Source organism: Musca vetustissima, unplaced genomic scaffold, assembly GCF_032173495.1.
Source record: "Musca vetustissima isolate MV318-11 ecotype Yass unplaced genomic scaffold, APGP_CSIRO_Mvet_v1 utg7330, whole genome shotgun sequence".
In the NCBI taxonomy this organism is placed as follows: Eukaryota; Metazoa; Arthropoda; class Insecta; order Diptera; family Muscidae; genus Musca; species Musca vetustissima.
In genome coordinates this window covers 1175-73263 of record NW_026882603.1, presented here as the reverse complement: position 1 = coordinate 73263, position 72089 = coordinate 1175, and the positions used below count along the sequence as shown (strand labels likewise).

At 36.5% G+C, this 72089-nt stretch overlaps 5 protein-coding genes across 6 annotated transcripts; 2 read left to right on the top strand and 3 right to left on the bottom strand.

Annotated features, from left to right (window-relative positions):
* Nucleotides 1-18772: 18772 nt before the first annotated feature.
* LOC133329129 (uncharacterized) lies at nucleotides 18773-30751 on the bottom strand. Its single transcript, XM_061537624.1, has 10 exons — nucleotides 30677-30751; nucleotides 30433-30630; nucleotides 27092-27743; nucleotides 26659-26768; nucleotides 24919-25330; nucleotides 24699-24850; nucleotides 24409-24643; nucleotides 23931-24349; nucleotides 19037-19204; nucleotides 18773-18967 (listed from the first exon to the last, which is right to left on the bottom strand). Exons 1-10 carry the CDS (start codon nucleotides 30749-30751, stop codon nucleotides 18773-18775), a joined length of 2616 nt encoding a protein of 871 aa, XP_061393608.1.
* Nucleotides 30752-42490: 11739 nt separating this feature from the next.
* Nucleotides 42491-44193, top strand: LOC133329127 (putative aldehyde dehydrogenase family 7 member A1 homolog). Its single transcript, XM_061537623.1, has 2 exons — nucleotides 42491-43129; nucleotides 43192-44193. Exons 1-2 carry the CDS (start codon nucleotides 42491-42493, stop codon nucleotides 44191-44193), a joined length of 1641 nt encoding a protein of 546 aa, XP_061393607.1.
* A 239-nt stretch (nucleotides 44194-44432) lies between these two features.
* LOC133329134 (rRNA N6-adenosine-methyltransferase Mettl5) lies at nucleotides 44433-46150 on the bottom strand. Its single transcript, XM_061537630.1, has 4 exons — nucleotides 46008-46150; nucleotides 45818-45949; nucleotides 44659-44882; nucleotides 44433-44592 (listed from the first exon to the last, which is right to left on the bottom strand). Exons 1-4 carry the CDS (start codon nucleotides 46137-46139, stop codon nucleotides 44433-44435), a joined length of 648 nt encoding a protein of 215 aa, XP_061393614.1. The 5' UTR covers nucleotides 46140-46150.
* A 94-nt stretch (nucleotides 46151-46244) lies between these two features.
* Nucleotides 46245-46833, bottom strand: LOC133329135 (SOSS complex subunit C homolog). 2 transcript variants are annotated; one of them, XM_061537631.1, is made up of 3 exons: nucleotides 46726-46833; nucleotides 46522-46637; nucleotides 46245-46448 (listed from the first exon to the last, which is right to left on the bottom strand). In XM_061537631.1, the coding sequence occupies exons 1-3, from the start codon at nucleotides 46754-46756 to the stop codon at nucleotides 46251-46253; spliced, it is 345 nt and encodes a 114-aa protein (XP_061393615.1). In that variant the 5' UTR covers nucleotides 46757-46833; the 3' UTR covers nucleotides 46245-46250. The 2 variants fall into 2 exon arrangements, with proteins under 2 accessions (XP_061393615.1, XP_061393616.1); XM_061537632.1 differs by having other exon boundaries at nucleotides 46245-46433; nucleotides 46726-46756.
* Nucleotides 46834-62372: 15539 nt separating this feature from the next.
* Nucleotides 62373-63350, top strand: LOC133329133 (syntaxin-12-like). Its single transcript, XM_061537629.1, has 2 exons — nucleotides 62373-63087; nucleotides 63167-63350. The coding sequence occupies exons 1-2, from the start codon at nucleotides 62379-62381 to the stop codon at nucleotides 63343-63345; spliced, it is 888 nt and encodes a 295-aa protein (XP_061393613.1). The 5' UTR covers nucleotides 62373-62378; the 3' UTR covers nucleotides 63346-63350.
* The last annotated feature ends 8739 nt before the right edge of the window (nucleotides 63351-72089 follow it).

The window sequence follows — 72089 nt, the reverse complement described above, 5'->3', positions numbered from 1 at the left end:
GATTTTTTTTTTTCAAAACATTCTCATAACATATGTAACATAATAATCTAGACTGGACTTCAAAAATAAGCTTCTCTAGAACCGAAAATATATTCTTATATAAATAATGATAAATAATAGACTAATATTTGCAAGGCCTTCTCAAGTATGCAAGTTATTATTCACTATATCCAGACTCGACTGTAAATCCTAAAAACGAAAATGAACTTCTAAATGAGTATCTGAAAAATTAAGCTTGCCATCTTTGGATGGAGTTACCTTAGCCATTTCCTTAGAAGCAAAATACCTTGTGCAATCCTTGACCACAAAAAAGGACTAATAGCACTCCATTCCTGCAAGAACACATAGATTCAATGATACTAAACTGGTTTTATGTGACGGGTGTACTTCCTATTCTTAGAAGGGTTCAACAAGAAGATACTACAAACTAAAATAAATGCAGTATAGCGATCCTGATAACAGGAGCGTTAAGAAGCACACCACAAGCAGCCTTGAATGCAATGCTAAATTCCCAAAAATTGGTCTCTTTGATTTAATTCCAGGCTGCTGGATGTGCTCTGAGGCTTCGGGAAAAGGATTCCTGGAAGTCTCCGCGCTGGCATACTTCACACGACTCCAGGCTGTAACTTCTTTGATAGGAGTACTCACATCAGTGATTATACTCCCTCACATAGAGACTTTAACGATATCAGAGTAGAGTTTCCTAGTAGGGAATCCTGGTCTACTATTAACATAAAAGCGGCTCGTAATTGCAAGGTTGCTCTTCAATGAGATTTATTGGCAGAGTCCATTTGAACTATTGCGAGGTAGTCGGCAACGGATGGCCACCCTTCGAAAAAACATCTGGCCAGAATTCTCTCCCCGTAGAACTTTGCCGATGTTGTCCCATAATAAGAGAGAGATTAAAATCGTTGTTAGGATCATAACAGGTCACTGCAAGATTAGATCTCTCACTTCTAAGGGGTGGCGGTTGGAATCAACAGCTCAAATCAAGTTTGAGGAAAGGCAATATTAGTCCACCCTTAGACGTTGTGGCTTACAAATGTCTTTACATTATGTCGACTATTGTTGCGAAATTGCATCTACGAATTAAATTCAACCGTATCAAGGTTCGGACATTTGGCATCACACCAGAACATTCATTTTCAGAGCAGATTTTTCTTGTAGTGACGGACTTTTTTTCCATACAGACTACAATATTTTTCTTCAATGGTATGCAAATTCTTGTTTGCGGATATTACAAGTAATTTTTGAGTTTAAATTTCTTCAATCAAATCAAAGGAAGAATGTTTCTGAAAAATATTTCCTCCTTCAAATCTCGAAACAATGCTTAGTTCGGGCCGGACGAACTTTTTATACCCTCCACTGTGAGAATGACAATACAATTATCTAAATTTAACATACCAAACCAGTAAGGAAAGTAGTAAAGTCGAACTGGGCCGACTATATGATACCCTTCACCACTTTGGGTACATATGTATACGAAAAGACGTCGCCTTTTTGAAGGAATTTTGACATGAAATTGAACGAACTTAAATATGTGATTTTTATATCGTTCTGGAACCTATGCTAAATTTCATTTCATTTGGGTTTAGAGTCGTTTGCGAGTTGCAAGTTTAAAGTCGTTTGCGCACAGTGGGACAGATTTTTGTAAATCGATTTAAAGCAAACTTGACACACGCTATTCGGTATCCTGCACTGTTTAAAATTTAATCTCAATAAATAAGTCGAAATTATATATGGAAGCTACGAGATATCTATATCTGAACCGATACACTAATACACTATGCTCAATTTAATATAAATTCGAGAGACTTCGGTGCAGCATTTATATAAAATCGGACGAACATATATATATATAGGAGTTATATATGTCTAAACCTGAACCGATTTTCACGACACTTAATACAAGTCAATTCAGACTCAATAGGGTATGGTGTTCCGAATTTCGTCTTAATCGGACGAACATTGGGAGTTTAGTGCACCATTTCCATAAAATCGAACGAAAATATATATGAACCGATTTCAAGGAAATTTGACACCTGTCATTCTAGACTCAATTCAGCACCTTATGCAAAATGTTGTCTCAATTGAACATATCTTGGGGCTTTGGTGCACCATTTCCATAAAATTTGGACGTAACTATAAATGGGAGCTAGAATACATGGACAGACGGACATGCATAAATCAACTCAGAAAGTTATTCTATGCATATTCTGAAAAGGAACATAATACCATGTACCTCAGTGTGGTGAAGGGTATAAAAATAGGGAAAATCTTGACCGATTGGATTCATTCTAGTTCTTGCGATTGCTATGTAGGTTGGTACAGTGTTCAAAATTGAGTTATCGTGTCCGCCAATCGTGTTTCGAAAAAAAAAAACATTTACATTTTGAGAAACACTAAATTACAGAGAATTCGGCAAAACATTAACTAGTAAGGAATGTTCAAAAGTCAGATGGAGCCGACAACTTTTGTTACATACAGTAAGATGCTCCTAAAGTTTTTATATATTTCTATAGGTTAGAAATATATGCAGAGTGGTCCAAGAATTGTAACGTCGTGAAATATTATTCCTAGACTGACCTTTAAGTATAGTTATAGTCATATCTCGAGTCGATCCAAACATTTGTGTTTGTCCGTTTCCGGAAAATTTTGGTGTGTGAAAAAACTCAAAATTTTCATTTTATGTCGTATATGGGCAATATTGCCAATTTTTTAATATTCCATTTTAAAAAAATCAGCTTTTTTTGTTTTTGTGGCACATCAATGATTCTTGGTACACATATTTTTGGTTTATGAGCGCAAAAATTATCGAGGTTTTAAGGGCATAAAAAAAATCTTAAAATTACGCCGTTTATTATATTGACCAAAAACGTTGATATAGATCTTCCTCCGTAAAATAAGAATATGAATATATTTTAATAATCGCGATAAAGTTGTACATATTCTCGAAATATGTGAAAAAAAATATAGCAGATTACATCAATATTTTTATTATATTAATGACATACACACACCTAAAAATAAATTTAAAAATATCTACAAAATCTAAAAACCACAATGAATCAAATGATATCAAAATCACACAAGTCCGTGTAGCGGTTTGTAAATCACAGCGACAAAAAAATAATAATAATCACTTTTTGTGTATAAGTATACGCCTTGCGGATTATATCAAGACCCTTCCGATAAATCTTGGGCTTCTATAAATAGGAATATATCTTAAAATAATATTATGAAATATACATTTTAAATTGCGTCTAAATCGGTTAATTTTCAAAATCATTTTATGCGCATGCGGTTTCCAGGAAGTACTGAAGTTTATCTTCCAATCCATGTAATTTTGCGAAATTTCATTTCACGGCTAAGATGTGCTACATGTTGCATTGAAGTACCCAAAAACTCGTAAAACGCGAATAATTTCCGAAAACTCCATATGCCATTAACGCGCATCCGATTTCGGTGTGCACCCTAAAAAAATACATCGATCTATACCGATTTCAATGTGGTCCATTAAGAACCATGGATGTGCCAGCTCACACTATTTTTGAGAAGCTGTGCATACTACATACACAAAATACATATCATATGCGTATTAAAGCTAGAAGTAAAATTAAAAAAACACTCAAAATCGAGCTTCAAAATGTCAGCATCATTTAAAGGTAGATGCAGTTAAAATTTTGAAAAATGATATATAAGGGGTGTAGTCCCCGTGAAATGAGTGGCTTAATCACAAATCGATAGAGAACATAAAAAACTGGTTCGCCTCAACCTGTTTTTACACATTTTTATACCCTTCACCACACTGTGGTACAGGGTATTATGTCTTTGTGCATATGTTTGTAACAGACAAAAATAATCGAGATAGACCTTTTGAGAATATGCATAGAATCACTTTCTGAGTCGATGTATGCATGTCCGTCTGTCCGTCCGTCCATGTATTTTTGTTAACAAAGTACAGGTCGCATTTATGATCCGATTTGGATGAAATTTGGCACAAGTCACTTATTTGGCCCAAGGACGAAGCCTATTGAAATTGGGAAAAGTCGGTTCAGATTTAGATATAGCTCCCATTAAGGTAAATGGGGCACCAAAGTCCCTCTATATCTTTCGATTTGCACGAAATTTGGCACAGAGTACTGAATTAGGTTCACAAAGATTTGTGCCAAGTTTCGAGAAAATTGGTTCAGATTTAGATATAGCTCCCATATATAGTTTCGTTCGATTTAAGGTAAATGATGCACGAAATTTGGCATAGGGTACTGAATTGGATCCAGAATGATGTGTTCTAAGTTTCGTGAAAATCGGTTCAGATTTAGATATAGCTCCAATATATATTTCGTCCGATTTAATGTAAATTGTGCACTAAAGAACCAATGTACTGAAGTTATTGTAACTTTTCGTGTGTCAAGTTTTCTTGAAAGTGGTTTAGATTTACATATAGCTCCTATATTTACTTTCGTCCGATTTTAAGTAAATGGTGTACTAAAGACCCATAGCTAGGCCGATTGGCAAAACGTACTGAAATTAATATAAATTAATCTCGGCCAAGTTTCCTTGAAATCGGTTCAGATTTAGATATAGCATAGCCTCCATATATAACTTCGACCTATTCATGTTGATTGTAAATCAAATAATCAATGGATGCTTGATTGATATTACATTTTAAACAGTGAAGCATACCAAATATCGTGCGTAAAGTTTGCTTAAAGTCTATTTACAAAGTATAGAATAAATTACAGAATGGCATGTGTAAGGATTGATGTTAGTCGGTTTACTTATATATAAAGATCACATTTTGAAGTTCGTTCAATTTCATATCGATATTCCTTCGAAAATATACATATGTGAAGGGTGGTGAAGGGTATCATATAGTCGGCCCAGTCCGACTTTACTACTTTCCTTACTGGTTTTACATTAAAGTAGACACAGCTTCCACTAAAATAAAGTTTGGAGGTCAATATCATGAACAGTTTGCAACGACAGACCAATTAACCCAAAACTATTAACTTTTTTCATATTCTTAAGTAATTAACGAGTTAAAAAATTGGCAATATAAATATTTACTCCTGAAGGAATTCGACTGGAAAAATTGACAGTATATCCAAGAGAAACGGATGACCTTTGATGTATTTACACGAATGTGGAATTTATACGGAAATATTTACACTAGAGGATGTCAATTTAGCGCAGATAGCTATGAAATTTTACATGAAATTCCGATTGAAATCAACGAATAACTTTATTTTTGTCTGATTTTCTAGTCACTCTAGATGGGTATGTGGCCTACTACATTGAATGGATACTATGAACCAAGACCTTTTTGTATAAAATATCAATATTTGAAACTAATGCCGTAAATATTAATTCCAGGGAAACATGATTCGAAAAAGATGCCAGATTAAGAAAGAGGAGCTGTTGATATATAATCAATTAAATATGTAAATAAGTTAATTTTTTGAAAAATTGTTTAATATAAACTCTCTATATATTTTAAATTGTGATAACACAATTAAATGTTTTTCACTTGTCTATTATCAACATTTGGGAATTGTAAAACATCTACAAATTTTCCACTGTAACAATGTTACGTAGTTCCAATGTAATGTCATCTCTAATATGCTGCTACCAAATGTTGTTTTCTTCGGCTGCTACACGAGATGTTACGTTCATAATCATATATACTCTAGGGATATACCTAGTACAAGATGTCTGTTAATACACTTGAACATACACGTACATAACTATACATACACATACGGACAAACTTCTCCATCTAGCACATCGTATGAATGAAATGTAAGTGTTGGCTTTTGATCAGAAATTTATAACAAGACGAAGCAAACTTAACAATTTTAACCAACAAATACAATCACTTGTCTGTCGAAAGTAGATTCATTTCGCGTTTTTTGAATGACACTTATACAGTGGTTACGGTGCACTGGAATAATACAATACAATATATACTCGTATGCTATAAGACGATGGAGAACAAAAGAAATGGTATGGGGCAATACATAAAAAATAAGGTATGAAGAGAATTTGTACTAATTTGTACTATTTGGTATGCTGCAGCACAGTGCTCTGTCCACAATTTTATCTCGTATATATCAAACAGACATATGCTCATCGGTGCATCATTTACATAAAATCGAACGAAACTATATGGTAGCTACATCTAAATCAAACTGGACTTAAGTCATCAAACTGGACTTAAGGCAGTACGCTGTGCAAAATGTTGTATAAATCGGACAAATATTGCGAGTTTGGTGCACCTTTTACAAAAATTGGGGGAATCTATATAAGATAGCTACATCTAAATCTGAACCGATTCCAACGAAACTTCGCACACATCAATCCAGACTAATTCAGTACGCGGTGCAAAATTTTGTCACAATCGTACAACTATTTGCAGTATGGTGCTCTATTTACATAAAATCGGACGAAAGTATATATGGGAGCTATATCTAAATCTGAACCGTTGTTAACGAAACTTTTCATATATCTATCTAAACCTAATTCAGTACTACGTGCAAAATTTTGCCTCAATCGGACCACTATTGGGAGTTTGGTACAACGTTTACATAAAATCGGACGATGTTATATCTAAATCTGAACTAATTTTCTCCAATTTCAGTAGGGTTCGTCCAAATAAGTGACTTGTGCCAAATTTCATCCAAATTTCATCGGATCATAAATGCGACCTGTACTTTGTTCACAAAAATAGACGGACGCACGGACAGACAGACAGACATGAATAAATCGACACAGAAAGTGATTATATGCATACTAGCATATGCACGCAACTTCGTTAGCGAATGTATTTGTACCAATTTCCAAAACGTCATACATACCCTAATCCTACACCCCCACAATGATCCTAAATCCAAGTTTCAGGATTCAAACTCTATCGGTTCACCCACAATTCAAACTGTACCAAATTTAGTGCACGGTAGTACGAGTTTCAAAATCTTCCAACTTAACACAAACCAACACCCCCACAGTGATCCTAAATCCAAGTTTCAGGATTCCAACTCTATCGGTTCACCCACAATTCAAATTGTACCAAATTTAGGACACAATAGTACCAATTTCGAAAACTTCTTACATATTTCACCTCTACAGTGATCCTAAATCAAAATTTCATGATTTCAACTCTATCGGTTCACCCACAATTCAAATTGTACCAAATTTAGTACACAGTAGTACGAATTTCCAAAACGACATACATACCCTAATCCACAGTGATCCTAAATCCAAGTTTCAGGATTCAAACTCTATCGGTTCACCCACAATGCAAACTGTACCAAATTTAGTACACAGTAGTACGAATTTCAAAATCTTCCAACGTAACACAAACCAACACCCCCACAGTGATCCTAAATCCAAGTTTCAGGATTCCAACTCTATCGCTTCACCCCCAATTCAAATTGTACCAAATTTAGTACACAATAGTACCAATTTCGAAAACTTCCTACATATTCCAATTCTACACCTCCACAGTGATCCTAAATCAAAATTTCATGATTTCAACTCTATTGGTTCACCCACAATTCCAATTGTACCAAATTTAGTACACATTAGTACATATTTCTAAAACTTCCTACATATCTCAATCTTACGCCTCAACAGTGGTCCTGAATCCAAATTTCGTGATTCTAGCTCTATTGGTTTACCTAAAATTCAAATTATACCAAATTTAGTACCATTTAGTACACACAAGTATTAATTCCTAAAACGGAATCCTGGTCCTAATCCTAGACCCCAACAATGATCCTGACTCCAAATTTCATTGTTCCCGCACTATCGGTTCATCCAAATTCCAATTGGACCAATTATAGTACTATTTAGTACTTTTCCTACACATAAATGAAAATTTTCCAAAACTACGTATATATCCCAATCCTACTCTCCGGCGGTAATTTTATTTTCAATTTTCATGATTCCAGCTCGATTTGTACCTCCAAATTCAAATTGTACCAAATATAGTACCATATAGTACTTTTTGTACACATGAGTACACGCTTTCAAAACCATCTCCTTATATCGACCCTACTTCCCAACACTAATTCGCATTTCAAATTTCAAGTGTTTAGCTCTGTACATTCACATGCTACGAAATTGTACCAAATTTAGTACTTTCGGATACTTATAGTTCGAATTTCCAAAAAATGCTTTGCTACATCTATTCTACACTCCATCAGTGACCCTCATTTTAAATTTAAGAGTTCTAGCTCTACCGGTTCGCCAAATACAAATGATACCACATTTAGTACTTTTCGTACCGTTCTAGTACGCATTTCCAAAAACCCAGCCTTATCTGACATCTAAAATTTCAAGATTCTAGCTTCAGCCGTTTCGTCTGAGCATTGATGAATCGTTAAGTCAATCACTTTACTATTTTATTAGTATAGATTCTCAAAAGGAACCATGGGTCCATCTCGATTCCTTTTGCCTGTTACAAACATATGCACAAAGACATAATATCCTGTACTACAGTGTGGTGAAGGGTATAAAAACTAGAACGTGATATTCTATATTCGCTAATTCCTACACGATGCAATCAATATTGATCCCGCTCTAGGTATAGCCTCATATAATTTTTCCCTCTAAATGGCAGTATTTTGAGGATTTTTTCACCTTTCGATGCGTTATCAATATCGGTCCGCGTTTTCGGGCTTTGAAATTCTAGGCAAAATCCCTATTAAAAATTTCTGAAATTTGTTTTATTCTCCTGACGTCTCTTAACCTTTTTTGAGTAGAAACACAAGATAGTGTTTTGCTTTTAACACACACGTGTTTTATACTCATTTCTAGTTCTTCCTTCGTTTCTCGTCGTCAAACATTGTCGTATATCCCGGAAATTTCGAACGCCAGCGAACCTTTCTAATTTCTTTCGCAAAATATTCTATGAATTCTATGAACTTAAAAATTGTTTTCAAGCCTACAGACACGGTAGATATCCTCTTCCGCATTATGAAAACTGTTGCCGCAAATGAGTACTAGAGGGACGTAGACATCTACCTAAACGATATAAGTTTGCCAAGATCCAGCTCACTTTTTTCCCAAAACAGTCTGTCTCTTACGGATGATGATACGAGTATGTTGAGATTCCTTAATACATATATTAATGTTAGAATCTTCGATCGTGTTTGCTCTCGCATTTCCCAGCCTGAGGGTACGAAATTTGTACTCTGCCAAATTAACATCGCCAGGGAGATATCAAGATCGATTGTTCTGCATATGTTGAAATTAAAATTGATTATATCAATCAATTTGGCAGCGTTCAAATTTCGTACCCACAGCACATGGCTAAAACTACATAATCCATAATGCATATAATTTATGGGATCTCTGGAGAATATTTTAAAGTGCTACAAATGGAATAAAAAAGTCAATAAACACGTTGAAGGGTGTCCATTATGCCAATGGTATATGGTGTATTCATATATGGAATACACCATATCCTCATAGCAAACACATTACATAGACATGTATATTTATAGTCAATTTTTGTCGCCTTGTGGGATAATAATCACAATTAAGTGTTGAAGATGTTCGAGCTACAAAGCACTTTTGTTCAACACATTTACAAATTACATAGAGAACAGCAACAACAACAATGCTATTCTCTTCTACATACAAATTAAAAATATACAATTTGTTTGTAAGAAAAATAGCTACAGCTAGATATGTCATTATATATTACACAGGCAGGCAGGCACACACACCCAAACATTGTTGTTAAATGTCATTTGAGAGATACGTATGTATTTCGAACGAACAAACATACAGACACACACAACAGACACCTTGAATTAACCGCGTTCTGCCCATAAACAATTAAAAACCGCATCACAATATGTTCCGCCACCAAATGATACCGAGTCTGCTGGTATGCATCCTTTTTTTCTCATTGTGGCAAAAATGGCAACATACAATCAAAAGGTGTCCTTTTTCATTCAACCAACAACGGCTGTCATTGTCTATCATCCGCTCGCTCTCTATATCTCTCTCATACTCTATAATTACAAACAACACGTAAATGTACATCTAATGAGGTCATTTGGCCGTTAAGATGCCAGCCACCACCTAACAGCGAAGGACAAAGTTTATCTTCTTGCCATTGTTTTAAAGCCAGTCATGGTTTATGAACTGTAAAGCTGTTGAAAAAGGACATCATAATCGATTTGCGCTTTTAAAGTCACGTCTTAGTGTGACCTTAATTTAATTTTGAAATTGTTATACAACATAAGTATTATTTTGTTTTGTTTCTTCAGTTTTTTTATCACATTCTTGGACAACAATGTGGACATTGTTGTGTGTGTGTGTGTTCTTTTTTAGAAAATAATAATAACAATAATGGGGAAGGTGAGAACAACCGAAAAAATAATAACTATTATGTGCACACAAAAGTTTTTGATATTATCAATGTCTTTCGACATAGGCCGCTTGTTGCAAGTTCGAACAGACATACATATATACTCAACACAACCATTATCTTAGGATTTCTATAATTTCTTCTTTTAACGAAAAAGACCTTGTTCCTATGCTTTTGGTGGTCGTTGTTTTATCCTTGTGACACAGTTTCATTGTAAATCCTGACATTTTGTTCCGTTGAAAATAAATTTCAAATCTGTTTACAAATTTTGTGACAATAGAAATAGAAAAGTTTCATTTTTTAACGGAATGCAATGCAGTTTACACTTTCTAATAAAAAACAAAACATTCAAAAAATAATAGAAAATATTACAAAAGCCATAATTTATAATGAGGCCTTGTATTGTAATTATTTCAAAATATTTCAAAGTTCCCTTTGTTTAAACCAGTAAGGAAAGTACAAAAGTCGGACGAAGCATAAAGTCGGACTATATGATACCCTTCATACACAAGAGATGCTCCTAAGATTTTTAATGGCAACAGACTTAGTAACGTAAGTACTTCGATTTGTTACAAGACACATTTGGGATTGAAAGGGTTTTTGCAATGAAGCTAAAAATAGCTTCTGGGGAGAATATTTCAACAAAAAACTAAGGGAACTGATGCGGATCAGTGGTGAGATCCGAAACTATAGTCTTCCCTGCCTTACCCTTCGGCGGACAATGCCATACATTCCACACTAATAAAACCAGTAAGGAAAGTAGTAAAGTCGGACGGGGCCGACTATATGATACCCTTCACCAATTTGGGTATATTGTACATATTTATCCTAACAATATCATGTCTATGTTCCCTCTTTCTCCAACCTATCCTAACTTTAATTTCATTCGAGCAGATTTAGAGCCGTCTGCGTAACATGGGGAAAATTTATGGAAAACTATTGATAGCAAAATTGATACACGCTATTCGGTACGCCGCGTTGTTAAAAATATAATCTACTAGCAAAGTACCCGCTACTTCGTATGCGGAACAGGAATAAAAAAAATATTTCATATGGAAATCGTTGTACTATAGTTCTGAATTCCACCTCTATTCGTACATTTAATATCAAGTTTATTACCATTAAGTACTCTTCATACACATAAGCACTATTTTCCGAAATCCACACATTAGCAAAAACGTACAGGTTCCACATTTAATTCCATTTAGAACTTTTCGAACACATAATTATACATTTTCAAGACTACCTCTATACCGTCACCTCCACTAAATTTAGTACCAAAAACCCTTTGGTCCTTCTTTCTAACTCTCTGTCAATGACCGACATTCTAAATTTTAGGTTTCCAGCGCTCTCCGTTACCAAAATTCAAATTATTCCAAATTTAGTGAATTTTCTATTCTATTTACTATTAGTACACATAAATTCGAGTTTACAAAGTTGTCTCCATAGCTCAATACTACACTTCAACAGTAATTTTAATTAAAAAATTCGGGAGTCCAGAAATCTTAATTCCAAATTTCAGGTTTTCAGTTCTATCCTTTCAAGCAACATCCAAATTGTACTAAATTTAGTACCACATATACCATTCGTACCAATAAGTACGAATTTCATAATCTACCTCCGTCCTACACTCCAACAGTCATTTTAATTCCCAATTTGAAGACTTCAGCTCTATCTGTTCACCTAAATCCAACTTCCACCATATTTAGTACCATTTAGTACTTTTCGTACAAATAAGTACGATTTTTTAAAGCTAATTCCGATTATCACGATTCCCTCTCTACACACTCAACTGAGAGTACTTAGTACGGAATTTAGTACCATTTTACACTTTTATACATATAAGTACGAATGTCTTAAACCATTTCCGTACATCAACACCACTTCCCAACCTGTATTCCATTTAAAATGTCAAGATTCCAGCTATATATGTTCAATATATATACAATAGTAAAGTTTAGTACCTTTAGTACACTTATAGGTCGAATTTCCAAAAACCCTTTTGCACATCTTTCTAACTTTCCATTAGTGACCAACATTCCAAATTTCAGAATTCTAGGTCTTCACGTTCGCTAATAAAAAGGGTACCATATTTGGTACATTTTAGTACTTTTCGTACCCTTCTACTTCCAACAAAACTTCCTGCATACCTCGATCCTACACCCTCATAATGATTCCAAATTCAAATTTAAATGTACCAAATTTAGTACAGAGTAGTACGAATTTCCAATACTTCTTACTAAACCCACACCCCCACAGTTATCCTAAATCCAAGTTTCAGAATTCCAACTCTATCGGTTCATCCACAATTCAATTTGTACCAAATTTAGTACACTGTAGTACGAATTTCCAAAACTTCCTACTTAACCTAAACCTACACTCCAAGTGATCCTAATTCCAAGTTTCAGAATTCCAACGCTATCGGTTCACTCACAATCCAAATTGTACCAAATTTAGTACATAGTAGTACCAATTTCCAAAACTTCCTAAATACCCCAATCCTACACCCCCACAGTGATCCTAAATCCAAGTTTTAGGATTCCAACTCGTTCGGTTCACCTACAGTTCAAATTGTACGATATTTAGTACACAGTAGTACGAATTTCGAAAACTTCTTACTTACCAAAAACAGAGATGCTAAATCCAAGTTTCAGGATTCCAACTCTATCGGTTCACTCACAATTCAAATTGTACCAAATTTAGTACACAGTAGTACGAATTTCCAAAACGTCCCACTTAACCCAAACTTTCACCCCCAGAGTGATCCGAAATGCAAGATTTAGGATTCCAACTCTGTCGGTTCACCCACAATTCAAATTGTACCAAATTTTTACACATTACACATTAGTAAAAATTTTTAAAACTTCCTACATATCTCGATCTTACACCCCAACAGTGATCCTGACTCCAAATTTCATGATTCTAGCTCTATTGGTTCGCATAAAATTCAAATTGTACCAAATTTAGTACCATTTAGTACCCATATAAATTACTGAAACTGGTAAAAAATTCCAAAACTACGTACATTACCAGTCCTACACTCCGACGGTAATGTTAATTTAAAATTTCAGGATTCCAGCTCGATTTGTATCTCCAAATTAAATTTGTACCAAATATAGTACCATATAGTACTTTTCGTACACATGAGTACACGCTTCCAAAACCATCTCCTTAAATGGACTCTACATCTCATCCCTAATTCGCATTCCAAATTTCAATTTTTTAGCTCTATCAATTCACATGCTACGAAATTGTACAAAATTAAGTACATTTTAGTACTTTTCGGATATTTATAGTTCGAATTTCCAAAAACCCGTTGGTACATCTATCCTACACTCAGAGACCACCAATCCAAATTTCAGAGTTCTAGCTCTACCGGTTCGCCAAATACAAATGGTATCACATTTAGTACTTTTTAGTACTTTTCGTACCGTTCTAGTACGAATTTCCAAAAACGCTTTTGTACATCTTCCTAACTTTACATCAGTGACCCACATTCCAAATTTCAGAATTCTAGCTCTTCCCGTTCGCCTAATACAAAGGGTACCATATTTGGTACATTTTAGTACTTTTCGTACCCTTATAGTTCGAATTTCCAAAAACTCAGCCTTATCTCACGCCTACACACCAACACCAACCCACACTCAAAATTTCAAGCTTCTAGCTTTAGCCGTTTCGTCTGGGCGATGATCTGTCAGTCACTCACTCACTCACTCAGTCACTTAACACTAAGCTCTTTTATATATATAGATATGTGGGAGCTATATCTAAATCTGAACCGAAAATTAACACACATCTTTCTAGACTTAATTCAGTACGCTATGCCAAATTTTGTGCAAATCGATGGATATATATAGGAACCTTGGTGCACGATTTACATAAAATTGGACGAAAATATATATGGGAGATATGTCGAAATCTAAACCGATTTTCTCGAAACTCACCACTCACCATTCTAGACTCAATTCAGTACGCTATGTCAAATTTTGTGAAAATCGAAGGATACAAAGAGACTTTGGTGCCCTATTTACCGTAAATCGGACGAAAATATATATGGGAGCTATATCTAAATCTGAACCGATTTCCTCGAAATTTAACACACTCCGTTTAGACTTAATTCAGTACGCTGTGCCAACTTTCGTGCAAATCGAAGGATATATAGGGAAGTTGGTGCATAATTTACATAAAATCGGACTAACATATTATGGGAGCTACATTGAAATATCGACCGATTTTCCCGAAACTCACCACTCATCATTCTAGAGCCAATTTAGTACAATAAGCCAAATTTTGTGCAAATCGATGCATATAAAGGGACTTTGGAGCACTATTTACCTAAAATCGGACGAACATATATATGGGAGCTATATCTAAATCTGAACCGATGTTCACAAAATTTAACAAGCATCGTTCGCGACTTAATTCAGTACGCTAAGTCAAATTTCGTGCAAATCGAAGTATATATAGAGACTTTGGTACACCACTTACCTTAAATCGGACGAAAATATATATGGGAGCTATATCCAAATCTGAACCGATTTTCAGGAAACCTAACACACATCATTCTAGACCTAATTCATTACGTTGTGCCAAATTTCGTGCAAATCAAAAGATATATAGGGACTTTGATACGCCATTTACCTTAAATCGGACGAAAATATATATGGGAGCCATATCCAAATCTGAACCGATTTTCAGGAAACTTGACACACATAATTCTAGACCTAATTCATTACGCTGTGCCAAATTTCGTACAAATCGAAAGATATATAGGGACTTTGGTACACCATTTACCTTAAATCGGACGAAAATGTATATGGGAGCTATATCTAAATCTAAACCGATTTTTACGAAACTTCACACACACCATTCTAGACCTAATTCATTACGCTGTACCAAATTTCGTCCAACTCGAAAGATATATAGGGACCGTTTACATTAAATCGGACAAAAATATATATGGGAGCTATATCTAAATCTGAACCGATTTTTCCCAATTTCAATAGGGTACGTCCTTGGGCCAAATAAGTGACCTGTGCGAAATTTCATCCAATTCGGATTATAAATGCGACCTGTACTTTGTTAACAAATTTTACATCGTCAGACAGACGGACGGACGGACACGCATAAAACGACTCAGAAAGTGATCCTATGCATATTCTCAAAAGGAACCATGGGTCTATCTCGATTTTTTGTGCCTGTTACAAACATATGCACAAAGACATAATACCCTGTACCACAGAGTGGTGAAGGGTATAAAAACAACAAACTGGGATTCAGCCTGACTATATTGCAAAAAAATAAAATAATCTTAAACTTAAACTATATTGAGAAACATACATTATAAAATGGGCCTAAATCTCGTGATCCTCAAAATCATTTGATGCTCATGCGAATTCCATTGAAGTACATAAGGTTATCTTCAAATCCATGTATATTTGATACAACAATCCTATAATTGAGGTTTGGAATTTCCTGATCGCGCACTGAAACTAGAAGAAAAATTTAAAAACTTTTAAGTGATTATTTATACTCTTTCGAGTCGAGCTTGATGACCTAAGTTTTGCAATGAAAAGGAAAGCCAGGAGAAGAAACTACGTACCCACCATTATTCGACGCGTTTCGCCGTTGGTTAAGCGGCTCATCAGGCATATTTGGCTATGTGGCTTTACAAAGGTCGTACGTTGATAACTTGTATTTATTCCGCCGTGATGCGAAACTTACATATGCGAATTAAATTCAAACTCGAAAGAGTATAAATAATCACTTAAAATTACTTTGAAATGATCACTGCCCTTACAAGGCAAGCCACATAGCCCAATATGCCTGATGAGCCGCTTAACCAACGGCGAAACGCGTCGCATAATGGTGGATACGTAGGTTCTTCTCCTGGCTTTCCTTTTCATTGCAAAACTTAGATCATCAAGCTCGACTCGAAAGAGTATAAATAATCACTTAAAATTACTTTGAGGGTATATAAATTTGGAGGGTATATAAATTTGGTCATTCCGTTTGTAACTCATCGAAATATTCATTTTCGATGAGTTACATATATATTCTGGATCAGGGCAAAATTCTAAGTCGATCTAGCCTATCCGTCCGTCCGTCTGTTGTAATCACGCTACATATCTTCTGAAGGAATTGAGATAGGGTGCTGAAATTTTGTCATAGGGTTGTATTTTGTCTGCAGTCAAGACAAGTTCGAAGATGGGATATATCGATCTACGTTTAGGCATAGCTCCCATATAAGGGCACCCCCCAATTTTCGGTATTTTGGAGCTCTTGAGCGCGTTTTCAAACGATTTCACTGTAATTTGATACATTGGGTTTTTATTCCCCACAAAAATTTTGAGAAAACGGGTGCATTAAGAACCCAAATTTTATCCGAATGGCACACAATTTTGTACAACGTATCAAATTGGGACTAAACTATGGCAAGTTTCGTTGAAATAGGTTCCGATATATATTTTCGTGCGATTTTATGTAAATGGTGCACCAAATTCCTAATGTTTGTCCGATTGACACGAAATTTCGCACAAGTTATCAAATTGAGACTAAAATGGCAATATTGCATTTTATTGAAATTGGTGCAGATTTGGGAAAAAATCCATTATTTTTTCGGCAGATGGCTGTACTGATATATTTCTCGTAAAGTATCGTTCAAACAATTTCAGATTTATGTTCGTTGGAAGGGTAACATTTCGCATGTTAGCAGTCGTAACATCGCCCAGGAGCTAAAAATCGATCATAAAACTGTTTGAAACCAGAAACGGCCAGAATAGGCCAACAGGAGAGGTGTCGTGTTCTACCAGGACAACGCTAGACCAGACACATCTACACTGACTCGCTAGAAACTTAGAAAGCTTTGTTGGGAAGTTTTAATGCATTTGCCATACAGTCCGGACTTGGCACCAAGTGATTATCATTGTTTTCTTGCATTGCAAAATTTCTTTAATGATAAAAAATTGGTATCTAGAGAGGATTGTGAAAATCGACTACTAGATTTTTTTTGCAAATAGAGAGCAGGACTTCTATGAGAGAGGCATTATGATGTTACCTTTAATATGGCAACAAATCATACAACAAAACGGTGCGTATTTGGGCCAAATCAGACATTCCTAAGCATGTTAAATAAAGCCCTATAGTTAATATACATGTTAATAAAATGGATTTCTTTTTCCCCAACCAAATATATAATTTTTGGGAAAAAATCCGACCGCCTTTTTAAGCCACAGTGGCTATAACTTCTATCCAAATTTAAATGTCTTCGAACAAATCTTGATATATCAAAGTTGATCACCCTTAACATTTGCAATTGAAATCATACCTGCAATATTCTTTTAAAGGAACACTCCTTGTTAGTCCTCATAATAAAATCTCTTTTAAAAATCGAAGCGTTGATAGTAGTTCAAAAATTTTTGGTTTAAAAATTCACACTTAAAGTTTTTCTTTATTCACTTAAATTATTCTTCTGTTAATCCTTAGAAAATTATTAATTTTAAAACCCCACACACTTTGATAGTCCTTAGAAATATATTCGTATTAAAAATCCACGACATAGTGGACATTAGGCAATTATTCCTTTTAAAAATGCAAGCCTTAATAGTCTTTAGAAAATTATTCTTTTAAGTGTCCTTTTAAACAAACATCTTTAATAGCATTAAATTTTAAAATATGTTCCTTTGTTTCTTTAATTCCGAATAGAAGAAATTCATTAGCATTGGCAATTGAGAGCATATGTAAAGGTAATTTAAAAGTTGATTGCTTCAAGTAAATTTGCATTATTACAACATTAAGGTATTGTTATGATAGCTTTATTATTTGTTGGCCCAAAATGAATGTAATGAAATGACACCACAGCAGGAATTCTGCCACAAAATTGTTAAATACGTATACTCCGGGTCTATACAAGGACAAATACGAACGGTAGTATAGCCAAGATTTCCTGCATACATATACACAGGCACGAACGCACTTACACACTTCCCTTCTTGGCACAAGCACACGCACGTGTAAGAACACATACATAAATGTACCCATCCATCCGTTGATTCCGGTCCTTTACCTTTTGCTATGTGAAACCATTTAGGAGAGCAACAGTGCGTATGATTTACGTATAATTTTCCACTTCATTTCCTTGGCCCACCGCATTTACATGATTAAACTCTTTAAACAGAATTTGTCAACCACAAACATTTATAAAGTAATTCATAAAGCGAACAAAAAACACATACACATGCATAGGCATATATCTTCTACAGACTTATAGTCTAGTTTATTTTGTTTATTTTTTCTTGTTTAAACTTTAGATTTGTTTTGCCCTTCGAAGGGTTTTTCCTCTGAACTTCATTGTGCACCACCGCACTGCATTGTATCGTTCATTCAATCCTACTTGCCATAATTCTTACGTTTCTTCATAATTTTCGTTATGCTTGCCACCATGGCTACTTCCGGCATTGTCAGTTTGGCATCTTCTTGAAAATCACAGCGACGCGACAAATGCAACCAGGCACGTTCCGGATTCAATGATATGGGCGTTTGTAGCCATGTAACATAATCGATTTTTAAAGAACCCGTCAATAACTACGAAAATGTGGGGAAATTTGTACATTTTAAATAAATATTTTGTATTTTAATTTTATTCTCTATTACCTGATCGAATGGATGTTGATCGATAAAGAACATTGTTTTCAACAATGTTGGTTTTGTTTCTTTAATATTTTGCCCTTGGGCACCCTGAAAGGGACTGGGATCATTTTCACTTGTTCCCAGCTGTTCCATAAGCCATTCTTTGTTATTCTTCAAATAATTGTAACAGACCTTGAAATAGAAACATATATTTTTAAAAAATCCAGGCCTCGAAAAAAAAATTTAAAAAATCCAAGCCTCGAAAAAAATATTTTTAAAAAATCCAAGTCTCGAAAAAAATATTTTTAAAAATCCAAGCCTCGAAAAAAATATTTTTAAAAAATCCACACCTCGAAAAAATTATTTTTAAAAAAATCCACGCCCGAAGAAAATATTTAAAAAAAATCCACGCCTCGAAACAATTATTTTTAAACCAGTAAGGAAAGTAGTAAAGTCGGACGGGGCCGACTATATTACCCCCTTCACCACTATGGGCATATTAAACAGGACTATTAACATGAAATTGGATGAAATAAAATTTGTGATATTTATTTAAATGTGAATCTACCTAGATCTATCCATAAAAAATGTAAATCAACTTCAAACAAATAAAAATAGGTCATCCGTTGGGCTATTTCTGTACTTCTAGAAAATGCAACTACGTAATTCTATGCTCAATTTTGTAAGTTGTGCAAAATTTGATGTCAATCTGACTAACATGAGGAGTTTGATGCCCAATTTACTTGAAATCTGGCGAAAAAATATATGGAAGCTCTATCCAAATATTAAGCGATTTCAAACAAACTTGTCACATTAGGTTATACTAATTTCAGAACGTTTTGTTTCTATCAGCATATTGGTTCCTTGGTGCGTCAATTACTTAAAATAAATCTATAATAAAAGGGAGCTATATCTAAATCTGGACCGATTTTCACGAAATTTCGTGCAAATCGAAAAATATATAGCGACTTTGGTGTACCATTTACATGAAATCGGACGAAACTATATATGGGAACTATATAGAAATCTGGACCGATTTTCACGAAACAAGGCAGACATCACTCTAGGCTCAATTCAGTACGTTATGCCAAATTTCGTGCAAATCGAAAAATATATAGCGACTTTGGTGTACCATTTACATGAAATCGGACGAAACTATATATGGGAGCTATATAGAAATCTGGCCCGATTGACGCGAAACTTGGCAGACATCACTCTAGGCTCAATTCAGTACGTTATGCCAAATTTCGTGCAAATCGAAGGATATATAGGGACTTTGGTGCACCATTTACATGAAATCGGACGAAACTATATATGGGAGCTATATCTAAATCTGGCCCGATTTTTACGAAACTTGGCAGACATCATTCTAGACCTAAATGATTAGGCTTTACCAAATTTCGTGCAAATCGAAAGATATATAGGAACCGTTTACATTAAATCGGTTAAATATATATATGGGAGCTATATCTAAATCTGAACCGATTTTTCCCAATTTCAATAGGGTTCGTCCTTGGGCCGAATAAGTGACATATGCCAAATTTCATCCAATTCGGATCATAAATACGACCTGTACTTTGTTTACAATTTAACATGGACAGACAGACGGACGGACGGACATGCATAAATCGACTTAGAAAGTGATTCTATGCATATTTTCAAAAGGAACCATGTGTCTATCTCGTTTCCTTTTGCCTGTTACAAACGTATGCACAAAGACATAATACACTGTACCACAGTGTGGTGAAGGGTATAAAAATCCACGCCCCGAAAAAAAGATTTTTAAAAAATCCACGCCTCGAAAAAACTATTTTAGTAAAAACCACGCCTATTATTATGCTTAAAAAATATTTATAAAAAATTCACGCCTATTGTTATGCTTTAAAAAATATTTTTAAAAAATCTAATCCAAAATATTTTTAAAAAATCTACCCCTATTGTTATAATTAACAAGTAAAACAAGCGTTAAGTTCGGCCGGGCCGAACTTTGGATACCCTCCACCAGGGACGTACGCAGGGGGCGGCCCGGGGGGCCTGGGCCCCCCCCCGAAATGAAATTTTTTCACAGTAAATGTATGTCTGCATTTTTTTCATTTTGTACTACCGGGCCCCCCCGAAATGAAATCCTGTGTACGTTGCTGCCCTCCACCATAGCTATACTGACAGATAAATGCAATGAAAATATAGGGAACATACCAAAAAATGGGCATATACCGATAATTCTACAAACTGATTTATGTAAACCATTATGTACACCAAATACAAACTTCGGCAATTTTTAATGGGGATTTTTCCTAAAATCCGTAAGATCCAAAAAGTGGACTGATATTGTTCAAGCATGGTATAAAATCCTCAAACTACTGTAATTTAGATTACAAAGTTATATGAGGCTATGCCTAAAGGGGGACCAATATTGATTCATAGTGTAGGAAATAGTGAATATTTGGGGATATCATTATATGAGGGCTATGCCTAATTAATGACCGGTATATGCCAATTTTTAACCCAATATATTAAATGTTTATCTCAATTCTTTCCTTCAGGAGGTATCACTATATTGAGGAGATGCCTAACTGTCTGCCGGTATATTTCAATATTGTTATGTTTAATTTTTTTATCACAATATATTTAGAAGGCGGAATGCTTACAACAGATGGCTAAATAGTCTTTGTAGGATAAAAATTGACTATTCCCCGTAACGACTACCCAACCCCAACACACCGAACAAATCAGATAACTATTTTAATATAAACAAAATCGTTTTAGAATTCCATACTATACAGGGTATGAACTGCAAATTTCGTCTACAGAATATCCCCCATTCTATGATGGAATGCAGCTATATGGGGATAACCCCAACACACGGAACAAATTAGCTAACTATTTTAATATAAAACCAGTGAGCGGAGCAGTATAGTCAGACGGGGCTGACCATACGATACCCTACACAACTACCATGGAACTCAAATTTTCTGCTGATGTTTATTCCGAGCCTGGGCAATATTTCGTGATATTTGCACCCTCTTGCGCGATTAGAGGTAAACAGCACCCCTTCCTCACACTGACATATTTTCCGGATATTACGTGTATTCAGTACAGCCATTGTCCAGATTTCCTTCACCGTGGGTTGTGTTGTGATGTTCGACTCGACTCGAAAATAACACAAAAAATTAAGGTTTCGGTCCACTTCATCCCAATATTATTGTCTGATCATTACCGAAAATTATAGGCATTGTCCTTGACCATAACTGGAACCTCATGGAACATTTCAAAGCGATCAGCGCTATAGTTCCGATCTCTAGAGTGGTAATGGGTTACTAAATAATATAATATACGGAGATACCTGTAAATATTTAGGTTTAACTCCCACATCCGAACACATACAACAATATAATTGGTATTAATTTAAAGGTCAACATCTCGTCTTGTATATAATATAAACTTCTCGGGTCTATGTCTTTCAGGGGTAAATATATACGCTATAGAATACAAATTTTGTCATTTTTCACACAAAAGTCAAAGTCCATTTGACCCGCTAAATATTGACCTATCTTTCTCAAACCAGGCATGCTTATTCTTTGGCCCGGTCCCCTTCTCCATGCAAAATTTCACGATGTTCGGGCCATTTTTGCGGCCTCTGGAGCGACCAGAAAAACCGATAAAAATTTAGTATTTGGTCCATTTCATCCTCTAAATATTAACCGATCTTTCCCAAATACAATAGGGGTCTTCATTGGCCAGAACACAACCTACATGCAAAATTTCGTGCAGATTGGTCCATAACTGTGGCCTGTATCGTGTTTACAAATTATGATGGACAGACGGACGGACGGACGGTCGGACACACATGTCTAGATCGACTCAGCTAGTGGAGATATGACGATCGATATACTTAAAGGTGGGTCTAGGACCAATATTTCGCGGCGTTACAAACTTTTGGGGCTGCACAAAGCTATAATACCCTGACAACATAGTTGTGTAGGGTATAAAAATGGGGTTATATGGGGACTACCCCTAAAATGGGGTGAATATTAATAATTTTATGGTTGGTAGATTTGTTACCATATACGACTACAAAATACCAAATTATAGCAAATTCGGTTGAAAAACGCGCTCAAGAACCCCAAAATACCGAAAATTGGGGGGTACCTTATATGGGAGCTATCCGAAAAAATTTACCTTTATTTATAATATTTTGTGGGGAGATTTGCTATCCAATAAGAACTCAAAGTACGAAATTTCAGCGAATTCGGTTGAAAAACGCACTCAAGAACTTCAAAATACATAAAATTTGGGAATACCCCTATATGGGGCTATCAGAAAAAGGTTTATAATTTTTTGTGTAGATATTTGGCACTAAATAATAACCCAATGTACCAAATTTCAGCGAATTCGGTTGAAAAACTCGCTCAAGATCCCCAAAATACCGAAAATTAGGGAGTACCTTATATGGGGGCTATCTGAAAAAATGAACCTATATTTAAAATTTTGGTGGGAAGATTTGCTACCCAATAAGAACTCAAATTACCAAATTTCAGCGAATTCGGTTAAAAAACGAGCTCAAGAACCCCAAAATACCGAAAATTGGGAGGTACTGTTATATGGGAGCTATACCTAAACGTGGACCGATATATCCCATCTTCGAACTTGACCTGCCTGCAGACAAAAGACAACCCTATGCAAAATTTTAGCACCCTATCTCAATTCCTTCAGAAGATAGCGTGATTACAACAAACGGACGGACGGACATGGCTCTTAGAATTTTACCCTGATCAAGAATATATATACTTTATAGGGTCGGAAATGAATATTTCGATGAGTTACAAACGGAATGACAAAATTAATATACCCTCCATAGTATGGTGGAGGGTATAAAAAAATATTGTTTATCAAAAAGGAATTTCCTAATATTTTATACCTTCAATGCCTGTTTTCCAATATCGGTAGTCAAGACATCACTTGCCAGCACCTCAGCTACAAAATCCGTTATACCCACATCCATTTCCATGGCATAATTAGCCGGTGGACTATGACTCATACGATCCGAATCAGCAGTACCAATTTCATCGATTTTAACAGTACTAACAGCACTCATACCACCACCTCTACGACCTGAATCACCAAATGTCTCCAAGATAATACTATCCTTAGCCTGTTTCAAAAATAAATCTATTTGATCGGTGTGTTTATCATCCTCATCAATGGAACATATGGCTTCCGATATGGTATAACAAATCGATGCCTTATCCTGATCATTGGACTTCTCATATTTCTCTGCGGTCTTTATGAGTTCCGTATACAATCCGGCAAACATAACTTGCATTAGGACAGAGTCACCTGAAAGGGAGTGTAAAATTGTTTACCAAGACTGATTACTATCTATCTTACTGTCTTACTCAAAGGCCTGGTGGAGACCGGTGTTATATCCTGCAGCATAGATGTAACCTTATACAAGCCCTCCGGTATACAATCCCACATTTCGGATACACATGTCAGGGCCAATGACATTGCCTGATACATACTAGCTCCAGCTTCCACAGCATTGATTAGCATATCCACAGTGGTGTTAAGTACAGGATAGACAAAATGCATAATGGCTTCCAACCATGGTGGGCGTTTTTGATTCCAAACCTAAAGGAATAACAAGAGGGCTATCATTTGATCTCCAAATTGTACCGACATATACCTGTCTTTTGTCCAAACAGTCACTCCATCCAGGCATGCCGATTTCTTCCAAATTTTTAACCAAGCAGGATTTAATATCCACTGCCTTACCCAAGGCCACCAGGAGATAGGTCAATGATAATACAATCTGACAATTGGATTGACCCACAGGATCTTAATAGTAGAAAGAATAAAAAGAGATCCCATAATTCTGTCTGAAATGTTGTGGGGTCCCGTCTTACCCAAATCATCGGCCAACAAATCGGAAACCTTAAAACATTCTCCACGACACAAAAATCCTTCGCACTTCTTCGATTCCGTAGCAGCCTCCACGAAGGAGTTCCGTGCAACATTTTTAAAATTCTCCGACGATGGTAAATGTTGCAGAAGATGTTTCAATATGATGCCCGTCAAATAGGCATCACGCATTAGGAGGACCTTCACCAAAAATGACCAATCCGCTTCGGGTGATGCCAATAGAACTTTTAATTCTAATGCTATGGCGCTATTTGTATTGAGGTCTGCAAATTCAGTTACCCATTGGCAGGACTGATCCTTGGGAAACATTCGAGGTTGGGCAAATATTATCCAGGCACTTGGCAGACCATGACGTGATGAAAACATTTCCATATTTTCCAAACCTTTGCGAAAGACCTGAATTATATTTAAAAAATCCACACCTATTATTATCCTTGAAAAATAATATTTAAACCAGTAAGGAAAATAGTAAAGTCGGACTGGGCCGAATATATGATACCCTTCACCAATTTTCGAAGGAAGGAAACTAGACATTAAATTTAACGAATTTAAATCTAACCAGATTTTCTCAAAACTTAACACACGAGCTATGGTTGGGACAGATTTACATCTCAAAGGCACGAAAATTCCCATGAACATGCAGAACAACATATGGGAGCTAAATCTAAATCTGAACCGCGCAAAATATCGCGCAAATCGAAAGATATATGTGGACTTTGGTGCACCATTTACATAAAATCGGACAAAACTATATATGGAAACTATATCTAAATCTGAACCGATTTTCTCGAAACGTAGCACATATCATTCTGGACCTAATTCAGTACCCTATCCCAAATTTTGTGCAAATCGAAAGATATGTAGATACTTTGGAGCCCTATTTACCTTAAATCGGACGAAAATATATATGAGTGCTATATATAAATCTGAACCGATTTTATAGAAACTTGACACACTATGCAAATCGAAAGATATATAGGGACTTTGGTGCCCCATTTACCTTAAATCGGACGAAAATAGATATGGAAGCTATATATAAATCTAAACCGATTTTCTCGAAACTTGGCACACATAATTCTAGACACAAATTTCGTGCAAATCGAAAGATATATACGGGCTTTGGTGCACCATTTACATAAAATCGGACAATACTATATATGGCAGCTATATCTAAATCTGAACCGATTTTCACGAAACTTAGCGCACATCATTCTACACCTAACTCAGAACTCTATGCCAAATTTCATGGAAATCGAAAGATATATAGAAACTTTTGTGTCCCATTTACCTTAAACTAAATCTGAATTGATTTTCTTCAATTTCAATAGGTTCGTCCTTGGGCCAAATAAGTGAGCTGTGCCAAATTTCATCCAAATCGGATCATAAATGCGACCTGTACTTTGTTTACAATTTTACATCTACAGACGGACGGACGGACGGACGGAGGGACATGCATAAATCGACTCAGAAAGTGATTCTATGCATATTCTCAAAAGAACCATGTGTATATTTCGTTTCCTTTTGCTGTTACAAACATATGCACAAAGAAATAATACCCTGTACCTGTGGTGAAGGGTATAAAAATCCACGCCTGTTATTATCCTTAAAATTATCTTATTAAAGACTTTCCCAAAATTTATATTTCCTCTTTTCCTCATCTTTCCTTCAATTCTGTTATTTGCTAGCAAATAAAGTAAAAGTGCATCCAAACAAATACAACAAACCTTTGAGAGTACTCCAAGCGGTGCACCCCTTAACAGGAGGCAATAGAAAAGTTCCCTGCACTTTGCATGTATGTCGCGTATAATGACACTTTGGTTATTTAGCTGTAATCCTGGGAGAATAAAATAGACACAAACACGCATACAAATACTCGTATTAGACATGCAATATGAAGATGCACAAAACAGATGCTGTAAATATGATAATTAAATGTTAATTAGAGGCAAATTCCATTTGGTTAAATTTTAACAACGAAACGAGAGCGATTAAATAATTATTTTTTTTGGGAGGGCACAACATCATTAGGAAAATTCTTTCGTTTGTTCGTATTTTTTTTTAGAAAATTCCATGCAAGTTAGAATCCCTCCAGTAATACTTACAAAAGACTCTCTCCCCTCTCTTCCCATTGGCTATAGGTCGACAACGACTACTTACCCACATATGCCTCACCACTTTCACTGACATGGGGCAGCAATTCTGCCACACAAAACAACAAATTGCAAATATCACACAAATGCAATTGGGCACGAGCATTGCTGGTGACAATCTGTGAATAGCGTACCGTCAACACGCTCAAGGTCTCATTCAGCATACCGCCAAAGATGCGTTGTGCCATTTTTGGGGGCACCGAATTCCATAGATCATCTTTGGTGCCGCACATATACAGCCACCACATTTGTATGGTATATGAACCACGTTCCGATTCAAAAAATGGTTCGGTGTCTTCCCAATGCAAAGCATCAGCATCCTGCACGATGTACAGCAACAGAAGACGACAATGTAAATCCAATAAACGTTCCGCTAAAGCCTCCGATAATTGAGAATATTGTTTGAGGGAAATTTTTAAAGCTCCACCTTTTTCGTCGCCTTTAGGTGGACAGATTTTCGTAGTGCATGCCTGTAGATAAACATTTAGGCAATTTCGAACTAAGGCTGCGGCACCAATTGTCGCAGTTAGCACAGAGAGATCGGCATGATCTAGAGACTCTTGTGACAGGACATGTAAATGTTCTAAGAGTAGGTCAGCTGATTTGGTAACAATGCCCACAAATTTATCTGGATCAGAGGTCTTGACAACCACAGAGGACTGAAAAGAGAGAGAGAGGATATTGTAAACTGAGTTTTTAGCATATAAATTTCAAAGGTTCTAAATATAAACTAGCTTCTGCCATAAGACTCTGAGGCGACTAAAGTTCCTCTGTAAAAAAAAACATCTCACACTGGACAGGGTGGTTTCCTGTTTTAGTCTTCTAGTGCTAGGTTCAGTCATTTTTTGCCTGAGAATGATTTTTGTCTATTAGAAATAATACAAATTTTGGCATAGCTTACTGAATTGAGTCTAGAATGATGTGAGCTAAGTTTCTTGAAAATCGGTTCAGATTTGGATATAACTCCCATATATATTTTCGTCCGATTTAAGGAAAATGGTGTACCAAAGTCCCTATAAATCCGTCGATTTGCACGAAATTTGGCACAGCGTACTGAATTAAGTCTAGAACGATGTGTGTTAAATTTCGTGAAAATCGATTCAGATTTAGATATTGGTACCATATATATTTTCGTCCGATTTAATGTAAATGGTGCACCAAAGTCCCTATGTATTCATCGAACTCAAAATGTGGCCGAATGCACAAAGCATACTGAAATAAGTGTAACCTAACATGTGAAAAATTTTGATGAAATCGGTTTAGATATCCATATTTTGCTTTAAATTTATTTACATAATTTTGTCCCATTGTAAGAAGCAACTCTATATCTGACCAAAATTTAGTATAGTTTGCAGAATGACATGTTTAATTTCGTGTTTACAGTCCTTAAAAATGCGACGTCTGTTAGAATTCCATCTGTTGAATATACCCAAAGTGGTGAAGGGTATCATATAGTCGGCCTCGTCCGACTTTACTGCTTTCCTTGCTGGTATAAATTGGAGCAGATGCAGACATAGCTTCCATACAAAACACTCTAAATCTGCCCGAAAGAAGTGAAAATTAGCATAGGTTGGTAGAGGTGAAGAGTATCATATAGTACGCCCAGCTCGACTTTACTGCTTTCCATCCAACAAAGACGGAACTGGATGGAGTGCAACTTCATCTATCTTCCGAAGCAAAGCACCTCGGCACACTCCTGGACTGTCAACTACGATGAAATAGGAACGTTGAGGAAGGACGAAGAGAGGGATTATTGCACTCTATGCATGCAAGAACTCCATTGGGAAAAGCTGGAGGCTAAAACCATCAACTATACACTGGTTGTATAACACAGTGGTAAGGACCATCCTATCATATGGTTCTCTTGTGTGATGGAACTGTCTGCGACACAAGTCGACATCCAGTAAATTAGTTACAGGAGCCAGGAGGAGTACGCCACAATCAGCTCTGAACGCAATTCTGAATTTTAAGCCCCTGGGCTTCAGCATAAAGTGCCAGGCCGCGCGTAGCGCCCTAAGGCTGCAAGAAACAAAATCTCTGGCGAAGTTGTACCTTTGGGCATGGTAGTATTTTGAACGAGCCAGGTATGACATTGGACCAGCAAGCTGAAATCTTCGCGATTTGGAAGGCAGCGGAATTGATAAAAAGTCTGGATGCAGAGGTCGCTGATGCGGTGACTATCTTTGTGGATAGTCAAGCGGCTCTCAAAGCCATCAAATCGAGTTATATAAAATCTGAGGCCGTCCTTAAGTGTAGAGCAGCTTTGGAAGAACTTACTTACAGCTATCGGTTGTGTTGGGTACCAGGACATTGTGACATCTTGGGTAATGAAAGAGCGGACGAACTAGCTAGACGAGGATCTCAATCCACAGATCTAGCAACTGATAACTCAACCAAACCACCCATATGTCATTTTTACCGGAACTTTGAGGCATTCTTCGACGGAAGAGCCTACGAACTTTGACACAACGAACCTGGGTGCAACGTGTCAAGATCCATTTGGCCGACTCTGTCTACCAAAAGAACCCACTCACTGTTGAACCTGAGAAAGCTGAAATATGAGTAACGACAGGAATCATTACTGGTCATTGCAATATCAGGGCCTTTACTAGAAAATGGGATCTTGATACAACTGTTTACTGTAGACTCTGCGTTGACGAGGGGGAGACGGAGACAATTGAGCATCTTCTGTGTCACTGTCCAGCCCTGGCTTACAGGCGGCACAGACTAGTGGGTGCTAATTTTTCACCGAGTCTTAGCTTCTTCTCAATAACCGAACCTGCTCTATTCTACAGCATAATTAGAAACCCAAAGTGGCTGGGAAAGTGCAACCTTAACACGTAATACATCTAATCTCCATAGCCATCGACATTATTCCAAACTTACCTTCTTATATATTTCTGTAAGCTTCTCATCTCTCTTTACTTTCCCGATCTTCTCTCCCCTAAAAATCTCTTCTTATTTCTGTTCTTCTTGTGGATGATAACAACGGACCTAACGGTCCCAGAGTGCTGTAGCCACATAAGTGACTGCACATCCCCAAACCTAACCTACTGCTTTCCATGCTGATTTTCTATTATAAATAATTACTTTCGTTGATATAAGGTTCTATAGGAAAACAAATTCGGATGGGTGGACTATTTTATACGGTCATTTGAATGACCTCACATGGAACTACACTACTGGGAATAACTTTTTAACTATCTTTTGTGGAACATATTCTGTCCATGGTATTACGAATTTTCCCGCATAAGGAATTTCAAATTTTAAAAGATTTTTTGTGGGGGAAATTATATTCCCAAAGAACTTAAATTAAAAAAAATTTAAGCATTTATCATTTAAACTTACAAAATCTCCTTCACTCAATTCCTTCTCGGTATGCAATAGACCCGAATGTTTTCGATATGATGCAAAATATTCATCTTCCCACCATAGAATCATTTTAATGGCAGCAAATGAAGCATAACGAGGGAAATCCAATTTTCCTCCCACAACACCAGTACAAAGACGTTCTTGCAGTACTCGCTGGTGGGTCTGGAAATTAGAAAAAAAAAATTATGTAATGAGAACGACTTTTATTTTTTACACTTGCCTGATAAAATTCCAAATCACGTTGCAGTAATATTGGAACACGGTCCATAAGATTTCCTTCTTCCATAACCTCCATTTTGAATATACAATTGTTTTAATTTTCTTTAGAAAAGTTTAAGTGAATAAAAATGTAGAACTTTATGCTAACAAAAATGCACTCGGAATGTTACTGTTATTTGAACAAAATAAATAACGACAAAACAATCGATTCGTTGGCCTGGCAACAATGTTTAATGTCATATTCAATGTTATGCTACATTTACCTTAAACTTGTTCTATAATCATGTAATTTAGCAAATGTATCAAAATATCTGTATTTTTTGGCATTGTGAGAACGTTTTTAAACAGAATAAGCTGTAAATTGGTATCTTGAGTTCTCATAGGGTACCAAATCTCCCAACCAAAAATTGTGAATATTGGCCCACTTTTAACAACCACTATAATTTCGCTTACAACCGGTAATAAAATAATGTTGTTAGTGGTTCATTTTCAGGTAGCCCCTATACAATAAGACTTCTAATACGATATTCAACAGAATTAGCTGTAATCTGGTATTTTGGATTCTCATTGGCGTCCACTATTTCAGTTAGCCCCATATAATGGCGCCTTATATTTTTCAGCCGAATTGGCTGTCATTTATTATTTTTCATTCTCCCTGAGTACGAAATCTCCCCACCAAAAATTAACAATATTAATCCACTTTTAAAGTAAGTTCCTATTTCAAATACGGTTTTGATCCGAATTGGCTACCACAAATTATCAATATCAGTCCATGTTTGGGGTTTTAGGCCTTTCAGAATCTCAAAGGCAATAAAAACGCTTTAGAGTTTAGGGCTTTGAGATTTGAAGGTTATAAAATTCTCTCGGATATATAACGATCCAAACCATTATTTATAACATCGGCAGGCCCGGCAATATAATTAGTGCTACCAAAACTTGATGGAGAAAAAAAATTAACAGCTATGTTGTAAGGGTATTATAATTTTTTGTGACACAAGAGTTTGTAACTTCACGGAATATTGGTCCTAGACCAACCTTTTAGAATACTGATCGTCATATATCGACTAGCTGAGTGGATTAATTTGTATGTCCGTTCGTCTGCCTATTAACAATTGTAAACAAAGTAACGGCCAGAGCATATCCGGTTCTGACCGAAGAAGACACTTATTGTATTTTGTAAAATCGGTCAATATTTCTCTGCTGAAATCGACCAAAACATTTGTATTCCCTTCACCACACTGTGGTACAGGGTATTAGTCTTTGTGCATATGTTTGTAACATCAAAAAGAAACGAGATAGACCCCTGGTCACTTTTGAGAATATCTATGCATATTCTCACGTTCTGAGTCGTACAGGACACATTTATGATCCACATTAAACGAGCCCTGGTGAAAATCGGTTCAAATTTTGATATAATAATGTAGGTTTGTCCGATCCCACAATAGTTCGCCCACGTCACAAATTTTGGCCGATTGAGAGAACATTTTGCACAGATTGACGCATATGAAGTTTTGTTTAAATCGGTTAGTTTCGCCCGATATTATGTAAATGTTGCAACAAACTCACAAGAAATGTTCGATTTGATTTTGCATAGCGTACTGAATAGAGTCTCGAATGATTTATAATAAGTTTCGGTTGAAATCGGCTGAGATTTAAATATATCTCCCATATATGTTCGTCGGATTTTATGTAACTGGTGCTCTAAACTCCCAATGTTTTTTCCCATTAAGATTTAATTTGGAATACCACGACGTCTGGTAAGTTTCTTGAAAATCGGTTTGGATATAGATATAGCTCTCATATATATTTTCGTCCAATTTATAAGCTCAATATATTTCTTACGATTTACACGAAATTGTACATGGCATATTAAATTGATTCTAGAACGATGTGTGCTAAGTTTCATTGTAATTGGTTCAGATTTAGATATAACTACCATTTTTTTCGGATTGTATGTAAAATGTGCAACAAGGCCCCTATATTTCTATCTATTTGCATGAAAATTTGCATAGTGTACTGAATTTTCTCTAGAATGAAATAAGTTTCGTTGAAATCGCTTCAGTTTTAGATATAGCCCCCATATATGGGCAATATTGCGCCTTTATAACTCGGGAATTACTTAAGTATATGAAAAAAAGAGGATAGTTTTGGGTTAATTGGTCTGTCGTTGCAAACTGTTCATGATATTGACCTCCAAACTTTATTTTGGAGGAAGCTGTGTCTACTTTAATGTAAAAAAATGTGTAAAAACAGGTTGAGGCGAACCAGTTTTTTTATGTTCACTATCGATTTGTGACTAAGCCACTCATTTCACGGTCTTCGTGTCAAAGTAAAACTAGAAGCCAACAAAATGGGGACTAAGCCACTTATGTATCATTTTTCAAAATTTTAACTGCATCTACCTTTAAATGATGCTGACATTTTGAAGCTCGATTTTGAGTGTTTTTTTTTAATTTTACTTCTAGTTTTAATACGCAAACAAGAATTTCTATAAATCGATTATAAGATTATTGTAGTCGCGAATCTGCGTAATTTGATATGTATTTTGTGTATATAGTATGCACAGCTTCAGAGTGATACTCATCCGAAGGTGCGAATTTTGTGCGATCAAATTTCTAAAAACCCTATTTTTGGGGCCAAATTTTTTGATCTGTTAACTGAATGATATGGGTACCCGCGATCAATAAGGTTTTTTTACGTTTCGGATGATATAAAATCTTCTTCGTGAAAATCCATCTACTAGAACGGCGGGAACTGGCCTTTCAAAAACACGAAATTTGGCAAAAAATGTTTTTGAAAATATCGCGGATTTAATTGCGTTTTCTGTGGATAAATTCCGCTTCAATAAATGACCTCATACGGATTTTGATCTTTTTCGAAAAGAGAACTTTAAAAACTTCAGCCGAAAGAGAGATGTACCCAATTTATCTCAAAAATAGTGAGCTGACACATCCATGGTTCTTAATGGACCACATTGAAATCGGTATAGATCGATGTATTTTTTTAAGGTACACACCGAAATTGGATGCGCGTTAATGGCATATGGAGTTTTCGGAAATTATTCGCGTTTTACGATTATTTGGGTACTTCAATGCAACGTGTGGCACATATTAGCTGTCAAATGAAATTTCGCAAAATATATATGGATTGGAAGATAAACTTCAGTACTTCCTGGAAACCGCATGCGCACCAAATGATTTTGATAATTACGCAATTTAGACGCAATTTAAAGTGTATATTTCATAATATTATTTTATTTTAAGATTTATTCCTATTTATAGAACCCCAAGATTTATCGGAAGTGTGTATGCTTATACACCAAATGTGATTATTTTTAAATATGTCAATTTTTCAGCGAAATTCGGGTAAAATAGCAGAATAACCCCAACATTTTTTTCTGAAATTTCTTGTATAAAATTAAAAAATAAATATGATGACATTATTTTTTCGAACCAAAAACAAATATTTTTCCTCAATATCTTGATTTGTTGCGTTCTGATTTACAAACCGCTACACGGACTTATGTGATTTTAATATCATTTGACTCATCATGGTGTTTAGAATATGTAGATATTTTTATATACATTTTTATGTGTGTGTATGTCATTAATATAATGAAAATATTGACGTAATCTACTATATTTTTATCATTTTTCTCATATTTCGCGAAGATGTGCAACTTTATCGCGATTATTATAATATATTCAAATTCTTACTTTACGGAGGAAGATATATATCAACGTTTTTGGTCAATATAATAAAAGGCGTAATTTTAAGATTTTTTTCTTATGCCCAAAATTAAAACCTCGATAACTTTTGCGCGCATCAACCAATAATTTGATCGCAAACGGTTTCGGAGTCAGAACATTTTTCTCTATATGTGTACCAAAAATCATTGATGTGCCACAAATACAAAAAAAAACTGATTTTTTGAAAATGGAATATTAAAAAATTGGCAATATTGCCCATATAAAGAAATTTGTTTATAGTTTATAACGATGCTTATATTTATTAAAAAAATATTTTTATACTTAAATACGAATAAACTTAAATATGTATACAAAGTAACGGTCAGAGCATATCCGGTTCTGGCCGAAGAAGACCATTATTGTGACATCATTTAGCTTGCTAAAATCGACCAAAAGTACAGGGTATTAGGTCTTTGTACATATGTTTGTAACAGGCAAAAGGAAACGAGATAGACCCCTGGTTACTTTTGGGAATATGAATAGAATCACTTTCTGAGGCGATTTATGAATATCCGTTCGTCTGTCCATGTTAAATTGTAAACAATGTACAAGTCTCATTTATGATCCAAATTAAATGAAATTTGAATCACGGACGAACCTAGGTGAAAAACGGTTCAAATTTTTATATAATTCCTATATGTAGGTTTGTCCGATCCCACAATAGTTCGCCCACGTCACAAATTTTGGCCAATTGAGACAACATTTTGCACAGATTGACGTATATGAAGTTTTGTTTAAATCGGTCAAGGTTTAGATATAGCTCCCATATATAGTTTCGCCCGATTTTATGTCAATATATCAATATATTTCTTAAGATTTACACGAAACTGTGCATGGCATATTAAATTGATTCTAGAACGATGTGTGCTAAGTTTCATTGTAATTGGTTCAGATTTAGATATAACTACCATTTTTTCGGATTCTATGTAAAATGTGCACCAAAGCCCCTATATTTCTATCTATTTGCATGAAAATTTGCATAGCGTACTGAATTTTCTGTAGAATGAAATAAGTTTCGTTGAAATCGCTTCAGTTTTCGATATAGCCCCATATATATTTTCGTCCGATTTCATGTAAATGACGCACAAGAGCAACTTTATTTCTTTTGATTTACACGGAATTGTTACTAGCGTATTATATGAGGTCTATAATGATTCGTGTTAAGTTCTGTTAAAATCGGTTTAGATTAAAATACAGCTCCCCTATATATTATTCTCCGATTTTATATAAATTTGCACCATACTCCCATTATTAGTCCGATTGAGATGAGATAGCGTATTAATTTGCGTCTATGACGACGTGTGCTAAGTTTCGAAATCGAAACCGATCGAAATCGGTTCAGATTTAGATATAGCTTCCATATATATTTTAAGCCGATTTCATCTCTTGTATGTACCCAAAGTAATGAAGGTCCCGTTCCGACTTTTAAACGTTCATTACTGGTTACTTTTTGTCGCTCTAGAGTTCGCATAATTTGAAATGGGAAAAACGCTAAAGAATAAGAGGGTCAGAAAACTTTTGTGTGAAAAATTACAAAATTTGCATTCTACGCCGTACACATTTTTTCCAGAAGTACAGAGACTGGATAAGTATTTACAGGGGTATATGTATTCTTGTATGTATTGGTTAGTATTACCATTACTAAACCAGTAAGGAAAGCAGTAAAGTCGGACGGACGATTTTTCCGAAATTTAACACACATCTTTCTAGACTTAATTCAATACGCTATGTCAAAATTCGTGCAAATCAAAAGATTTCCAGGGATTTTAGTGGACTATTTACCTAAAATCGGACGAAGATATATATGGGAGCTATATCTAAATCTGAACCGATTTTCACGAAACTTGGCAGACATCATTCTAGACTCAATTCAGTACGATATGCCAAATTTCGTGCAAATCGAAAGATATATTGGGATATTGAAACCGGACGAAACTATATATGGGTGGTATATCTAAATCTGAACCGATTTTCTCAAAACTTGGCAGACATTACTCTAGGCTCATGCCTAGAGTAATGTCTGCACAGACAGACATGCACAGACAGACAGACGGACGGACGGACATGCATAAATCGACTTAGAAAGTGATTCTATGCATATTCTCAAAAGGAACCATGTGTCTATCTCGTTTCCTTTTGCCTGTTACAAACATATGCACAAAGGCAGAATACCCTGTACCACAGTGTGGTGAAGGGTATAATTAAAACCCTGTCTTTGGGAACATGTATCTCACTCAATTTATTATTTAAGATAAAATTCAAGATTGATTTGAATTTTTTACAAAAAATATATTTGTTGTTAAGTGATCGGACAATTGAAAACATTATCTAATCAGTTATATTACATCGCAAACACACAATAAGGGGTAAAGTAAATGTTTAGTATTGTCCTTTTTGTCTGCAAAGATAATTCATTTCAGAGAGGAAGATAAGAGAAAGTGCAATATCTCTCGTTCAAAGTGACAGATTTATAAATCCAAAATTACATATGTATGTATGTGCGTACACACGTTTGTGACAGTTATCAGTATACCGGCTGTTATTTTTCTTTAAATATTTCTAATAATAGAGTTACTACATTTCTTTTATAAAATTTTCAATAAAAAATTGTCCAAAATTTTAAAAATTTATCATTATTCATGAAAATGTTGCTCATTGTCATCTTCTAGAGAGAAAATAGATATGAATAATTCTCTCTATTCCAAATATACCGCATCCAATCAAATCTAAAATAAATTGTTTTTACAACAAATGTTTTTAAAATTTTTCTAAAACGAGTCAATGTATTAAAATTTTTTAACGAAATTGAACACTTTTAAACTGCATATACATTAGTATTTTAACTTTTTTAAAGAAATTGAACACTTTTATTTCTATTCTCATGGGTTTAATTTTTTCTAATTACCTGTGGTTTATAAGTACCTAGCTATAGACGTCTATGGCAACCCTGCTACCTTATCTCTAATGCAATTCGAAATATGTGTATTTGTTTGTCAATATTGTACATATTGTATTCGAAACGCCGGTTTACTGATAAGAAGAGAACTCCCGAAAAAGGCCGGCGCAATGTAGCTGCCGAATGAAATTCAATTTTAGTTAAAACGGAGACATCGTATTGAGTTCAACGCCGAGGAACACTTGCGAGCCGGTCATAAATTGAATTTGTATTCGAAAAAATAAATATTTTATCATACAATTTAAACAAGTGAGTATAAGAACAACAATGAAAAATAAATTTTAGATGATCATGGTGGTATTATCAGTCAATTAGTGCAACAATAGCGTGGTAAATTGCAACTAAATACAAAATAAAGAAGAAATTGAGTTTAGTGAAAATAAAATTGACTGAATTCTTTAAAAGAAAGAATGTAACCACAATTTAATAAAAAAATACAAAAAACATATTTTTAAAATATTTTTTTTTTAATATACGACAAAATCGTTCAAGACGATTATTTAATTCAAAGAGCTATATATTTATAAACAGAGTTTTTGAAATAATCGACACAAATAGGTTGGATATATATTTCTAGTAAAATATACAAAAATAAAAAAAAATAATTAAGATTGACACAAATTGTTTAACTACTTTCCATTAAAAATTGATTTGGTATATTAAAAAAAAATTTAAAAAATAAAAAGCCGCCACACAGATACAAACATATGTAGTTGTGAAATCTTAATATGAATATGCGATATTGGACTTTTTCTAATCTTCCATTCAGATATGAATTATCGGTGCCAACAAAAAGGACAATACAAAATATTTACTTAGTACTTAGTCTAGTCTAGTGTTTGCAAAATAACAACTGATAACATAAATCTTTGGATGTTAGATTCGCTTAACAACAAAAACATAATAATTGTCTATCAATAAAAGTATGTTTTCGAAATTAAATTAAATTGAGATCTCCTACCTCTTCAACCATAAAACTTTACAACCCATGGCATAATTATTAAAGGTAGTCTCATTTGCTAAATCGATAATGACATCCCCAGCAACTTTGTACTTGATTTTGTCATTTTCAAATAAAATTTATATTTGAAACCGTAACCATTTACGTACGACGAATGGCATATTTGAATATATTGAAAATATATATATATATATATTTTATAATAATTTTAATTCAATATTTATACAAAGTCTTATTCTATAGGGTAAGGTAGGGAAGACTATAGTTTCAGATCTCGCCTCTGATCCTCATCAGTTTCCTTAGTTTTTTGTTGGGTGTATTGTCCCCAGAAGGCAAAAAGGTAATAATTATCGCTTTACTCATCACTACAAAACAACAAAAAATGAGATAATTGTAGATTTTTTATTAAATCGATGTATTTTATTGAGAATGTATCTGTATCAAAATCTCATTGTCTAGGAAAAGTGGACTTATTGACATTTTACGTTAAGCCAGCGATTGATGATTGGTATCCACTTTTTTTAAATGTTAGCATAATCCACAGCTACGATTTAGTAATGATCTGTTGTCCCTCCTGGATCCCTCCGGGTTTGATCTTTAGTCTATGAAAAGTTTGTTATTTTTCCATCGGCAGTACGCACAAAGCCAAGGTGTATTTAATAAGGTGTAAGTGACAATCATATGGTTTCACACTATTTTTTTATTGTTTGTAAAGCGAATTGTCGAAAACATTTTCAATATTATATTTCGATTTCAAAAATGGTCTTTAAATTGAGGCTAATTATAAAAATTCAAGAAAACTACATTCATAGAGGCGGGCGGAAAAGAAACCTAGGCTCAGTTATAACCCCGTTTACCAATTGGTCTACATATTTTATGTTATGTGTGCAAATCTGTCCAGAAATCCCAGTAACTCATAAAATCGAGCAGATTATGTTAGCCTATATTGGAATCGGTCCCTTGGTGCTTGTCACAATTCTCGTCGGAGTTTAAATACGCACATGGAAAGATTTTATACGGTCAACACAATTTCCACGATTTAGTCTTTGGCCGGGGAATTGTGTCCTTCAATTTTCTTTAAGAAGGCAAGATTTGAAGCCACCTCATAGAAAAAATAGATTGGAATCCACCATATAAACAACATCACAAGGAGCCATGGGCTACATGTGGGAAACTTAAAATTAATCACGACCAGGTCTTAAACATTATTTTTCACTGACCTAACACCGCCAATAACCGAAAAATACACAAATTCATTAATTATTCCTTAAATAATAGTTCTTGAAATTACCAAATAAATATATACCAATATTACGGGTTTCGAACACAGACTTGATCCAAAACTTTGCGTATCGAAATATTATTTTCAAATTAAAACCATAATGTCAGCATGACAATTTATAATTTATATAACAACAATGTTGTTTTTGTAAAATATTTGTTGTTTGATGCCATGGTACAATTATAAAAGGTAACAGCAAATCCCAGCTGATTTGATTCCAACGTAATACTAGTGTCAATATGAATTTGACAAATTATGTTTTTATACACCCAACAGGAAAATTGGGAACGCATACAATTTGAAATTGTTCTTTATTAAATATGCTCCCGTATTCAATTTACTCAATCTGCCTGCTGGGAAAGTTTCAGGAAGCAAATCTTTCTTCAAGGAATAACTCGCTATTCCCGGCATTTTCATATGTGTTACACATATATGTGGCAATGGCTCAGTTATAGGAAAGATGTGGAAGCGATAGAAATATAACTTTGAAAGATTTTCAGTCATGTTTTTCAATTTTTATTTTGAGGATTCGAAAATATTTCATTTTCAAAATAAAAATAATTTTATGATAATTTGTTTGTTTGTTTACATTTTTCTGTCAAATGAGTTGACACTAGTAGAACTTACAACAACAAATTTCCATGTGGTTGTTGTATCGTTTTTTGTACAACAACACTTGCTGTTACCTTCTATTATTATACCATGGTTTGATGCATATACCTTATTAAATACACCTTGCACAAGGAGGAAATAAAAATTATAATTTTTGACAATGAAAATACAGTAAGTCCTGATTTATATTAGGCGAATTTACTTACGGCAATTTTTATCGTTCTCTTTTGAACTTGCTTCATTCGTCTATACAAGGCAAGTCGATTTCAAAAATATTTTTTTTTACATTTTGCGACAATGTTCTGGATTGGTATTTCAAATTACTGACACTACAAACAAAATACACAAAACGAATTGAACGAAAATTACTGTACGAACAATTTTTTTCAATTTCTATTCTTCTTGCCACTCTCTCCTTTAAGCAAAGACTTGCCGCAATTAAACTCGCCTAATATAAATTGGGACTAAGAAAAAATTTTGAGCATATGAGTGCATGAGACTACCTTCCTTATTATAGCTAAAAATTAAAGCATGGTATACCATGCTTTAATTTTTAGCTATAATATATATATATATGTCATATATTATCATTTATTTTTTCCAATAATCGGTCACCATATATTCGAAACAAGGACCAAAGTATTTGATAATCCGTTTTAATTCAGGACATCTTCTCTGACCAATAGGAACCATTATTAAAAACGGTAGAACCATTATATTAGATTGAATAAATTATCAAATAAATATATACCAATATTACGGGTTTCGAACACAGACTTGATCCAAAACTTTGCGTATCGAAATATTATTTTCAAATTAAAACCAAATTCGAGGACATGGAATATATATGGAATTGGACGACGTTCCCACAAAATTCGAAATGTTTAAAATTATGAATTACAACTGCAATGTTATGAATTGCAATTTAAAAAAGATGTAGTGGTACATCGTGTAACTTTCACTCCCATTGTTTATTTTTTGAAAACGTATATTTACTAATTCTGCAATGATATTTTCGATGTTACCGAAAATACCAAGCACCCTAGGTGTAATAGCAATCTATGTGCAAAATTTCAAGTCTTTATCTTAACTATTGTAATATATATCTTTATGCACTACTGACATTTTAACCTCCGATATTTTACGAGCTGACTTATTAAACCTTGATAATTACTATATTTTTTTAAGCTCAACTCGATATGTACCTCGAAAGTGCAACATTCACATAGTAATCTACACCCAAAGTGGTATTTTTGCTGAGAACATTTCTCTAAAACCCCTATTTGTGATGTATTTTGCATTCTGAATCAATCAATTAGTAGATCAGATGATATAAGAATTCTTGAAGTAGTAGTACTTTTTTCATTTAACCCAGTGGGTTTCAATAGTCAATTCCTTTGCATATATGTCAAATAAATCCTCATAAAGTAGGTTAACCTGGTAAAAAGGTTCTATTGTATATGCGGTTTAGCTTTTAAACAACACTTTAATGCCAATGTAATATTCGTTTGAATTCACATTTACATTATACTGGATTTGACAAACCCAGTGGCTTTAAATTTTCAATTCTATTGCATATATAACAATTAATCCTCATCGAGAAGTTGTAACCAACAGCAAGTTTTTTATTCGATTTGCCTGAAACAAATCGAATATTGAACATATGGCCATTCAACTTTAGATTATAGCAAATAAATTTCTAATCAATTGTGTATTTATCTCCGTTTACTTATACTGTTTTTCAAATTGTATCTTGAATTTCAGCATGCATAGACATACACATTATATTCCGAGATAAAGTTTCTAGTGTTTATAATTTGTATGGTGTGAATGTTGAGATTTGTTATCATCACCAGTAAAAACAGAAACAAAAAACGAAAAAACAAGTCTACTGGTGGTTTCTTAGATTATTCGAATGTATTCTATAGTAACAAAATGAACATATCGATAGACATACATTTTTATTAGTTTCAACGATAATCTGAACTAAAAATACATTCAAAAGATTTTCAGTGATAAGTTTCTCATATATATTTTTCTTGATGTATGTATAGGATTATCACTTTCTTTAGAATTAGAAAAAAATGGGTGTGTATTTATAAAAAAAAACATAAAACTTTATAAGATTACAATGGGCCCTGAACCTATTATGAATAATGTAATACATACTAACTTCAAACGATTAAATATTCCATTTTAAGCCTAGAATCCGCATCATTATTAAGTATCCATATTTTAACTTTTTTATTTTCAGCATGTCACAACTATTCCGTGCCGTTAGCCTACTCAAAAATGCTCCCTTGCATCAGGCACAGAGGGTAGCCTCACTCCATCTCAGCTCCGCACTGAAAGCCAGCAGCTATTTAATCGATTCACCCGAATATTCCTTCCTTAAGGATGTCGGTTTGGAACGTGAAAATCCCGGTGTATTCACTGGTTCATGGAAAGGTTCCGGCGACGTTGTTACCTCTATTGATCCTGGTACCGGCAAAGCAATTGCCAGTGTTCGTTCGGGTACAGTTCAAGAAATGGAAGAATCCATTAAAGTAGGTGTGGAAGCCTACAAGGAATGGTCTAAAGTACCTGCCCCCGTAAGAGGTGAAATTGTTCGCCAAATTGGTGATGAATTGCGTAAATACAAGGAACCATTGGGTAAATTGGTAAGCTTGGAGGTGGGCAAAATCTACAGTGAAGGTCAGGGAGAAGTTCAGGAATTCATTGATATCTGTTATTATGCTGTGGGTTTGTCACGCATCTATGCCGGTCAAATGATCAACTCTGAACGGGCTGAGCACACAATTTTGGAGGCGTGGCGTCCATTGGGTTTGGTGGGTGTCATATCGGCCTATAATTTCCCCAATGCTGTTTTTGGCTGGAATGCTGCCATTGCTTTGGTAAGTCTACAAAAGATTTTAAGCCAAACAAAATGTAAATTTGAATCTACTTTATTTTACAGACCTGTGGTAACAGTGTTTTGTGGAAGGGAGCACCCACTACCTCCTTGGTTTCTGTCGCCACCACCAAAATTGTCGCCGATGTCTTGAAGCGCAACAACTTGCCACCAATCGCCACCTTGTGTCAGGGAGGTGTTGATGTTGGCAAGAAATTGGTTAGCGATAAACGTGTCAAATTGGTCTCTTTCACCGGTAGCTGTCAAACTGGCCGTGATGTTGGTGTTGAGGTACAGAAACGCTTTGGCAAAGTTATCCTCGAATTGGGTGGCAACAATGCCTTGGTTATCAATGAAGATGCTAATTTGAAAATGGCCTTGGATGCTGCCCTCTTCGGTTGCATTGGTACATCGGGACAACGTTGTACCACCACCAGACGTATCATTGTCCACGAGAAGCTGTACGATCAATTTGTCAAGGAATTGTGTGGCAAATATAAACAAGTTTTGTCACGCATTGGTCATCAATTGGATGCCAATACCCTTGTCGGTCCCGTCCACTCCCAACTAAATATTGATGGCTATAAGAACACCATTGCCGATGCCGTCAAATTGGGCGGTAAAGTGGCCTTTGGCGGTAATGTAATTAACCGTGAAGGTTTCTTTGTTGAACCCACAATCATTACCGGTTTGGCCCATGATGCTCCTGTGGTACACCGTGAAACTTTCGCTCCCATTGTTTATATTTTGAAAACAAAATCCGTTGAAGAAGCTATTGAATGGAATAATGAAGTCGATCAGGGTCTGTCATCAGCCATCTTTACCGAAAACATGTCCAAGGCCTTTAAATGGATTGGTGCCCAGGGTTCGGACTGTGGCATTGTTAACATCAACACAACAACAAATGGTGCTGAAATTGGTGGAGCCTTTGGTGGTGAAAAACACACTGGTGGTGGTCGCGAATCTGGTTCCGATGCCTGGAAACAATATTGCAAACGTGCCACCATCACCGTTAATCACTCCGGAGAATTGGCTTGTGCCCAGGGTGTTGTTTTCAATGTAGAATAATTCAAGAAAAAATCGATTATTTTTAAGTTCAAATTCATTTATTGTCCATTTACGAAGCTTTAAAGAAAATCAATTGTGAGTTTTGTTATAAATGCACACGATTATTTTTTTATTATTTTGATTTTGTTCTTTTTTGTATATTTTTTATATAATAATTGTAAACATAATAAATGTTTCCATTTTCTTTTAGTAAATAAAATAATAAAATTTTACGATTACAAACAACCAAAAATGTAGATTTATAATTCTTTTTCCGTTACATCGAAACGCCAAAAATCCACTTCAATATCAACTGATTTATTTTTATGGAATTTATAGCTGTTGTCTATGTTATATTTTAGTTGGGCCACCACTTCGCCTTTTACTTTCCAATCTTTGGATTTTTTGTGTATGTAATCCCTGGAAACGGAGGGAGGAATAATAATAATTAACAAAATTAAATATTAAATTAAATTTTGATTTTACCTTGTTGAAGATTTATGCAGGGAATAAACAGCACCGGTAGCCAAATGAATGCCCGTCTCAATAAATTTCATATCCATACCGGCATTGTGTTTTGTACCAAATGGCGGATTTGTAACAATTGTATCAAATGCATTCTCCCATTTTGAGCCAGACAGTTCGAGTACATTCGTTTGGACACAATCGATAGCTGGTATTTCCATTTCCGTGACATTGTTGCGAAAAATCTGAAATATTAAAAAATGAGTTACACAGATGTAAACAAAAAACCATTAACATAAAATCATACGAAAATATATATGGAAGCTATATCTAAATTTGAACCGATTTTCACGATACTTAACACACATCATTCTAGACTCAATTCAGTAGACTACGCCGAATTTCATGCAAATCGAATGAAATATAGGGGCTTTGGAACACTATATACATTAAATCGGACGAAAATATATATGGAAATCTGAACCGATTTTCAAGAAACTTGGCATACACCATTCTAGACCTAATTCAGTACGCTCTGCCAAAGTTCATGCAAATCGAACAAATATAAGGGGCTTTGCTACTCTATTTACATAAAATCGGACGAAAATCTATATGGGAGCTATATCTAAATCTGAACCGATTTTCACGAAACTTAACAAACATCGTTCTATACGTTATTCAGTACGCTATGCCAAATTTCGTGAAAATCGAAAGAAATTTAGAGGTTTTGATGCTCCCTTAACATAAAATCGGACGAAAACTTAATACACAACATTCTATACGTAATTCAGTACGCTATGCCAAATTTCGTGCATATCGAAAGATACATAGGGTCTTTCGTGCACAACTCGTTTCCATAGACCTTTTTAGGGGTTTTTCTTCTGGACTCCTCTATGTCATCTTTAATACTGGTTGATACCACCACGGATATCTTTTCACCTAGAAGTCCCCTCGAAGATTCTGGTAGTGGCAGATGTTATTGAAAACCTTGTTCCTGCTCCTCATGTAACCCCGTTGACATTATCTAAATCTTCAAAATACTGAAAAGCGTCGAGTCTTATAAGGAAACTTTTTCATTCTTGAAAAATTCGGCAAAACCATTTGGACTCCCAATCATGGACCTATACTGAAGAGTGACTGCCACGACAACCACTTCAATTTGTATTTAATATTAACTTACATCAATTGCATCCGAATCCAACTCAAATCCAATGGTTAGTTGTGCACCCAGCAGAAAGGAACCAATACTTAACATACCACAGCCACATCCTAAATCGCCTACTAATTTATCTTCCAAATCAAAATATTGGGCCTAAAAAACAAAAAAGGAAGTTAACTTTGATAAGTACCTTTACTACAACTTAACATACCTCCACATTATACAAAACACAGCTGGCTATATGAGGAGGTGTTGGATATTGTTCCAACAAGATTTTTGGCTTTTCAAAACCATCGACACCTGACAAAAATTCTTCCAATTTCTTCATACGCATACGTGCCATTGTCAGTTTTTCTACTACTCGTCCTCTTCCTCAATAAATTAAAAAAAGGTTTGAACTAAAACTCAAAATTCTTGCAGTTTTTTTGTTTTTGCGAGTGTGTTTAATTTAACCCTATTTAGCAGTATGATTCGGCGGTAACGGATCCAAGCGAGGCAATACCGGTATAAACGAATTACCGTAATGCGAGTCTTGACTGACAAAATAACCCAACGTTGTCGAACTCGTGGGATTGAAAACTGTTCGTGGAACAGTTATAGCGCCGCTGGATTGAAACTCCGTTGGCTGGCCCAGTATCTGTGATGTTGGCATCTGAAAATATGTAGTCGTTTATTCCAGAAATACACAAAAGAAATCGCAAAGTTGTCGAGGGATCTTCATTTACCTGGGCAATGGGTGTATTGAGATTGTTGAGGCCACCGGTTCCCAGAGTAATATCAGCACCTTTTTGTAAGAGTTGTCGTTTAATTTGTAAATCTTCCAGAATTTTTCGATTGGTTTCTAGAGGTGGAAATGGGGATGCCAATAAGGAATTAGTACGGTGGTGATTGGTTTTGTTGTTTTTTTAGAATAGTGGGGGTTGGGATACCTTGTTGAGCTCCAAGAATAGGAAAAGCCATCAAATAAACAAATAAAATATTGGAAAATCAAAAATATTAATATTGCAATGCAGGAGAGAGCTTGTTGAGCACGCTTAATTTCTTCTGTTGTACAGAGTACTGAGTCAATGGGAGTGTTTAAGCGGCGGCGTTGTTACTGCGTACTGAGGGAAAAAACGTATTGATACGTTTACACAACAGCATTGACAATGTACAGGCAACTATTTACATAGCGTACTAGGCAGTTTTGTCTATGAAGTCCACTCAATTATGAATATCAATTCCACAGGATTTTATTTGATGGATAAGGGAGAGTTTCGGAGATATTCACAAAGTGCATATTTTCCTAAGATCACCGAAGAGGGATTGATACCACTAAATAACCAATCTAAGGTCCGAAATATTCGCCCAGAGTAAAAGTATCTGTCAATGAACGTAGTGTTAAAAAAAACTTTGAAATTTATAAAAGAACCTTACTGGCTGTATGTAACGTTTGTACTCCCCTTTCTTACATTGGTTGCTTTTATGGTTGCAAAGGTCAACAATCGTACACTATTGGCTAAAATGAGTACTGTAAATCGATCCTGAGTACCGAAGTACACCGCAGGCAGCCTTGAATCTCCAACCACTGGATTTTCTGGTTAAATTCCAGGGTGCAAGATGTGCCCTGAGGCTGCGGGAAACGGATACGTGGAAGTCGATTTGGCCACGCTAGTATCCTTAACATACGTCAATTTGTGACTATTTAGAGAGGATCACTCACATCAGTGACTATACTGCCGCTCATAACGACTTTAACGACATTAGAGTAGAGTTTTTTAGTAAGGAATCCTGGACAAGTAGCTCTTAACCTCTGTCCGGTCTGTCTATATTTACAGAGGTCGAAGATTGGTACCGACGGTCGAAGATGGCGGAAGGTACTAGTGCAGGCTTTTACTGCAAGGAAACTGACTATCACGAAAGCGGCTGAGACAGTCAAAACACTTACTGTCGACCGGCCTTTGAAGCACTCAAGTCGTGTACTATTAACTCGAAAGCGGTTCGTGACTGTAAGGGTGCTCTTCGTCATATACCAACGGTAGTTAAATTATGTTGGGTTTCAGGACATAGTAGCATACAAGGGAATTGGATAGCCGATGAGCTTGCTTGAGGGGGTTCGCAGTCGTCCAATCTACCGACTGAGGGATTTGTAAAACCTCTTATTAACTACTTTATTGGCAAAATCCCTATGAGCTACTGCGAGGTAGTCGGCAACAGATGTTCAACAGAAACTGGATGCAGGTTTTCAAAAACTATCTGCCAGAATTCTGTCCCATAGAACTTCTTCGTTGCTGTCTCATTGTAAGAGGGAGATAAAAATCGTTGTCGATCATAGCAGGCCATTGCAGGATTAGATCTCTCATTTCCAAATGGGACATTAACGGAGTGGATTATTGCAGTCTATGTGAGGATGATGAGGTGAGGTCAGACAAGGTGACAGTTTATCGTGTGACCTTTTAACATCCTGCAAGAAAAGATAATACGAGAGGCAAAGGCGAACAGAAATGGCACTCTGTACACAAAACAACACATGTTACTTGCATACGCCGATGACATCGACATAATGTGCCGAACATTGAGAGCGGTAACAGCCACCTTTTAACAAATTGAGAAGGAGTCTGCCAAAGTGGGTCTGGCGAAAAAACCAAGCTGATGGTATCAACGCGCAAGAGTCCAGTAGACTCTGACCAACTGTGGAACTTGATAACTACAGCTTCGAGGTAGTCAAAGATTTTATATACGTTGGTACCGCCATAAATAAAACTAATGAGATCATTTTTGAAATTCGGAGAAGGATAGTGTTGGCCAACAGATGCTACTATGATCTGAGTAAGCAACTCAAAAGCAAGCCCACTTCCCGCCAGACCAAACTCATACTCAACAAGACGCTGATACTACCCGTGCTATTGTATGGATCTGAAGCATGGGTACTTACGCAAGCAGATAAGGCAGCTCTGGCTGTGTTTGAGAGAAAAATTCTCCGAAAGATCTATGGGCCGATCTGCGTTGACGGTGAATATCGCCGTCGAATGAACCATGAGTTGTATCAGTTATTCTCGGACATCGGCATTGTTTGACGTATTGAGCTGCAGCGACTACGTTGGCTAGGTCATGTTGTGAGAATGGATGAAGATCCCCTAGTCCAAAAGGCATATAAAAGCGAACCAGCTGATGGTTCACGCAGAAGGGAAAGGCCACGAATATGTTGGAAAGATCAAGTGGAACATTGCCCAATACGATATTTTAAACTGGAAAAACTGCGCAAAAGACCGATGCGCCTGGAAATCTTTTTTAAGCTCGGCTTATGGAACAAAACTTCACAAAACAATCAATTTTCTTGAGAACAATTTTTTGTTTGTTTACAAAACATAACAAAACAGCTGATTAAATATCAGCTGATGGTACAAGAAAATTTTTACTGAGTAAAATTTTCCTTGTAAGAATTTGCAAATACTCAGTAACACAACTGTCAAATCTGCTCTCTCAATTCACTCTCTTTTACTGGACTTTTGGGTAAACGAACAACATTTTGTAATAATTTGTACAAATTCGTACAAATTATTGAGTAAACGAACGAACCTATTAATTATTATTTCTGTACAGTTGTATGAGAGAGATGATTTTTCAGGAATATTTCGGTACAAATATTCATGCTGTTTTTTTAAATACTCAACAACTCGATGGCTTTCCCGTCAAAAAATTATCGAGGCAGTGGTAATCACTTCAATATTATTTCACTTAATGATTTCGAAGCTGATTCCCAAAAGCTAAGGCTCAATCCTATTCAAACCCTTTTTATACCCTTCACCACACTGTGGTACAGGGTATTATGTCTTTGTGCATATGTTTGTAACAGGCAAAAGGAATCGAGATAGACCCATGGTTCCTTTTGAGAATATGCATAGAATCACATTCTGAGTCGATTTATGCATGTCCGTCTATCCGTCATATCAAATTTATATTTCTATCGCTTCCACATCTTTCCTATAATTGAGCCATTGCCATATATATGTGTAACACATATGAGAATGCTGGGAATATCGAGTTATTCCTTGAAGAAAGATTTGCTTCCTCAAACTTTCCCAGCAGGCAGATTGAGTAAATTGAATACAAGAGCACATTTAATAAAGAACAATTTCAAATTGTATGCGTTCCCAATTTTCCTGTTGGGTGATTTTTAAAAACATAATTTGTCAAATTCATATTGACACTAGTATTACGTTGGAATCAAATCAGCTGGGATTTGCTGTTACCTTTTATAATTGTACCATGATATATATACATCTTCAAACAGCTGGTCAATCAGCTGATGAATTTGCAAAATAACTTCATGCAGAGCCGATTGTTGACGGCGTTACACATAAATAGTCGACTTCATCTTTTTACCCATAATTGACAGTTTTTGTATTGTTACATTGCGATTGGTGTTGTTTTAATTTGTTGTTTATTCCCCTTCGATACGCAATAGAAAAGAATAAAACGCGTTTATTGTTTGGTAATTCGTAATTAATACCAATAAAGATAAATAAATTTACATATTTGACATCACAAAGGTAAAATTAAGAGTTTATAAAAGTGATTTGTGAGTATGCTATTGCAATTTTTTTTTTTACTTGTCGTTTGCGAAACAATTATGGCTTGTTGCAGTACCGCGTGACACCCTCCCTCCCATATCCATTTTTCTTAACTTGTATTGTTGTCATTGTTAGTAATGATGATTTTTCTTTTGGTGATCCTTACACCTCCCCCCACCACTTGGTTATGATGCCCTATTCCCATGCATTGCATTTGCAATTTTTGTGTGCCCCTGACAACAAACCAAAGAAAATCATATTGTCCAAACATGGGGACATGAAGTCCGTAATCATTTCTTAGAAATTTCATATCTAATAGGGATTTTGTAATTTAAAAAAAATGTTTTTATTATTGCGCTGAAAGTGGAAAGTGATGTATGCACTTCGATAAATTTATTTGCAAAAAAAAAAGTGGAACTGACTGCATATATGACTGACTCAAATGTATGCAATTTGAAGTGGATATTTCCTTTAGATGATGATTTTTTTAATAAGGAATAATTGTTGGCAGACAAGTAAATGATTAAATGATTAGTGAAAGTTTTTACTGTGTAAATCAAAGTAAATTGTTTGTAATATTTATAAAAAAAATCAATTGGTACTGCTAATTTAATATAGTAAATTTCGATATTTTAGGACAATCCTACATATGAAATGCCCAAATACAATTTAACAACAACAATTTTTTTAAGAATAACTTCTGAAAGATTTAAAAATTAATTGGTTTTTTATCTCAGGCTTCATGCCCAATTAATTGGCTCCAAGAAAAAGAGAAATTAAAATTGGTGAGAATCAGATCAGATTTAAATAAAGATCTGAGGACTTTGAAAGCAGTAAGGGCACACATTTCCGATGCCGGTTGCAATAATAATCGATAAAAATGTGAAACATTGCTATACCGGACCTTAACGGGCTTGCCAAAGAAAAAGCATCTCTCCGAAATTGAAGGAGATTTGTTTTGGATTTAACTGCAACTGTAGATTACGATAGAATGACGTCTGGGATATATTCTAGATAGCAGCCGAAAGTATGGCTGCGTTCGTTCGGCCATTACTTTGACATGTTTGGCATAAAACGGCTGATAGCATATCACATAGAAGTAATCGAATCTTCTAATCCCGTTGTAATTCACAATACATTATTATGGGATTTTTGAAAATTTCCTCACTGTTTATCACTGAGGAAGGAAGTCCAGACTGGAGCTGCACATTTAAGTATGGAACGGCGGATGACGTTATATGTCAGTGTCTTCTTATCATTGGCACAGCAGGTCCCACCCCGAGTTTTTAGAACATTGTTTCCATGTGGTGAATGAACTTTCATATTTATTTTGGTATATTCGGATTTTCGACAACGGAACTTAAAGAAATCCGGTGGTCGATTAGGGTATTTGATATGGTAACGATCAATTGAATAGTGGCATTCGTGCTTTCGAATATAAGCATATAATAAGCGAACTTTAGAATGACTTGGACAGTCCTAAGGCTGCCACATTGCCTTCTCAAAGCGTCGTTTTGTAAAGGACCATGAACCAAATTCTGCTTCAGGAACGAAAAAACAGGTATTCTGACCACTAACTAGCCCAAGATACTGGGAGTAATGTTCGATAGCCTATTCAAGTCATCTGCGCAAGTTACTGCTTTGCGTAATAAGCTGAGAAGTAGGAACAAGGTCCTCAAGTCGCTAACCGGCAGCATTTTGGGCGCTTAAAAAGAAACCGTGTTGACCTGGGAACTGCTGACCATCTTCATGAGGAGACGAAGATCTTACCCGTCCATCGATACAATTATATGTTGTGGATGCAGTACTCCCCCGCCCAATCACGTCAGGAGAGATCTTCATGATCTGGAGAGAGAGGTTCAAAGATATAAACGTGAACCACTAGATCAAGAAGCCTATCAAACAGGTCTGATTGGTATTCACACAAACGCAGTCCCTCAGTAGAGCAATATCGACCCTCAGTAGAGCAATATCGAGTGAATACCATAATCGGAGACCACCCCCATCCATCGCAGCAGAGGAGAAACAGCTGCCCCGACAAACACGAGTGGTGAGGATGGTGCAACCGCCTCAATTCATATTTGGCAACAATTGATGGCTCGATACCTAACACATGTCCTACATGTGCACTAGGACCACACGACATGTTGCACCTCTTCAACTACCCAGCTAAACCGACTCACCGAATTGATTATGGGCACAACCAATTCAAGTTGCAACATTTTTGAATTTGGAGGTAGAGGAATTCTAGAACCTCGGTGGTAGGGAATCAACTAATAGGATTCCTATTAATATCACGATTTATTATGTTTAAGCATTGAAATGATTTAAGGCGACATTAATTGGCGAGAAGGAAGAAACCATGAACTAAAAATTGTAATGTCCGGAGAGCTCGAACTCCTTTCTGTAACTCGAATAGTATTCAGTAGTCGCCATGACAGGTGAAATTGCCTAAACCATCCACATTTTAAATTTAAGAATTTAATGTGGTGAATCCTAAGATTATACGCCCACTTCACAGTAGTCTTTACTGGGCATGCACTCATGACTCTAATTATATATATAAGAGTGTTGGAAACATAAACGGCGAACTGCGAAAGAAAGAATTCCCTCCATATGATGGAATTTTCCTATGAATTTTTTTCCAGTCAAAAAACCTAAATTAAATAATACATCGGAAATTTCTATGAATTATACGATCCAGTTTCTGACAGACATAGTCGATCTTTGGCAAACCATTTCTGCGTGTATTTCTTTATGGATGAATGAATAAATACTTCTTCTATGAATTCCTTACTTCTGTCAAAAAACCTAAATAAATAAAACATCGGAAATTTTTCTGAATAGTCGATCCTTTGCAAGCCTTTGCTATGTGTATTTCCCCAGTAGTTCGAGTAACTGGTGATGAACTAGATATTTTACTAATTACCTGTAAGTACCACTAGTTACCACTTCATGCCCTAGACTGGTGAATTTAACATGGGTATGTCATTGAGGAAGTCAATTGTCCCCTGCCTGCGTTACCAGTATACAGTCATTTCGATAGTCGATTCAATTGACAAAAAAATCCAACAGTCTATTTTGTGTTCCTTTTTGGAGTATGAAGTAACTAGATCACAAAGTAACTAGCTATATAACTATATAATAGCAGACAATTGATATTTTTTGTACAACTGGGTCATTACAACAAATCACAATAAACTTTTTTGTTTTATGAAAATGTAATGTAATTCATTCAAATATACGTGTATTTTTTCTTAACAAATTGATGCACAATGAATTATGTATGTCGTTTTTTTGTTTTTGTTTTTTTTTTCCTTTCCAATATTTAATTTTTTTTTTTTAAATGCTACAGAAATTAAATTTCATGGAAAACTTTGTCATGCGGTTTTTACGTCCATGTGCTCCATATTCTTATCTTAACATGTTAACACTTCGTCTGTAGCTTTTTTTTGAGAAAAAATTCCCTGCAAAAGAAACCTTATAAAAAATGACATACTGTATATTTGTTATACTTCTTGTGTGGGGGATCATCAGGTGTTTGCTCTCTGTTGACACTGAATTCAAACAGGAACACACACCGAAGATAGATAATACAAATGATATGTGTAAAATAACAGAATTTTTTGTTGTTGTTAATTGATATGAATGTGGGCATATTTTTTTTGTACATTAGGGTACAACGAATTAAAATAAAATATATATCATTATATAATTTTGATTTCAAATTAGAGAACAGTTTTAATATTTTGCATCCGAATTTTGAATATGAGAATCAGATTTTACATGATTCAATATTGTCAATTGATTTTATATATTCAATTCAATTTTATTTAACTTGTAATTCAAAGCCTTCAGGCCCATTAAAGATAAATTAAATTAAAATTAAAGATAAATTAAATTACAAAATGCATATGATGTGCTTAACCTAATAAAGGATAAACTACCCCAAAAAAATAACAATAAAAATTCAAAAAATTAAAAAATAAATTCATAGAATCATAAAAACCATAATAAAAACTACTCCTACACAATCTAACATAATAAAATTAAGTTAACATAATTAAATTAACATTAAAACTAACAAGTTTTTGATCTAATGGTAATATATTTTTTGTCGATCCCACCCAATATCTCAACATCATATCTTCTCTAATAAGAAATCATAGAAACGTATTTGTAGAATTTATATATTTTTTTCTAGCCATTAATATCGTATTACATTCTATACAACGGGAAATAGAGCTTTAGTTTCATTTCTAATTTTGTAATAGTCGGTTTATCAACTGTTGTAATAAGCATTTCATTTATTCTTGTGGTATTTAGAGTAAGTCATGAGTTATTGTTGTTATTTAATCATTGTGGCGGGACAAACAAAAAGTCACTGCTCTCTATTTTCATATTGAAAAACAAAGATTTGTTTTTTCCTTCAAATTTAATTTGTTATTATGAACTTTGTTGCATTCATCATTTTATGATTCATTGACGTTTGTTTGTTTATGAGTTGGCCTGCAGCAGCAGTGTACAATTACAAAACTCAATAGAAATTCTTTGTTGTGACTGCATTTGTGCACAAAAATCAGTTAAACAAAAAATAGTGTATTGAGGGCGGCATAAAGGCAGTAGCGTCGAGGGGTGAGTTAAAACCATTTCATTTATGACTAATTCTTAACGTCACGGGCAAAACACAACGTAATATAATAAGAATGTTTTATGCGCTGTATGTTATCTAAAATACGTGCAGTTTGAAATGGCCAAACAAAACATAGAGTTGTTAAGAGTTGCTGATTAGATTTTTAATCCAAAAGCCGTAGACTGAAATGAAAAATTGAAACAAATGATATATAATAAAATAAGTGTTTATATTATCCACACGGTTGTTTTACGCGTTCATTGCAACCCGATCAATTAGCATGCTAATTGCCGTTTTGAAAACCCCCAACACACTGTAGTTGTTATCATCGTACAATAATACAAGGTAGGATAAGTTCTAGCAACAAAAGTGAAATGACGTTGTAACAAGATTTCCTATTTATTTAAACAATTTTGAAAATGTAACTAGAAATAAATTAATTTACAGATTCCCAAAATCAAGTTGGGAGTATAATTTCAATACTGTTTCATTCCACTACTCACAAATCTCTTCCCTATCGAACAAACTTGGAAAATATTTCCCAAAATTTCCAAAACAAAAAATATATATATATATATATATAATATAAAAGTTTTTAAGTCGAAATCATATATAAAATCGCCGATTGGACCCCAATTTTAAATGCAGAATCTTCCCCAAAAGGTACTTTCTTTAGTATTTTTCACTTTTTTGTCCGTCTTCAAAAAACATAATGTTTTTATTTTTTATGTGGATACAAGTTAGTGAGGAACAATATGGAGGGGATGGGATATGGATAAGGGAATTGTCTCAAATTTTGTTTGAACGAAACTAAAGGCACTTTGCAGTACAAACATATGAGCTCTAAAATGTTATTTATTTTTACCGTTATAATTACTATGATTTGGGTTTTACAACTATTTCTGTTCTTAAAGATACTTTTTAAATGGATTTTATTACAACACCATGTGTCTGGTTTTCAATTTCGACTTTTAATTTTGAGATTTATGAAGTAATTTATACAAATGTCTCAAAATACGCTTTGATTCTCGTCGATGAGGAAAATATAGCGCTTGTTTGGATGTCTCAGCTTGACAATGGCTGCGGGAGTCAAAAATTAGGGCTTTATAATGGTCAACATAATCATCAGATCTTTATCCTATAGATAAATCTTTGGGTCAGTCAGACGCGAAGTCATCGTCTTTTTGGATGAAGGTTGCGGACCTTCTGATGAGCGAATGCGCTTTACATATTTATTCTGCGGGACAGTATTCGCTCTTCTAGAAGACGATGGTTCCTCGCCGGACTTGACCTTCCTATTTCGATTAACGGTGGGGCTACTCAAAGCCTTAGTACCAACCTCCTCACCTTTGTCAGTTGGCTTAGAATCGGGCTTTGAGACAGAGCCCTTCACACGTCGATCACCTTTAAGGATGACAGTTGTGTCAGTTGTGTTTCTACGACAGAGGGGTCTACGATCCGGAAGGACCCGAGTTATACTCGGCCAACGTCTGTCACCTCGACCCATTGTGTAAAACCAATAGGGCTGCTACAACAACAACAGTTGTGTCGGGGTGTGCTCAACAGCATTTTCCATTGCCTTTTGACTGGGGCTAGGCTTCGGATACGAAGTCAGCCTTTTCTACTACTTTTCTCGAATCAGAGCTCTCCATAGAGATTTTTGGTCGAGCTGTTTGTTTCGGGAGGGAGATCTTCTCCATCTCGAGCTCACGATGAAGAGCGTGCGGGTATGTTCTTCCTTACGAATCTCATCTTGCCCTTGATGAGATGAATCTCCCTCTCCGAAAGCAAATTCTCATCTCGTCCTACGCACTTGCGAAGATGCGATACGGCACGTTTGTAGTGCTTGTCATCGGATGCTTCTCGGGCAGTTCCGACCTTTGAATCGTTGTTGTTGTTGTAGCAGTTTATATGAATTGTATGTTTCTGTTATGTTTCCTCCAGTTCTGTCTCCAGATTCAGAAATGCAGCTACCTCCACTGGCTGTAACCACAGATCTTCCGGAGTGAGTTGAGTAGGTTTGGCTGGGCAATTGAACAAGTGCAGTGTGGTATGAGGGCCTGTACCACATGCTGGGCAGACATCCTGCACCTGGTCATCAATCCGTGCCCAATACGAATTGAGCCGACTGCACCATCCAGAACGTAACTGAGCCAAAACTACTCTGGTTTGTCTGGGCAGCTGACGTTCTTCAGCTGCTATGGGTGGGGGGTGAGCTCCGAGGACGGCATTCACTTTGTAACCATTCAGCGCTGCGGCTATTGCATCAGTATGAATGCCATTCAGACCTGCTCGATAGGCAACTTGATCTAGAGGCTCCCTTTTGTATCGTTGGACCTCTCTCTCTAGATCATGCAGATCCTTCCTGACACGCCTGGGTGGGGGAGTCCTATCCACCATATGGTTGGGATGATCGTCCCTGAAACAGCCGAGCAGGTACTGCAACGAAAGCATATTGCTATGCTGACGTACGGGAAGGATCTTCGTCTCCTCATGAAGATGCTCCACTGGTGTCATGAGGAGGCACCCTGTCGCTGTCCTCAGGGCGGCATTCTGACAGGTCTGAATATTTCTCCATTGCGTATTACTGGAATTCGAAGACCACACTGGAACCGCATAGCTAGCCACAGACCGACCTATCGCTTTGTAAGAGGTCAACAAGGTTTCCTTATCTGCGCCCTAAGTGCTGCCGGCAAGCGACTTGAGGACTTTGTTCCTACTTTTCAGCTTATCGCAGATAGCTGTGGTTTGCGCGGACGATTTGAACATGCTGTCGAATGTGACCCCGAGTATTTTGGGGTAGTTGGTGGTCAGAATTGTATGCCCCTCGACCTGCACATTCAACGGCATTCTCATCTCCGCAGTCCATGTGGTGAATAGTGTGGCTGACGACTTCGAGGCGGATATTTTCATATTTCTCGCTTTGAAGAAGGCTGCCAAATCGATGAGATAGGCGTTCAACCTCACACATATGTCTTCAACAATGGGACCCGACGCCATAATCGTACAATCATCTGCATACGTAACGATTTCAATGCCGTCCGGAGGGCGTGGAATACCGGAAAGGTAGAGGTTAAACAGTTCCGGAGAAATCACTCCACCCTGGGGAACTCCCTGTTTAACTCTACGGGGTTTGGACTTCTTGTTCCGGAACTCCACGTACGACTGGCGTCCACACATATAGTTGATTATCCAACGTTTCAAACTCGGCCGGAGGGAAGTGTTCTCTATGTCCTCAAACAGCGTGGCATGGTTGACAGTATCAAAGGCTTTTGATAGGTCAAGCGCTACCAACACTGTTCTATCGCACGGCCGGTTCTGGTTAAGTCCTCTACTTATATGCGTGGAAATGGCGTGCAACGCTGTTGTTGTACTGTGTTGCTTACGGAATCCATGTTGATGATCCGCAACTGGATAGCTTTCTCTAATGCTGGGGAGGAGTAAAGCCTCAAGAGTCTTCGCTACTGGCGACAAAAGTGAAATCGGCCTGTACGATTCACCTTTGCTGGCATCCTTGCCCGGCTTCAGTAGCGGGACCACCCTGCCCATAGTCCAGGCTTCGGGGACGACGTGGGTGGCTATCGACAAGTTGAGGACGTTGGTCAAGTACTCGACTCCTGGCTCGTCCAGCTGCTTCAGCTTACACATGGATATTCCATCTGGGCCCAACGCTTTTGATGACTTCGCGTTACGGATGACACATGCAACATCACCCATTGTAAACTGTGGTGGTACCTCCTCGGCTGGAAGAGATCTTATACGACGAAGTACTCTTCTCTTCGCCCTGTCGCTCTCGGGATGCTCGACGAACTGTCGGTTAAAATGACTTGCGCATCTCTTCGGATCAGTCACAGTTTCGTCGTTAAATGTGACTGAGGTCCTATCATCCTTCTTACCAGGGTTCGAGAGCGACTTAACCGTTGCCCACAGTTTACTTACTCCGGTACCAATGTTGCAACTCTTCAGGTGCTCCAACCATTTATTCCGCTTGTGCTCCGCGACTAATCTGCTGACCTCCAACGTAAGTTCCCTGACCCTGGGATCTGCTGGGTTAGATCGACGGAGCTCATCGCGCTCATTTGCCAGACCAACTGCTTCTGCTGGGAAATTGGGTCTCATTTCGGGTATTCGACCAGCAGGTATAAATCTAGCAGCTGCAGCAGTGATGATGCCTCGGAATTTCCTTTCTGCTACCCCTACATCAGAAGGAATGGAAAGTTCTCTGAAGCGCTGGTTGGTGAACTCTCTGAATCCTTGGCAGTTGGCTTTCCTATGGTTAAGGAAAGTGCGGCGTTCAGAGATGACGAAATCGGGCGGTCTGCTGATGGAGACGATTATGAGGAGATGGTCTGATCCAAGAGAAATGACGGGCTGCCAGCTAACGTCATTTATCAGACCCGGTGACACAATGGTTATATCTGGCGAACTGTGACACTCTCCCCTTATTCTGGTGGGGGCATCCTCATTTTCCGTGCAGAACGTGGAGCTATCAATTTGCTCTGCCAGCACTGTTCCCCTCTGGTCACCTAGGACGGAATGCCACAACTCGTGGTGGGCATTGAAGTCCCCTAGCACCAGACGGTTATTGCCCTCCAATAGAAAACTAATGTTGGGCGAATAACGCGGTTCCCAGCTATTAATCGGCGGTATATACACGTTAAGCACCTCTACCTCGGCAGTACCACATTTAACTGCTACCCCCATACATTCCATGTATGGGTCACTAGAGTCAAGCTCAAGCGAGATAGGCCTGTATTGAACAGAGTGGTGCATAAGGAATACTAGGCCTCCACCTCCACTTCTGGTGCGATCCTTCCTCAGAACGTTGTAACCATCACAACGCTGTAGGCTACAATTTTCATTGAGCTTGGTTTCCTGCACCGCCGCGACCAAAATATTCTTCCGATTCATGAAATCCACTATCTCATCTATTTTTCCTCGAAGACCGTTGCAATTAAATTGCAGAAACGATGCACTATCAGGGGTGGGAACAGCAACGTGCGGTGTTAAGTGCTGCATACTTGGTTGCTGTTCGGGAGACTGCGGTGGAGTTCCGTACTCCGACGAAGAAGACGACGACGTAGACGAAGACTCACTGGAGATTGCGCTGTCGCAGCACGAGGCAACGTAATCCCTATCGCTGTAATCTCGCAGCCGGGCCAACCCGGAACAATTCCTGAAGTGCACCCACTCCCTGCACCCATTACATCTCACCGACACTGACCTGTGGTGAATGATGTTCTGGCAAACCGAACAGAACCACGGTCCGGGGTTTTGTTCGATACCGGCACGGACCAAAAGAATCCGGAGCAAGCATTCCGGGATATGTTGCTCCCAAAACAGAAAAACGATACAAACATATATAACTGGGTTGTCAGCCGCTGGCCGAAATAAATCGGGTCAATCCGGTATCGTAGAACCCGCTGCCGTGGGATTGACCTTTGAATCGTTGTCCGTTGCTGGTGTCTCGATAGATTCCCCATCGTCGGATATCGCTTCAGTCGCGGTCTGTCTTTGAAGCTTATTGTCGGCATTTGCCGACACAGGTCCTGTTGGAAACAGACTTGAGTTCGTTCGTTGATGCTACATCAATCCTCCTGTGTAGACGTGGCTGGAATCACCGTAGTGCCCAGCTCATCATCAGTCAGGGTAAGATTTAGTAGCAGTTCCTCTGGAAGTGTAACCACACTTTACTCTTCCGGTACAAGCCTGTCCAGTTAGTTGGTCGAAGAATTCCCTACTCTGTTTCTCTAGACTATCGCGGATAGCACTAAGGGTCCCATGTATGTCGTCCCCTCCCAGAACTACAGTCCTGTCAGTCGTAGACTGATTTGCATAAGTCGTGGCTAGCTCGTTTTCAATTTGAATTTCCGGCCCGTCATTTTTTTTGGGTAAAAATGATGCGCTCGTAGCAGGTACAGATGCAGGTGCAAAGGCATCCACACCTAGAACAGACGGATCACAATCGCATGATCTCAACGACATGTAGCTTGTGGTCTCACCAACGATTGCCGCCGGTATTAGGTGTTTAACTCCCTGCGCCGTAATTTTTTCCATTATTTTTTCCCATCATAGTTGACTATTTTAAGGGCAATACCCCGATTCATTTTTATCCAGGTCAGCTCCACTCTGTACATCGTAGAAACCGGGAAACGCACACAGTATGAGATTGGCAACTTCCTACATATTTCTGAAAAACGTTCACTTTGTTCGTGGTTTAATGGTTTTAACTTGTCAAATGTCAACGAATATCATTCTTCAAAAGTGAGATCTACCGGAATTCGAGGTATTTCAATATAACATCACTTGTTGGACACCCTTTTTATATCCTTGGATGAAGTCGTCCAACTTTCAAGTCAGTGTCCCGACATTTAAAATCACAGGCTATGACTAATGTATTGGGCACTGTTTAATTATCCCGTAGAGATACTACATTTGTTAGACTTCATATAGACAGATATATAGAGTTAATTAAAAAAGTTCATCTATACTAACCCCTTTTAGAAGCAATTTCCATTCAACAAATTACAAAATTATCCAAATAAATAAAATCAGAATAAGTTCTAAATAAAAAGGGATACTTATCGTTAATCTGTCTCATGATGATGATTGGAATACCAAAAAAAAAATATGCGACAGCAAATTCTTTTCATTTGAAACCAGATGTATTATCTTTAAACAGCTGCTGAGCGATTAGAATTTCAGTTCATTATTCTGCTACGCAATATACGATATTATGCCATCGTTATACTGTCTGTTAACATCAATTAGTTAGGGGGTGGGTCTATACCAAAAAGGGAAACCTATTCTAATAATTGTTTGAAAGGACAATTTTTACATATTCTTTGCTTTATTCGGAATATAAAAAATATTTATCCCAACACATTATTTTCAACCGAAACCTGATTTATTTCTTCTAATAACTGCTTAGGCCTTTGAATTTCGTCTATAAATTTGTCACACTAAAAATTCTATTAACTCCTCATAATAGAGGCTGTAAACATCAGTATATATATTTATCGTTGTTATTGATACTTTCAATATTGATTGGTATACCATGCTATTGACTCTTTGTCTTTATTAAATCAATCAAAATATATATTGTGTTGTTTTTGTCTTCATAATCAATAATATACAAATTTGTTTACTTAACTTTTTTCCGCAGTTATAAACAAACACGCTCACTATACAAGAATACAAACATACATATATACATATGTGTACTTATCGAGAAACCGAAATTTTGTGATTAAAAACCAATTTGAAATTACAAACCAAACTCAAACTCACATTGTCTGAGGTTTTGTATACGGCTGGAGAAAGAGCGAGAGAGTGATACCACGCCTCACCACGCTCAAACAGAGCACCACCATATCTCCATTGTATAGCATTGCAGATGTCGAAAAATCTCAATACCATGTCATCAGCACATCGTGATTACGGTGCCACTTCCAGTACATCGGCAAATATAATGGCTGGTGGTGGTGGCGCGGCAGCAGCATCAATTCCCGATGTTAATTTTTCGGGATTCAGTCCCACGGAATTTATGTCACTCAGCGAAGATATTGCTCACAATATACAGGCCATTAATTCATCATACAAGCAATTGGATAAGATATTACAAATCATTGGTACACCGCGAGATCAACAGTCTACACGGGATAAGGCCCATGACATACACACCAAAGTAAATCCTCGCATTGAGGCCACCAGTGTTGATTTGCAGCGACTAACCTCCATTGTGCGTCGCGGTGACAAACAACAAAAATTACAGCTGGAAAAATTGACCAATGATTTCTGTACAGTGGTTGAGAAATATTCTGCCGTGCAGAAACGCATTGCCACGGCCATGCGTCAAACCTATACACAGACCCAGTTGGCCCATATGCACGATCAAATGCAATCCGAACAACAGCAGCATGATTCCGACAGGCAGGTATTGTTGCAGCGACAAATGCAAATGGAACAGCAGCAAATGCAATTCGAACACGACATGATGGTCGATCGTGAAAGACAAATTAAACAAATAGAGGCTGATATTTTAGATGTTAATTCGATAATGCGTACCATAAATACTTTGGTGCAGGCACAGGGTGAAGATGTGGGTAAGTGTACAAAAACAAATTGAATTTGATTCCTATTTTCTATTTTGTTAACACAATGTTGTTTTTTTTTTTCTTTCAGAACGCATTGAGACTTCCGTTGAATATACCGCCAATGAAGTTGAACTCGGTCGTGAGGAATTGGCCAAAGCTGCTAGCCACCGTCAAAGTTACAGACGTAAAATTTTAATACTTTTAGCAATTGCTGTGATAATAGGCTTAATAGTGACTGGTATTATTGTCAGCAAACTAACAAGTTAAATTTTGTTTATCGATATATCTATGTTTTAAGTCAGTTATTTGTATACGGATTAGTATTTATTCAAAACTACAAAATTTAGAATTGGACCACGCAACGCAAGAACAAATAGCATATTATACATAAATTTTTTGTTTGCCAAAAAATTTGGTCCTCTTCGTATGTTATTTTCTTTTATTAAATTGTATACTGCAAGCATTACAATACAAACACAAGCATCTACGCAAACAAATCGAAACACTGCATTCAAAATGCTCTATTAAATACAAAACAAAAACGAAAAACAATAAATTAAATTATTTATTTAATTTCTTTTTAAGTATTTTCATAGAAGACTTTGATTTGTGATAACTACACTTGTTGTGTAGTTATTTTGAAATAATATTCACATCTATTAACATTATTAATTATATTTAATATATAATTCACTGAAATGTATAAGTTATCAATATACAAACAATCATTATTAAATGAATTTTAATTTATAGAATAATTTAAATTGTGTCATTTATTTTTGCTAAGCATATTGAATTATGTTGCCCATTTAGCATTAATGCTAACAAATGTATTAATTTATTTAACAACATTTATTCCACAAGTTTTGAAAATAAAATATTCATACATATGGTGGACGTGAGTTTTTATAAACAAAAACAATAAATAGATCACATTTATTCGAATCATAAAGTGAAAATGTTCACTAGGAAACGTAAGCTAGGCGTCTTTGCTCCACCAACACTGGATGGAGTGCAGCTTTATCTGTCGCCTGAAGCAAAATAAAAATGTTTTTAACGTTTGTTTGTGTAAATTAAGTTCAGTGCAAATTTAAGCATATTTATTGCTAACGTGGACATATTGCAACTTAATTTCTAAATATATGTGGCTGGGGAGCCAAAAGATACATTTTCTCTATTTAAATTATTGAAATAATTATATTAATAATTAATTTGAAAGGTTTGAACACAGGTCTTTATTTACTCTGTAATATGTTTATATGATCAAAAATGGCCTTGTATTACGAAATGAATTAAATAAATTAAATACCTTGGCACAATCGTGGACTGTCAATTACGATGAAACAGGAACGCCGAGGAACGGGTGATGAGAGGGCAGATTGCAGTCTATGCATGCAAGAACTTCATCGGGAAAAGCTGGGGGCTAAAACCATCAACTATACACTTGTTGTATAACACGGTGGTAAGACCCATCCTTTCCTATGGTTCTCTTGTTTGGTGGCATTGCTTGCGCCACAAGTCGGCATCCAGCCAACTAGAAAAGGTACAAAGAGCCGCCTCGATTCTAATAACTGGAGCCGCGAGAAGCTCCCTACAAGCAGCTCGGAACGCCATGCTGTACTCAAGGCCTCTGTGCCTCAGCATTAAACGTCAGACAGCGCGTAGTGTCCTAAGGCTGCATGAACCAAATCTATGGCAAAATTGTACCTACGGGTCTGGATGTATACTGAACGAACTAGGTATGACATTGGACCAACGCGTCCTGAGTCCTGAGATTTTACGATAAAGATGTCGTTATCCCCAGTAGAGACCACTGGAACCGTAGCAACCCTCCTCTGGACGGTCTGGCTTTTTATACAGACGGATCTAAGATGGAAGAAGGTACAGGGGCTGGCGTCTACTGTGAAAGGCTAGGCCTTGGGCTTACCTACAAGCTGGATAGCAACTATAGTATTTTCCAAGCTGACATTTTCCCCATTTGGAAGGAAGCGGAATTGATAAAAAGTTTGTTGAACCCGTGTCTATTTTTTTGGATGTCAACTCTAAGGTCGTCCTCGAGTGTAGAATAGTTTTTGGAAACCCAACTTACAACTATCGGCTGTGTTGGGTACCAGGATACCGTAACATCATGGGTAATGAAACAGACGAATTAGCCCAATGTACAGATCTATAATCGTGAAAGGCTAGGCCTTGAGCTTACCTACAAGCTGGATAGCAACTATAGTATTTTCCAAGCTGACATTTTCCCCATTTGGAAGGAAGCGGAATTGATAAAAAGTTTGTTGAACCCGTGTCTATTTTTTTGGATATCAACTCTAAGGTCGTCCTCGAGTGTAGAATAGTTTTTGGAAACCCAACTTACAACTATCGGCTGTGTTGGGTACCAGGATACCGTAACATCATGGGTAATGAAACAGACGAATTAGCCCAATGTACAGATCTATAATCGATTGCTCAAGCTGAAATTAGAGTAAATAGGATGTTACTGTTTATTGCAGACTCTGTGCTGACGGAGACAGTTGAGCATCTCCTGTGTCGCTGTCCAGTTCTGGTCTACAGACGGCAAAAACTAGTGAGTGCTCACTTTCCACCACCTCTAAGCTTTTTTTCATCTATGGAACCTGCTTTAATATACGACATCATTAGGAACCTAAAATGGTTAGGAATGTGCAACCTTAGGACGTAATATGTTTTTCTGTCCAATTTGTTTAGCTATCGAAACTATTCCCACCTTCCTCCTAATACTTCATGTTAGCTTCTTATTATTTCATTCCCTTCTTTTGTTTCAAATGGTTCTCAGAACGGTCGAGGATGTTGAGAAAGCTGCGAACGAGGTCACAGGAACTCTTCTGAGGTGCTATAAGGCTTCTTGTCCTTTAACGTACCCTGGGAGGAAATCTCGGCCCGCATGGTGGCCAAATGATCTAGCTTCCTTGCGCAAGGCTGCTGGAAATTCGTATAACAAATGGTCTGTTAAAAAACCTGCAAGAATGTAAAGTTTTTTACTACGATAACAATTTTCCCTTTATCATATCGAAGAAAATTGTAAAATTAATAGATTATTGCCGTACTGGAACAGACCAAAAGCTAGTAAGGCGAAATTTAGTACAGAGTGGGACTTTTGTAAAGAATAGTTAAATAGGTACAAAAGCAAGTCAATCGAAGAAGTAAACGAAGCGGCTAAATTTCGCAGATTAATATTTAAAGATACCAAATCGATAGATGGTATTAAGTGAACTGATGGTGACAAATTCCGGTAGAGAGACTCGTTATATCTTATCATCCACCCACATCCCAGGTTGTATAAATAAATAATAATAAAAATAAAATAAATGGTTGGAGCACCTGAAGAGTTGCAACATTGGTGCCGGAGTAAGTAAACTGTGGGCAACGGTTAAGTCGCTCTCGAACCCTGGTAAGAAGGATGATAGGACCTCAGTCACATTTAACGACGAAACTGTGACTGATCCGAAGAGATGCGCAAGTCATTTTAACCGACAGTTCGTCGAGCATCCCGAGAGCGACAGGGCGAAGAGAAGAGTACTTCGTCGTATAAGATCTCTTCCAGCCGAGGAGGTACCACCACAGTTTACGATGGGTGATGTTGCATGTGTCATCCGTAACGCGAAGTCATCAAAAGTGTTGGGCCCAGATGGAATATCTATGTGTATGCTGAAGCAGCTGGACGAGCCAGGAGTCGAGTACTTGACCAACGTCCTCAACTTGTCGATAGCCACCCACGTCGTCCCCGAAGCCTGGACTATGGGCAGGGTGGTCCCGCTACTGAAGCCGGGCAAGGATGCCAGCAAAGGTGAATCGTACAGGCCGATTTCACTTTTGTCGCCAGTAGCGAAGACCCTTGAGGCTTTACTCCTCCCCAGCATTAGAGAAAGCTATCCAGTTGCGGATCATCAACATGGATTCCGTAAGCAACACAGTACAACAACAGCGTTGCACGCCATTTCCACGCATATAAGTAGAGGACTTAACCAGAACCGGCCGTGCGATAGAACAGTGTTGGTAGCGCTTGACCTATCAAAAGCCTTTGATACTGTCAACCATGCCACGCTGTTTGAGGACATAGAGAACACTTCCCTCCGGCCGAGTTTGAAACGTTGGATAATCAACTATATGTGTGGACGCCAGTCGTACGTGGAGTTCCGGAACAAGAAGTCCAAACCCCGTAGAGTTAAACAGGGAGTTCCCCAGGGTGGAGTGATTTCTCCGGAACTGTTTAACCTCTACCTTTCCGGTATTCAACGCCCTCCGGACGGCATTGAAATCGTTACGTATGCAGATGATTGTACGATTATGGCGTCGGGTCCCATTGTTGAAGACATATGTGTGAGGTTGAACGCCTATCTCATCGATTTAGCAGCCATCTTCAAAGCGAGGAATATGAAAATATCCGCCTCGAAGTCGTCAGCCACACTATTCACCACATGGACTACGGAGATGAGAATGCCGTTGAATGTGCAGGTCGAGGGGCATACAATTCTGACCACCAACTACCCCAAAATACTCGGGGTCACATTCGACAGCATGTTCAAATCGTCCGCGCAAACCACAGCTATCTGCGATAAGCTGAAAAGTAGAAACAAGGTCCTCAAGTCGCTTGCCGGCAGCACTTGGGGCGCAGATAAGGAAACCTTGTTGACGTCTTACAAAGCGATAGGTCGGTCTGTGGCTAGCTATGCGGTTCCAGTGTGGTCTGCGAATTCCAGTGATACTCAATGGAGAAATATTCAGACCTGTCAGAATGCCGCCCTGAGGACAGCGACAGAGTGCCTCCTCATGACACCAGTGGACCATCTTCATGAGGAGACGAAGATCCTTCCCGTACGTCAGCATAGCAATATGCTTTCGTTGCAGTACCTGCTCGGTTGTTTCAGGGACGATCATCCCAACCATCATATGGTAGATAGGACTCCCCCACCCAGGCGTGTCAGGCAGGATCTGCATGATCTAGAGAGAGAGGTCCAACGATACAAAAGGGAGCCTCTAGATACAAAGGGAGCATTCATACAGATGCAGTAGCCGCAGCGCTGAACGGTTACAAAGTGAATGCCGTCCTCGGAGCTCACCCCCCACCCATAGCAGCTGGCTCAGTTACGTTCTGGGTGGTGCAGTCAGCTCAATTCGTATTGGGCACGGATTGATGACCAGGTGCAGGATGCCTGCCCAGCATGTGGTACAGGCCCTCATACCACACTTCACTTGTTCAATTGCCCAGCCAAACCTACTCACCTCACTCCGGAAGATCTGTGGTTACAGCCAGTGGAGGTAGCTGCATTTCTAAATCTGGAGACAGAACTGGAGGAAACTTAACAGAAACATACAATTCATATAAACTGCTACAACAACAACAGGTTGTAAGGATCAAAATGGTGAAGTACAACCTGCACGTCGACATAGGGTTCAGATTATGATTGGATTTTAGTTACTCTGCAGGGGATTTTAAGGGTTTGTCTGATTTTATCATACATACTAAATATACGTATCACCACGTACCGATTAGCCTCTCTTCCTTTCTACTCATGGTATAATAATAGAAGGTAACAGCAAGTGTTGTTGTACAAAAAACGATACAACAACCACATGGAAATTTGTTGTTGTAAGTTCTACTAGTGTCAACTCCTTTGACAGAAAAATGTAAACAAACAAACAAATTATCATCAAATTATTTTTATTTTGAAAATGAAATATTTTCGAATCCTCAAAATAAAAATTGAAAAACATGAATGAAAATCCATCAAATTTATATTTCTATCGCTTCCACATCTTTCCTATTATTGAGCCATTGCCATATTGTAACAACCGTGTTCAAGAAAAACGAAATGAAATCGCTGTGTTGACCATTAAGTGGCGTTGCCGGTATGCTGGCGTTTAGCGCGGCTATGGCTCGTCGGATTGGGGGTTGGTTCTTGCCACTTGCAGATCTTTTCGGTTGAACAAACAAAAAAATCATACCGGACTTCAAACTAAATCAAAAAGGGGGTAAAAAGAAGCCTGAAACATGTCAACAAAAAAAATTAAATAGAAGAAAACGTTCACCTAACTGCAACCAAATCCCAAAATAACATTAGTTTTCTTCACAGAAACAGTGCTCCTGGCGGCTGACCAGCCAGGAGATAGCCCTCCCTCCGAGAACACCTCTCGCCATGACGTCTACTCATACTGGACGTCCCAGATCTGACCCTTGACTTACCATATTTTATCCCATCTTTACCACCCGCCTAAAATATCCCTCACACTAAATACATTTCAATCTATTTACAGAAAATCATATCATTAATTACCATCTTTTTTTCTCCACTATTTTCAGGGTAATCTTCCCCAAAGCTCGCGTATGGTATGTTCGTAAGTATATAGTAGCCTTTTTTTTAATACATTCCAGTATTTTTTTATATTTTCTTGTTTCTTTTTGTTTATATTTCAAATATATAGAAAGGGGCAACCAAGGCGTATCTGCCTTTACACATTGAAGGCTGTCTATGTTGGTGGTCCCTAATCCTGGCCTGAGCTCAACCCCGAATTAGAACGAAAAAAACAACAGGTGACCACAATTGATATATATAAAGTAAATGCACTTGTTCACCCTTTAATTTTGTTCAATTTTTTTTTATAGCAAGATTAGCTTTGGAATATATTAAATTCGAAGCTGGTCGTCCGTCTGTCCGTCCAGAGTTCAAAGTTGGTAGTCGCTTTGGCAAGATACCTGGGCATGCCGGACTGGTCATGCCATAAAGTGATGATTCTCCCTCGTTGGATTGGATGCGCGATGCTGTGGCTCCGGATATTTCCTTTTTTAATTTTATTTTAAGCAAAATTGTTTTTTTTTTTCCAAATGTTCATGCACTTTCAGTTGGTTTCTGTTTGTATTGTATTGCTGTTTTGTGTTGTCTTTCAAGTTCAAAAACAATATTCCACAATAAAAAAGTTCGAATTGGAATTTAAAAACGATGTATTTTCTTCACTCTATCAGGGCCACACAACCAATCTTCATCAAAGGTCAAATCAAAAAAGGAACGAAATTTATCCATTTAATCAGGAAGAAAGGCTCCTGTCATCATATTTTTTCTTTTGTTTATAATTTATTCCATTTCTCTCAGTCGTGTTTTGTTTGACATTATTCACAAACATATGGTTTGACTATTGTGAATGATCGTAAATATGCATGCTTCTTCTTATTTTCAATAGCAAACAGAGGCGCACCCCACAAAGCCAACTATCCTGCTGATATCCTTATCAAAGGATAGGAGGAAAAAAAGTGCGACAAAAATATAAAAAAAAATAATTCAAAAATTTAATCTTGGGTGTTTTTAAAAGTATCGGTATTCGAAATCCCTACTTTTATTGTGATCTGGCAACCCTAAATATTAATTCGGAGCAAAAATTAATTATTTAAATCATCATGTTTTATTTGCCACATGTAAACGGTTAACCTAATATATGGTTTTTCCATGTGTAAACCGAGTGTAAGAATGACGTCATACGCCAAGCGTTACGGTTTAGTGTGGCGCACTATAACATATGGGCAACTGACGTTTATGAATGAAAGCGTTGGGTACGCTTAAATGGCAACATTATTTGGCGGCTTGGATCACGGACGGACGGAAAATGGAGTTTGCAGAAACTATTAAATAAAATGGTAAGTAGAGTGTAAAAAAAATTAAAGTGAATATTAAAATAAATAAATAAAAATACGTGAAAGTGTCGGGTTATTGTAATAAGTGAGTGTAGTGATTGTGAAAAGTGTTTAAAGTGTAGAAAATTAATGAATGAAAAATCCTATTGGAAACATACAGTGCGGGTGTATGTGAAAATACTACAAGTGCAAATAATGAATGAAATACAAAATAAGAAATAATTCTAAGAAAAATTATGATTAAATTGTAAAGAACAATAAATAATTGAATAATAAAAATTATAAACTCAAAAATAAAATGAAATTAAACAATCCAGTGTGTGTGAGTGTATGGGTGCATATAGTTTAAAAGTAAAATGAAAAATTGCACTTCTTCAAAAACTTGAGTTTGGCGGAAACCTAGTGTTCGAAAACTTAGAAGGTTTTCGAAAAATATGAGTGATAATAAAGTACTAAACTTTGAGTGATAATTATGAAAGAGAATGATAATGAGCAAAAATAATCAATCTAAAAATGGAAACTGCGGAATCAAAACAAAAAGTGAAAATAAGTGAATGAAAATATAACTATGAAAAACTACTAAGCAAAACAAAGAAAGAAAATATTAATAAAAAAATTAATTTAAAATGAACCAAGACAAAATAAAGAGGAAAACAATAAAAATAAATATTTTTGTGTTAAAGGTGATCGGACGGACAAAAATTATTTGTGAAAATATTGTGTTTATTTTTTTTTTTTTTAATGACGAAAAGTGCAAAGAATTTAATTGAACTAAACCATGAAAAAGCTGCATGATTAAAAAAAACAATTAAAGCATAAAAAGTGATTTTACTAGTTAAAAACTGTGCAAATCTGTATCTAACAAAAATTTATAAAAAAATTAAAGTGAATGAAATTGAAATGCTATTGTGAATTAATTGAAAATAAAATATTCAAGAATTGGGCGTCAGTAAATTTAATATGACAAATTATGTGAAATGTTTTGAATTTTGATGAAAGTATTAAACTGAATGAAAAATTAATAATGGTAAACTGAGAAAGTTATCCAAATCGGACGGACATATTCGGTGTGATTGCCTAAAAATTAAATTTTTTTTTTTTTTTACCATACTTGTTCTAAATTATATTTTGATTTTAACTTAAAGTTTCCTCTTTTTCACAGATAACTAATACTTTCTCTTTCTGTTCTTATCTTTTCAGATTGGTGACTGCCTACGTTTGGATTGAACGAAAGGTAAGATTGAGACCTGATATTTTCTTTTTCTGTAGGGGTACCCTCAACTAGGTCCACACTTTGGTCAGATTGTTGGATACGATATTATTTCAAATGCATTTAGATGTGTTTGATCGTGTCTTCCCGCTT

Excerpts from the sequence above, each read along its gene's own strand:
- LOC133329134 (XM_061537630.1), bottom strand. The coding sequence starts at position 46,139 with ATGGCACGTATGCGTATGAAGAAATTGGAAGAATTTTTGTCAGGTGTC. Across the intron at positions 45,950-46,007 it reads GTGTTTTGTATAATGTGGAG|GCCCAATATTTTGATTTGGA; the intron begins GTATGTTAAGTT and ends TTTGTTTTTTAG. Across the intron at positions 44,883-45,817 it reads TGGATTCGGATGCAATTGAT|ATTTTTCGCAACAATGTCAC; the intron begins GTAAGTTAATAT and ends TTAATATTTCAG.
- LOC133329129 (XM_061537624.1), bottom strand. The coding sequence starts at position 30,751 with ATGGAGGTTATGGAAGAAGGAAATCTTATGGACCGTGTTCCAATATTA. Across the intron at positions 27,744-30,432 it reads AATTGAGTGAAGGAGATTTT|TCCTCTGTGGTTGTCAAGAC; the intron begins GTAAGTTTAAAT and ends CTCTCTTTTCAG. Across the intron at positions 24,350-24,408 it reads GGTCTCCACCAGGCCTTTGA|GTGACTCTGTCCTAATGCAA; the intron begins GTAAGACAGTAA and ends ACTCCCTTTCAG.
- LOC133329127 (XM_061537623.1), top strand. The coding sequence starts at position 42,491 with ATGTCACAACTATTCCGTGCCGTTAGCCTACTCAAAAATGCTCCCTTG. Across the intron at positions 43,130-43,191 it reads GGAATGCTGCCATTGCTTTG|ACCTGTGGTAACAGTGTTTT; the intron begins GTAAGTCTACAA and ends TTTATTTTACAG.
- LOC133329133 (XM_061537629.1), top strand. The coding sequence starts at position 62,379 with ATGTCGAAAAATCTCAATACCATGTCATCAGCACATCGTGATTACGGT. Across the intron at positions 63,088-63,166 it reads GGCACAGGGTGAAGATGTGG|AACGCATTGAGACTTCCGTT; the intron begins GTAAGTGTACAA and ends TTTTTCTTTCAG.
- LOC133329135 (XM_061537631.1), bottom strand. The coding sequence starts at position 46,756 with ATGGCTTTTCCTATTCTTGGAGCTCAACAAG. Across the intron at positions 46,638-46,725 it reads TATTCTTGGAGCTCAACAAG|AAACCAATCGAAAAATTCTG; the intron begins GTATCCCAACCC and ends TTCCACCTCTAG. Across the intron at positions 46,449-46,521 it reads TCAATACACCCATTGCCCAG|ATGCCAACATCACAGATACT; the intron begins GTAAATGAAGAT and ends ACATATTTTCAG.